The sequence below is a fragment of the Hibiscus syriacus genome, unplaced genomic scaffold (assembly GCF_006381635.1).
Source record: "Hibiscus syriacus cultivar Baekdansim isolate YM2019G1 unplaced genomic scaffold, ASM638163v2 tig00111095_pilon, whole genome shotgun sequence".
NCBI lineage: Eukaryota > Viridiplantae > Streptophyta > Magnoliopsida > Malvales > Malvaceae > Hibiscus > Hibiscus syriacus.
The window spans coordinates 3,474,273-3,546,361 of NW_024062980.1; the positions used below are offsets into that span (position 1 = coordinate 3,474,273).

At 34.7% G+C, this 72,089-nt stretch overlaps 2 protein-coding genes and 2 long non-coding RNA genes across 4 annotated transcripts; 2 read left to right on the forward strand and 2 right to left on the reverse strand.

The window, feature by feature from the left end:
- The first annotated feature begins 19,971 nt into the window (after positions 1-19,971).
- LOC120152625 lies at positions 19,972-39,578 on the forward strand. Its single transcript, XR_005518692.1, has 3 exons — positions 19,972-19,982; positions 27,149-27,867; positions 39,568-39,578. It is a non-coding gene; the product is annotated as an uncharacterized LOC120152625 (long non-coding RNA).
- On the forward strand, positions 21,921-27,284 carry LOC120152624 (RNA-binding protein with multiple splicing 2-like). Its single transcript, XM_039164816.1, has 9 exons — positions 21,921-22,083; positions 22,554-22,733; positions 22,834-22,909; positions 24,095-24,221; positions 24,339-24,459; positions 25,763-25,854; positions 25,969-26,038; positions 26,140-26,222; positions 26,910-27,284. The coding sequence occupies exons 1-9, from the start codon at positions 21,943-21,945 to the stop codon at positions 27,004-27,006; spliced, it is 987 nt and encodes a 328-aa protein (XP_039020747.1). The 5' UTR covers positions 21,921-21,942; the 3' UTR covers positions 27,007-27,284.
- Positions 39,579-49,549: 9,971 nt separating the features above from the next.
- On the reverse strand, positions 49,550-51,148 carry LOC120152788 (berberine bridge enzyme-like 17). Its single transcript, XM_039164921.1, has one exon. The coding sequence runs from the start codon at positions 51,146-51,148 to the stop codon at positions 49,550-49,552; it is 1,599 nt and encodes a 532-aa protein (XP_039020852.1).
- Positions 51,149-67,779: 16,631 nt separating this feature from the next.
- LOC120152806 lies at positions 67,780-68,749 on the reverse strand. Its single transcript, XR_005518723.1, has 2 exons — positions 68,402-68,749; positions 67,780-68,314 (listed from the first exon to the last, which is right to left on the reverse strand). It is a non-coding gene; the product is annotated as an uncharacterized LOC120152806 (long non-coding RNA).
- Between the last annotated feature and the right edge of the window lie 3,340 nt (positions 68,750-72,089).

Sequence of the window (72,089 nt, forward strand, 5' to 3'; positions counted from 1 at the left end):
ATTGGGAACCATTCAAGGAAAGGGAGAAATACAGAGAGAAGAACGAAAGGGAAAAAACCGAAAGAAACCCCAAATGGATTCCACCAAAACAGAAACAAAATAGACATATATCGAAAGAAAAAAAAGAAAAAGAGAAGAGAGAAGAGAGAAGAAGATACATACCTCAGTCCTCGCTCGTCGGAGGCAAAAAAGGTCATTGTTTCTCATTTTTTTTCAAAATGTAAAACTCTAGATCTAGAGCTTTCGGGGTGGCTTTAGGTTAAAAGAGTTTAGAGGTAGGGTTAAGGGTAAAGAGGGGAGTGTTCGGAGAATCTTTTACTCCCTCCGGCCGTCGTGGATCGCCGTGGGTCGGAGCCGGTGAGCGATGACCTCCTTTCCTCGGCGAGGAGAATTTGAGAAAGTCTGTGACTCTCTCTCTCTTTATTTTCTAAAGAAGAGAGGAAAATGAAAGGGAATGGGGAAGAGGCCCAATTTTGGGACTTATATCCTCTGGTCAAACTACGCCGTTGAGGGGGTGTGCCTCAGCGTATTTTTGTACTTGGGGGATAATTACAATCAAAGTCCTCTTAGCTTTGTATTATTCACTCGTGTTTTCCATTTTTCTAGGAAAAATCATAGTTTAGGTCCTTATAGTTTTGTAATGGTTGTAATCTGATCATCTTAATGAAATTTTATCTTTTCATTTCGGGCTTTGTATCTGTTTCATATTTCGTTTTAGTCTTATTTATATTAGTATTTTATATGTTTAAATATTTAGATTTTGACTATTAATTTTGTGTATTATTCGTTTTGATCATCATACTATGTTTCTGTTTGCTTCATTTTTTATACAATATTCGTTCATATTTCATTTTAGTCACTATTTGTTCATTATTATGTTTAGGGTAAATACTTTGTTTTGAGCCTTGATTTGTAAATATTTCATTTTAGTCACTACTGGACATTTGGTTTAATTACTGTTTAGTCATTCATGTTTCTGGTTATTTTATTTTAGTCCAAAATATTATTTATGGGTTATTTACATTTCTGGTGCCTATACTATTTAGTATTTATGATTTGGGCTCTGGTTTATTTTGTAATTACTATTTAGCCCTTTTAGTTTATGTTAATACCAATTTAGTCCTTTAATTTTCTATTTTTTCTATTTCAGTCCTTTATGTTTCTATTTTTGCCATTTTAGTCCTTCGAGTTTCTGTTTTTGCTATTTTGATCCTTTAACTTTCTATTTTTGATATTTTAATCTTTTAAGTTTCTGTTTTTTGTCCTTCAAGTTTTTGTTAATTATATTTTGGTCCTTCAATTTTTTATTGCTTTGTTTTAATCCTTATGAATGTATATATTTAACATGTTGTATAGTTTTAGGTATAACATTAAATAAATGTTATTTTATGTTGTAAATATTTTATTTGTTATTTGAAATCATATTTGTTTCTATTTTATTTCCTTATTTATTAATATTATTCGAATGTTTTTCAAGAACACCGGTTTACAAAATGAGCGTGGAAAGCTTCACTTGGTTGAAGTGATGTGATCCGATACGGTATTTTAACAAAATGTGAACTTGAAATAAATCAATTTTATTTTTTTAATTAATTCATCTCGTATTTTAAATCGAATAACGCGATGCATGTTTATCTAGATAACAATTTATTTTATTTCACGCAAATGTACATTGTCCATTTATTTTCGATTCACATTTTTTACATAGTCGAAGGTAGAATATTCTTTTACGAATGAGAAATTGTTGAAATAGCTTTCCTGACGGAGGATTGCAAATTTCAAAATTTCTTATTGAGTTAAAGGATTTCCTTTGAATAGTTAATTCGAAGCAAATTAATTATATTTCAATAATTGGATTATATTTTAACTATATATTATATTCATGATTTCCACCATTTACAACAATGTGTAAGCGACACAATTCTAATTTTGGGCGTTGTGGGGGTGCTAACCCTTCCCCACACGTAACCGACTCTCGAATCAGTTTAAATTGAATATTTGGTAAACGCACACTGATTTTTGTCTAAAAACAATTTTTCTTAAAATTGTTTTAAAAAGACGTTTTTAGGTATTCGACCTACCTAACCCAAAGATCGATGGCGACTCCTTTCAATTTAATTCCAATTAATCTAAAATCCCCAATTCTTCTAAATAAAAGTCATAATTGTTTTTTAAACATAATAATTATTTTTTTAAAAATGGTTTTGACAGCTTGGCGACTCTGCTGGGGACTTTTTTTTAGAGAGTTAGGTTGTAGGTCACTTACACATTGTCGTCTTGGTGGAAATTATTAATTCGAGTCTTTAGTTAACTTATGATCTATTTATTAAAGTTTTTAATTGCTTCATTTTTAATTATCGTACTAACGTTTCAATTGTTTTCTTTCAACTTTGCCAAGTTTTTGTCGAGTTTTTTTTTCTCTTTTCTGTTATTGAGTCAAAGGTAGGTACATTCCTCCTCACACACATCACGTGAATTTGCATGACATAAGCTCTAGACCTGAGCTTCGATCCAAGTAAGTCAGGGTGAATGCTTTACTCTCGTAAGAGTTTATTCTTCGTATGAGTTTTAGCAAATAACCCATGGGATACATACCTTATATCGTCATTGAAATCTATTCCTCGTATGGGTATAAGGCAGTGAATCCCCTCGAATTGATCTCGTTCCATTCGAAACCTATATTGGGTGAGGATCGAGGGTTCGGCAGCCCAAGGGAGCACCGACATCAAGGATAATTCGAGTACCCTTTTCCTGTTAGAGCCTAAACCATGCATATAGTGAACCGTAGAATGACCACCTAAGGTATAGTCATAACGAACCTTTGTCCGTCAGTAGGTACCTAAAATAAGTGTACACAAAGGATGAGTGTTTCTAAACCCTTATCTTTTTGCTTTAATATTCGTAGAATATATTTATTCTGTTGAATAACAACATACGAACTAGATACCATGCAGTTAGGATTAATCATTATGGGTAGAAAGCATGTCTGGATAGGATTACTATATAATAAAAGCATGTTTGAGTAGATATCATGATCGGGTAGGTGTTATGTTTATCTGTAGATAGCATTTTTAACTCTATTGATTATCTTGCTTGTACTAACCCGGTCTTCTTTTTTTTGTGTTACTAACTCGTTTTCCTCTTTTGTTTGTGTTATTTTTCATCATTCTTTGCATTGCATTGCATCATCATGACATAATACGAAAAGTGTTGATCCGCAAGGGGATATTCGAGAGAAATCTTTTACAAGAAGAGATAAAAAATTTCAATCAAGCAGTCGCGTACACATACATGCACTAAGGGCTTAAAGAAGTTCAAAGAGTCCAAGAATGAGACTTGCTCGAAGATCGTGCAACATTCGAGACTGAAATGATGATCCACTGATCCGAGGAGTAATCTAGAAGTATAGTCTTATCTACGATCATTTCATCGCTAATTACCAAGGAGTGACACGTGACTTCATCATCGTATGGGGCATTAATAGAGTTAGGTTACAGAGTGATTGAGGGGCATCATTTTCAAGGGCGAAGATCCGAGACAAAGCATTGACCCATTTCTGACCTAGCGTCCAAGCGAAAGCATGTCTGTAAAGTGGACTATCATGTAATGTGAAGGCTTTTATCTCTGGTGAAAATTGTTCTACGATATTCATCGTTGGGATCAACATTTTTGCATCTGCATTTGCATCTTTGCATTTTGCTCATGCATTCCATTTATTTACATATTTTCACATGCATCATTCATAAAACATGGAATTAATCCGCAGAGGATTCGATGAAGTGGTCCTAATCACTTTAAGAATAGAAGCATGATTCAAATGATTGAAGCAATAAGCTAAAATCAGTACGATGGGAACTTGTTCGGCTGGTTGCAGGATTGAAAACTGTATAGGAAGCTCCAGACATTCCACTGAAAACTGTAAGGCACTGAAGCACAAGATCCAGAACCTGATGAATTCAGGGGCATGGACAATCGAAGAAAGATGAGGGGCATTGCATCTACCATGTGCATTGAGAGCATTGTTTTATTTGAACTCGTTTTTTCTGTCTTTAATATTTATTTAAATATTTTTAATCTTTGATGACTGAACTTATACTACCTTCTAAGGTTGAATAATTGAACAAATTTTAATCTTTTAGTTCTTCCAATATCAAATGAATTACATATTCTTTTAATTCTTCAAGAATAATGGATTTGTAATATATATCAAGAGTAAAACTTTCTTATACCATCTAAAACCCCAAATAAAATCTCTCGATTCTTTACCCGAAATAATTCATGGTCTCTACCAAAAGACCAAATTTTGACATTACCTTTCTTTGAGACTTAAACATTGCTTTTATCTTTTTTCGAGACACAAAAGTTATACCCTTACTTTTCATTGAGCCAATAAAGTCATACCATCATCTTCTTAGACGTAAAACTGACATTTTTTTATTAATAAAACCGGAAGCCATTGAGTACAAGATGTTCACTTGAACATGAATCTTCCTACAAGAAGATAAAACAAAGGGCATCTTGCATCAATTTTCTAAAGTTGAGCTTGTACGATTGAGACATGCTGGGAGTAAGAAGTAAGAAAATAGAATTAATTCAAAATAATTATATCATGCATTAATTATATTGTTTTCATGTGAATAAAATTAATTAATCCTGAAAATCTATCCCTCTGGGGATACCTCTTCTGTAAGGACTTTTGTGTATGAAATGATGAACGACTTTCTTTCATTATCCCTTCACGAAAGGAGAAAACATATCCCTTGTGTCCCCATTTGAGCCTGAATAATATTTTTCTTCTGATTCAACCCTAACCAAGGATCACCCTCCACACTAGGGGCAATATGGAGGAAATTTGCTCGTATTAGTGAAGACATCGATTCAGAGGAGATACTAAAAGGTGAACCAAATGCAAAGTGCGAAGATCCAATCAAAACAAAGAGAAAAAGAGAAAAGAAAAAACAAAGAAACAAAGAAAAAAAATCAAAAAACAAAAGAATGAAAGAAAAAAAGACAAGAAGCACATATAAAGAGTCCATCAACTCAAATGACGCATCGAGCTTCAAACCATGAGATTGATCAAGAACAATCATTCCGAAATCACTTCACTCAAAGATCATAAAACATCAAGAGAAAGACACATACAAGCATATACAAATTGAGCAAGACAAGATTGAAGGCATCAGAGTTAATTGATCTTTGGTTCAATTACCCTTAAGCATTTGTTTGGGAATTTTATCCTTTTCTTTCATAACCGTGAACCATGGCCTATATTACGTGCCTTAAAAGTCCCTTCTAATCATACATGGATTTCTAAACAGAAGAGACTATCTTCAGATTTCATCCCGCCCATCAGGATTAATCTTTTATTTACAAAAAGGCTTTTTAAAATCTTTAATGCATGACAGAGTAAAAATAAAATGGAGTTTAAGACATAAATTCTGAATAACGTCTTGAAACCAAAGGAGGATTCGAGTTGAAAACTTGAAACGGTGGCTCGAATATGAAGATGGTGCATTTATTGCATAGAAGGCAATCGCATAAATCTCTTGATAAGGCATCGTACAACCTGAATGAGAACATGAGAGCTAGGAGTCGGAGAACGCTTCCAATAAATGAGTACATAAGCCACTTCATCAAATCAGTGAACATCAAAGAAATAAGAAGGCCAAACCATTGACCAAAAATAACAACTTGAGATTTTTTTTATCATTTCCTTACTTAATCTTACTTCAAAAATAACAATAATCTTGACACTTGTAAACTGGAGTGAATCTTGGTAGTCGACATATGGCTCTCAGACACAAAGCTCATACTTAGAATCAATGTTGAAGCAAGAAACGATGAATTATGGGGCATCTTTGGAGGTTTAACATCGAATGTTGGGGCATATTTGGGGATTCAACATCTTGATGTGAATGATCAGATATTCTGAAGATATTTCCTCCATCAGTAGGAACAATCAGACTATCAGTATCCTTTGACGTTGTTTCTCTCGAAACAAAGTGTCGTCTCGCTGGAGGCAGTTTTCTAAAAAACAAATTTTGTCTCTCAAGACAGTTTCTTTTTTAAAAAAAAAAATCTTTGAGTTCCTTTCTCTGGAAACAAAGTTTTGTCTCTCTTGAGACAATTTCTTTTGAGAAAAAAATCTTTGAGTCTGTTTCCTTTGAAATAAAATAAACATCTTTGAGATCGTTTCCCGAATTTTGTCTCTCTTGAGACAGTCTCCCTTGAGACATTATCCCTAAAGATGGCTTGCCGTTCTCATCATGTAGGAGTTGTGTCATCCCCTGACCAGACCTCCTCATCACGTAGGAGTCATGTCACCCTAGATAACCAGCCGTCCTCATCACATAGGAACTGTGTTATCATTCCTAAAGATGGTATACCATCCTCATCAAGTAGGAATTGTGTCATCCCTCGACCAGACCTCCTCATCACGTAGGAGCCCTATCACCCCTAAATAACCAGCCGTCCTCATCACGTAGGAACCGTGTTATCATCATTCCTAAAGATTACCAAAACTCTTCATCACGTATGAGTCGTGTCATCCACCAACCAGATCTCCTCATCACATAGGAGTCGTGTCACCCTTAGACTACCAGGCCTCTTCATCACGTATCAGCAATGTCTTTCCCAACAACAAACACTGTCAAATTGCAAACAAAAAAAGAAAACCAGACAAAAATTGGTTGTCTTTTTCGTATTTGCCCTATTCTTGTTAACTTAAGAATGTGCAAAGATGGACAATTGTAGACACCCGTTTTTGTTCGGATCTACAAAAAATATTATTTTTATATTATCTTATTATTATTATTATTATTATTATTACTTTTATTATTAATTTTATTATTAATAACTAATATACATATTTTGCAAGCCCAATACTCAAGCCCCAAAGCCCAGTTACAATATCAACACAAGGCCAGTCGTTCAACCCAACAACAAAGTAAAACCTAAGCCAGCTGGAGCCCAGACCCGTGTCCTGATCTGAACCGGTCCAGCACTCAGACCCCTTAGGGTTTTCGTATTAGTAGTCGCTGCCTCTCTTCATGACTGTTAGATCATATTTGATACAATGATCTAAAAGGACCCAGATTAGGGTTTATTACCCTAACTTCAGTCACCACCGCTGCTCGAGCTAAGTTTCCCCTCACCACCATCGACAAGTATACACAATCGAATCAAATAATATAGGGTGTCATAAAGGAAAAGGAAGACAGAAGAGATAGGGAACTGATCGCTTGTAAATGTATATGCTAAGGCAAGCAATTCTTTGCAAGTATACACAATCGAATCAAATAATATAGGGTAAGTGAGTTATCGTCTCCTCAGGGATTGGTCGAAAGTTTTTAAGCTTCACCACAACCAGAACTAGTGTCACAAGCTAATTCCTACTATCTTGTCAAACTAGAAAACTATTATTAATGAAACAAGAAAATACTATAAAGAACGATTGTAGAAAAGTTTGGTCGAGACAAAATAAATATACAGACTATTGAAACAAAACAAAACAAAACAAAGATAAGCGTTGATTTAAATATAATTCAAACAACCTCGCATATTCAGACTTATCACAGAGCACTTATGCTAATCTTTTGTATTAATAAGCAATTATTCTAAGTTTAGAATGAATCGATATAACATTCTTAAACTTTCTGACAGGATTACTAAGTATTCTTAGACATTTGGTTTATCAGAAGAAACTTAATCAGTAGGTCATTTTGTTATGTAAATGAATGTTGGCATGTAATCAAACTGTTAAGTTGTGTATGCTCTGAGCATTTTGATGAACTTTGTATAAACCTATGTATATTATCGTATTTTAATTATATAAGTCCAAAAGTTTTATTATTTTGATAAGAATATTGTTTTAAAAAGTCAATGTGACATCTCAAACTCGCATCTGGGTCGGGTACAGGTTGGGGTGTTACATTTAATGGTATCATAGCTATGGTTTAACCGATTATAGGCATAAACCAGAGTCTATAGAGTCTTTAAATTGAATATATGTCAACATATAGTGAGAACTTCTGATTTGGTATAGTATGAGTATGTTATTTTGCTAATAGAACGATGTGTGCATTCTTAATAGATATCCAGACATAGTAGCTCCCGAGGTGAAACGGGAGAGGATAGGCCTGCTGAAAGCAGTAATTCACCTGCCCTGGCCAGGCAAGGTTAAGGACATGCATCCCAGGGAATGCCTGTACAAGACCAGGATATGTTCTTCAGAAAGTTGGGCGCTATTCTAATGCGTCTTCAACCTCCTGCCCCACCAGCTCAAAGAATGAGTGTAGCAAAAGAGTTGAGAGGTTTAGGAGCTTCCGAATTTAAGGGAGAAGCCGAGGAAGGTCCGGTTACGATAGATCTCTTGTTAAATAATTTGAAAATCATGTTAGATGATCTCTACTGCTCTGAAGTGGAGAAGTTAAATGGAGTTGTCTCTTTATTAAGGGGTCAAGCGAGGATACGGTGGACAAACGTCACCATGAGAATGTCAAGTGACCAGTTGACTTGGTCTTTATTCTTAGAAGAATTTAAAAATAAGTACATTGGAGATCAGTTTGTTCGGCAAATGAAGCAGGAGTTTATGAACTTGAAACAGATGAACCACTTTGTATATGAGCATGAATGCGAGTTCAACAAGCTGAGTCGGTTTGCATCTGAGCTTGTGCCTACTAAAAAAGATGCTTGTGAATGGTTCGTGGAGGGCTTGCATCCTAGGCTTAAGGAAATGATGATAGTATTAAACTTGTCCTCATTCCAGGAGGTGATCAATCGTGAAAAAGCTCTTGAAAGAGCTCAGAATGAGAGATTTGGAGACTCAAGAGTTCAGACATCAAAGAGGACGGGTGATCCTTCCAGCTTAGCACCACCAAAAAGAGGAAGAGATTCAGGATTTCAATCACAAGTTAGATCAGAATCAGTTGCATCCTCTGCTAGAGGAGTAAGTCGGGTGAGACCTAGACAGACACAGTCAGTGGGATCTGGTGCTAGGAGATCCAATCAGGGCCAAGCGAGATAGTGTCAACATTGTGGGAAGAACCATTTTGGGGCATGTCGTATGGCTTCTGGGACTTGTTTCCGATGTGGAGATGCCAAACATTTTATCCAGGATTATCCATTAATGGTTGGTGAGCCTGCACCATCTGAGAGAGTTGGTTCTGCCTCACAGAGAGGACGAGGAAGAGACAGAGGGAGGAACCAGTCTGAAACCTCTGCACAACCTGAAGTTCGGTCAACCACTCAAGTATATAATTTAAAGACAAGTGAAGATCATGATGATCCCGATATTATAGTAGATACTTTCCAGCTGTATAATAGATTAATATTGATACTGATTGATCTGGTTTCTAATTATTCTTATATTACCAGTAAATTAGTAAAGGAATTAAGGATTCCATTAGAAACTACGAGTAATGAGGTGATAGTAAATAATCCTTTAGGGCATAGTGCTAGGGTGAACAAGGTCTGTAAGGGGTGTCCCATAAAGATTCAGGGAATTGAATTCCCTGCTAATCTGATGGAGCTACCCTTTGACGAGTTTGAAGTGATTCTAGGAATGGATTGGCTGTTTCATTATTATGGGAATGACGATTATAGATTGAAAAAGGTAACCATGAAGAGTTCAAAAGCAATAGAAGTGAATGTGAACAGTGCAATGTTTAACCCTTTAGCAAATGTAATATTAGTGATATCTGCTAAGAAGCTATTGCTACAAAGATGTCTAGGTTTTTTTCCAAATATGATAAATACAAGAGCTAAAGAGAAAGGATTAGATGAGATTCCAATAGTTCGAGAGTTCCATGATGTTTTCCCTACTGAGTTGCCAGGATTACCTCCATATAGAGAGGTAGAATTTCAAATTGAAGTAATACCGGAAACAGCTTCGATTGCAATGACACCTTATCGGATGCTCCAAAAGAACTGTAAGAGTTAAAGAATCAATTACAAGAGTTGTTAGAGAAGGGATTTATTCAACCAAGTGTGGCGCCTTGGGGAGCTCCGGTGTTATTGTTAAGAAGAACGATGGGTCAATGCGTCTCTGCATTGATTATCGGCAGCTTAATAATGTAACCATCAAGAATAAGTATCCCATCCCGAGCATTGACGATTTGTTTGATCAGTTAAAAGAAGCTTCAGTATTCTCAAAGATTGACTTACGTTCTGGTTATCATCAATTGAAAATTTAGGAAAAATATATTCCAAAAACAATCTTTAGAACTAGATATGGCCATTATGAATTCATCGTAATGTCATTTGGAGTAACGAATGCACCTGCTGCTTTCATGGATCTCATGAATAGGATTTTTAACCCTATTTGGACTAATTTATGGTTGTCTTTATTTATGGCATACTGGTGTACTTGAAATCCATTGAAGAGCATAGCAGACATTTGAAAACAGTCTTGCAAATTCTCAGAGATAAGAAGCTTTATGCCAAATTGTCCAAATGTGAGTTTTGTCTTAACGAAGTGATTTTTCTCAGGCATGTGATTTCTGTAGAAAGGATTCGGGTGGACCCTCAAAAGATAAAACCTATTCTGGATTGGGAGGTTCCAAAGATTGTATCGGAAGTCCAGAGTTTTCTTGGACTTGTCAGTTATTATCGAAGATTCGTTAAGAATTTTTCAATTATAGTGCTGCCTTTAATGAAGCTGATGAGAAAGAATGTAACGTTTGTTTGGACTTATGAATGTCAAGAAAGTTTTGAAGCTTTAAAGGGAATTTTGACAAAAGCTCCTATATTGGTTCAACCGGAATCTGATAAGAATTTTATCGTATTCAGTGACGCGTCCCACAATGGGTTGGGATGTGTATAAATGCAAGAAGGGAAGGTGGTAGCGTATGCATCGAGACAGTTGAAACCACATGAAAAGAATTACCCCACCCATGATTTAGAAATGGCTGCAGTGGTGTTCGCTCTCAAGATTTGGCATTACTATCTGTACCGAGAATGATGTTACTTGTATACGGACCATAAGAGCTTGAAGTATCTGATGACTCAAAAAGAGCTTAATTTGAGGCAAAAGAAATGGGTTGAGTTTTTGAGAGATTATGATGCAATAATTGACTACCATCCGTGAAAGGCTAACGTAGTAGCATATGCTTTGAGTAGAAAGATGTTTACAGCTTTACGAGCTATGGATGCAAGGTTATCTTTGACTGGAGACAGTGGTCTATGTGCAGAGTTAAAACTTAAACCAGCAGGTTAGATCGAATAGGAGAATTACAAAGAAAAGATAAAACATGCTTGAAAAGAATAGAGCAAGTAAAGAATAAAGAGATTAAAGATTATGAGGTTAAGTCGGATGGGAATTTGTATTATAAAGGAAGAATTGTGATACCCGACAATGAAGACATGAAGAAAGATTTATTAACAGAGGCTCATTGCAGTCCATTGATGATGCACCCGGGTGGAACCAAGATGTACATAGATTTGAAGGATCGATATTGGTGGCCAGGGATGAAACGAAGCATTACTGAATTTGTGTCCAAGTTCTTAACATGTCAACAGGTTAAAGCTGAACATCAAGTTCCGTCAAGATTATTGTAACCGCTTTCTATTCCTCAATGGAAATGGGAAAATGTGACGATGGATTTTGTTTCGAGGTTACCCTTGACTCCAAACAAAATAGATTCAATTTGGGTAATTGTTGATCGATTGACCAAGTCATCACATTTCATTCCCGTCAGAACTGATTTCTCTATGGAAAAGTATGAGGAACTGCATTTTAGAGAAATTATTAGATTGCATGGAGTGTCTATTTCTATAGTTTCTTTTCAAGACCCTCAATTCACCTCGAGATTCTAGAAATCATTGCATGGAGCGTTTGGAACTCGTTTAAATTTTAGCACAACCTTTCACCCCAGACGGACGGATAATCAGAGAGGACTATTCTAATATTGGAAGATATATTAAGAGCATGTGCCATTGAGTTCAAAGGGTCGTGGGAGAAATATTTACCACTGGAAGAGTTCACTTACAACAATAGTTATCAGTCCAGTATTAAGATGGCACCCTATGAGGCATTAGATGGGAGGAAATGTCGTACGCCATTAAACTGGTATGAGCTCAAAGATCGAAGCATGTTTGGTCCGGATTTGATTCAAGATGTGGGAGAGAAAGTTCGGGAAATTCAACATAATCTTAAAGTGGCATTTGATCGGCAAAAGTCCTATTTTGACCTTAAAAGAAAAGAGATTGAATTTCAAGTTTTAGATAAAGTGTTTTTGAAGGTATCTCCATGGAAGAAAGTATTACTATTTAGTCGAAAAGGAAAGTTAAGTCCTAGATTCATCGGGCCATATGAAGTGGTTAAGAGAATAGGACCAGTGGCATATCAATTATCTTTGCCACCGGAAATGGAGAAAATCCATAACATTTTTCATGTGTCCATGTTGCGAAGATATAGGTTCGACCTCTCTCACAACTTTGTAGTAGAACAAGTAGAAGTTCAACCTGATTTGACCTATGAAGAGGAACCAATACAAATATTGGCTTACGAAGTCAAACAATTGAGAGATAAAACGGTTTCATTGGACAAAGTTATTTGGAGAAATCACAAAGCAGAGGAGGCAACGTGGGAACATTAAGAGGATATTTGACTTCAAAACCCCCATCTATTTATGCAATGAAAATTCGAGGATGAATTTTCTTAAGGGAGGAGATTTGTAACATCTTTCATATTGGGTTAGTGATTAAATTGTGAGATTTAAATTTCAATGACCAAATTGGATAAATTGAAAAGTTCAAGAACTTGATTGAAATATTTTGTGTAGGATCAATTAGCAAAGAAGGAGGAACTAAAAGGGAAAATGAGTCTTTTAACAAGGGAAACAATTAAATATTAGTTGAGGATATTTTTATGCCCACGTGGAAAGCTATTGGGGAGAACCAAAGTTTCCAGATTTGTCTTCTTCCTCATTCTTCTTCTCCACCGTGAAGACAAGCTAAAGGTGAGTTTTCTTGTTGATTAAATTCTTGATGAATTTAAGGTTGCTTATTGATCATTAGATGATAACTAAGCTTAAGGAAAGCTTAGGTTGTATTAAAATCAAAGGATGATGAAGTTAGGGGAGATTAAAGATTAGGAGTTATTGAATGAAATCTTGGAATAGAGTTCATAATAAGAATTGGAAGTTGGATTTGACTTGTCATCAAGCAATTAAGAAGTATGAGGTGTTAGAATTAAAATTAGAACATGTTGCAAAGTAAGTGTAATTCTTGAATTATATATAAAGGATACGATTTGGAGGTTAAAGAAGTTATTATTGAGTAGAAATGAGTTTTAATAATAAGTAGATGAACTAAGAATAAGTAAAGGAAGGAAATAGGAAGTGTTGAGTTGGAAATGAAGAAATCTCGTGCATAAAAATGTGATTTCTGGGCTAGGGGTATTGGTATCCATTCAACAAGTACCGATACCCTCTCAAACGAAAAGAATCACAGAATGTTATGAGGGTATCGATACCCAAGTTAGGTATTGATACCCTCTTGAACGAAAAACTAACAGAATACAGCAAGGGTACAGATACCTCAAGGGGTGTATCGATACCCCTTAAAGGAAAAATAGAATATTGATTCATTAAATTTGTTTAAGTTATTAGAAGCCAATTGCAAGGTTTAGGCATATGATAATCATTTTGAAAATTATATTTATGTAGATACATAGCCTAAACAAGTTCCGGAACAATTTCCCAGTAAGATCGATCGAGGGAAAGGCAAAGAAATATATGTGAGTGCATATGCATAACATGATTATCGTAGTATATCCAGTTCTAGACTTGTGATAAGTCTAGATTCAATACATTGATGCGTGATTCATTTCATATTATGAAACGTAATAGGAATTCATAATATGTGCATTGTGTAGTATGTTTTAAATGAATATGTATGTAAAGTTATATGATCTATGTGATGAAGGTAAGGAATTGACATGTCTATTTGATATACTATGTAAGTTGAGAAAAACCCATGTTATGTACATGACAACTATAGGTATAATTGACATGCCAAGAGTAGCGCGATCCTTCGAGATATATATGTATTCTTTGGAACATGTATAAGGTCTTTTGAGACACATATTTGGTCCTTAGCATATGTATATAATTCTTAAGGAATTTTCTACATGGTCCTTTGGGACATCTTATATGGCACTACGGTGCAATTCTACGCGGCACTTAGGTGCAATTCTACGTGGCACATCGGTGCATTTATTTGAGATGTGGTAACATAGTGCACAACCTCACACTACTCACATACCTTAGGCTCTCAGTATGGTATCATGGTCCAATAAACTTATTAATAGGAATTCATGAATATTAATTTAATATGCTTATGAGTAAGGAATATGGTGATATAAACTGCATTGACTTAGTACATGATTTCATTACATTCCATCTCATTATAACATTTTCATTACATTTCCTTGTTGTTATTATATATTGTCTCACTAAGCCGATGACTTAGCGTGTGAGTGTTTCACACGTAGGATTCGAGAAAGTAGATGAGATAGATTAAGCAGCTGAACAAAATTACTCCTGCAACTATTAGATCAGAAGCAACTTAATCAGTAGGTCATTTTGTTATATAAATGAATGTTGACATGTAATCAAACTGTTAAGTTGTGTATGCTCTGAGCATTTTGATGAACTTTGTATAAACCTATGTATATTATCGTATTTTAATTATATAAGTCCACAAATTTTATTATTTTGATAAGAATATTGTTTTAAAAAGTCAATGTGACATCTCGGACTCGTATCCAAGTCGGGCTCGGGTTGGGGGTGTTACAAGAATTGTTTTTTCTTCCTCTTCTATTGAATCCACTTCTCTAATGCATTGGAATTCTTCTGAGTCATCCACATATTTCATAGAGTTGAATACATTGATTGTGACGCTTTGCTCTCCTACCCGCATTGTGAATTCTCCCCTTTCGCAATCTATTAGGATTCTTCTAGTGGCTAAAAAGGGTCGTCCCAAGATGATGGTGCATTTTCATCGGCTTCACAGTCCAAGATGAGGAAATCGACTGGAAATACAAATTTGTCCACCTTTACTATGACGTCTTCTATTCTGCCCTCAGGCCGTACATAAGACCGATTGGCCAGCTGTAAGATAAATGTGGTTGGAATAGCGTGATACCGCTATAATTTTAAAAATATGGACTTTGGTATCAAGTTTACACTTGATCCTAAATCAACGAGAGCTCGTCCTACAAAGTTATTACCAATTGAACATGGTATTATAAAACTGCCAGGGTCTTTTTTTTGTGGGAGTTTGCTTACTGCAGAACAAATTTCTATTGCCGTGGCAACGTTTTCTACCTTTCTCTTTTTTGTGATGATGAATTTTAGAAACTTGGCATAGGAGGGCATTTGCTCGATGGCGTCAAGTAAGGGCACGTTGATATACAATTGATCCAGAACATCAACAAAATTCTTGAACTGGATGTCATCATTATGTTTCTTTAATCGATGAGGGAATGGTGGTGGAGGTTTCACATTATCTGCCGTTGGTGCCATAAATTTCCCGTTATTTGGATGATGTTTTTCTGAGCCTTCATCATCTTTCTTTTCTTCGAGTGATTCATCATGTTCCTCATCTTCAGCTTGATCCTCTAGTTGTGTAGTGCCTAGACACGACTTGTTCAGCTTTTCTCCCTCAAACTTGTCGTTTTGGTTAACTTGTGCTCCACTCCTTAGTGTAAGTACACTGCATTGCTCTTTTCCGTGATGCTTAGTGATTCAAGTATCTCTAGGGAGATTTCCTTGCGGGTGAGAATGTAATGCCGTAGCAATTTGGCCCACTTGATTCTCCAGTGCTCTTAGATATGAACTATGGCTTTGCAAAAGTGTAGTTGGCTTTGCAATAAATTTCCTTGATTTTTTATTGTTGAAGAATGCTCGTGCATCAAGGTTTTTGTTGAATCTATGAAATCTTTTGTCGAGGCCATAAATTCATGCAATGAAACTTCCAAAGAGTTAGTATTGGAATTAGTATTAGAGGAAGAAGCTATACCTTTAGTGTTTTGCCAGGGCAACTGATGATGCTGATTCTGGAAATGTTGATTGTCTGAGTTACTTTGTTGTGGCCTATTGTAACTTGCTGATTGATTGTTATTGTTCCCTTGATTACTCCATGAAAAATTTGGATGTTATCTCCAACCAGGATTGTACGTGTTTGAATATGAGTTATTATTGCTCCGGTTATAATTACCCACAAAATTGGTGGACTCATTGTTTTCCAGACATTCACTCTCATGATGGTTGCCGTGACAAAATATGCATGAGTTATTGGTCACCTTGACTTCTCTTACCTCATTAGGACGCTGCAAATTTTTCAACATATTTGTTATGGCAGAAAGTTGAGCGGCTACCGAATCCTTACCCTCGAATTCATATGTCCAAATACTTTTCTACCCGTTCCCAATCTTGTATTTGGGAATTGATAATCATTATTTGATATCCTGTCGAGGATATCAAAGGCTTCCTCGGGTGATTTGTCAAGTAAAGTGACATTTGTTGAGGCATCAAACATCATTCGAGTAGGTGCATTAACTCCGTTGTAAAACATCACTACTTGAGTCCAGTCACGAAATCCATGGTTGACACATTTGCAAAGTAGACTTTTATACCTATCCCAACATTCGTACATTGATTCATCATCTCCTTGGTGAAAACTTGCAATATCATTACGAAGTTGTGTATTCATATTGGGAGGATTGTATCGATGTTGGAAACTCTTGCATAAATCTGCCCATGATTCCATTGAGCCTGAAGGAACTCCACTGAGCCAAGCTCTCACTCTATCGTGCAGGGAATAAGGGAAAATTTTTAGTTTAAGCACATCTTCATGCACTCTTTGTTGTCGGAATGAATCGCATACTTCAAGGAAGGCACAAATATGCTGTCTAGCATCCTCATTAGGTGAACCACCAAATTAACCGATAGAATTTAACATATTAAACATCATCGATTTAAGTTCAAAATGAGTTTGTTGTATTTCAGGTGCCACGATGCCTAGATTGAGGTAATCAAGAATTGGATTCAAATGATCTCGTATTGCTCGTGGTCTTGCAACTTGAAGATTAATTGTTGTATCAGGATCTTCTTGATCTCCCATGTTGTTGCCTTGTAATTGTAGTTGGGTTATATACTCTGGTTCGTTGGTTACGTCGCCTCTATCTGAACGATTGTTCAATTTTAGGGTCGAATAGTTCCAATGGTTTACCATCATATCTCAGGGTCATGCAATAATGAAAACCTACAAAAGAAAATAATAAAATACGTTAGACTAATTAAATATAAGGTGACAAGAAAAACTTGTTATGGCTAAAAATAAAAATTTCGTCAGTTGTCAATCCCCGACAACGGCGCCAAAAACTTGATCGCTTGTAAATGTATATGCTAAGGAAAGAAATTTTGTGCAAGTATACACAATCAAATCAAGTAATATAGGGTAAGTGAGTTATCGTCTCCTCAGGGATTGGTCGAAAGTTTTTAAGCTTCACCACAACCAGAACTAGTGTCACAAGCTAATTCCTACTATCTTGTTAAACTAGAAAACTATTATTAATAAAACAAGAAAATAATATAAAGTATGATTGTAGAAAAGTTTGGTCGAGACAAAATAAATATGCAGACTATTGAAACAAAACAAAGACAAATGTTGATTTAAATATAATTCAAACAACCTCGCATATTCAGACTTATCACAGAGCGTTTATGCTAATCTTTTGTATTAACAAGCAATCATTCTAAGCTTAGAATGAATCGTTATGACATGCTTAAACTGCCCGACATGATTACTAAGTATTCTTAGACGGTTGCTATGACATTACTCCTCAGCGTTAACTACAACCCTTGGGTTGTCAGACTGTTGTTGTAGCAATACCTCTCAGCGTAAACTATAGTCGTTGTCTATCCTACTTAAGCGTTTACCCCTTTTAGTCGATTGAAACATGCTCCTTATCTCTAAGATAGACAAGTTAGAACATCACCATCCCGGATCCATTCCATTGTTCACGTAAATCTATCTTAATTCTCTTGAATCTAAGAATCAATATCTAGACAAAAGGCAATCTCTCGAGGCTCTTACATTGCCAAAACATGTTTCACCAAGACCTTAGGCAATCTCTCGAAGCTCTTACAGTGTCAAGGTAAAATATTCACACAATGAACAAAACAGTTATGAGCATAATCATACTTCATCATTCATAGAGCAGAAAATAATTGTTTAGGCAAAACAAAGATTAACACCAAGTAAGACAGTCATGGTGCTATAAAAAAGTCATCCAAGTATCATCGTTTTAATACAACCCCAAATACGTAAAGAAATTAAGAACAAATGAAGAACGACTCCAAAACCGGGGGCTCTGTCGTGACAATTCTGATCAGCACCGTGCATGTCTTGGTGATCAGCCTCTCTCGAGACCTGACCACCGCTCTGCTACAGTCTGGCTATGGAGGACACCAAGGAAGGTCAGTTGGCAAACGGTAGGGAAGCACTGTAGTTGCTCGCTCACACTTTCAGTAAAGCCCTAACTTCCTTGTCCCCTTCTTTGGGGCTATGACTGGATATTTATAGAGGGGAATCTCCTAGGGTTTCACATAAGTGGAGATTCCTCAAATACCCGTTATTATCTTGTCCAGACTAAAAGGGAAAGGCGACTGGCGGCTGTCAGAATTTTGAGGGCTTGCTTGCACGTGAAGGAAGTCGTACAACTGGCTTGTGACATAGGCAATTTCATCATATCCGCTTCAGACTTTCCAGATAAACCTTGTCTTGGTGAGATAAATATGCTTATAACGTTCTTTAACTTATCTATTCAATTGGCCCTTACAAATTATGTTGTCGCGACTGAAATGTTCTTCCTCCGTAAATTTCCTGCACATACACAATCCACACAAAATCTTTATCCTCAGTAGCATCAGTTAAACCAAATAAATATTGCCGAAGCAAAACTTATCCACCACAAGCAAATATAACCTAAATGCAACTAAAATGTTGTGCATAATTTGTTTAGACGAGCAATAACTTAAGTGAAAAGACTAGAAATTGAGTCTTTTTACGGAGTTATCAAGAACCATTCGGGAAGAGGAGAAAATACATAGAGAAGAACGAGAGGGAAAAAACCCAAATGGATTCCACCCAAACAGAAACAAAATATAGAGATATCGAAATAAAAAAAAGAAAGAGAGAAGAAGATATATACCTCAGTCCTCGCTCGTCGGAGGCAAAAAAAGGTCGTTGTTTCTCATTTTTTGAAAGGTAAAACTCTAGATCTAGGGCTCTCGGGGTGGCTTTAGGTTCAAAGAGTTTAGTGGTCGGGTTGAGGGTGAAGAGGGGAGTGTTCGGGGAGTCTTTTACTCCCTCCGGCCACTGTGGACCGCCGTGGGTCAAAGCCGATGAGCGGTGGCCTCCTTTCCCCAACGAGGGGAATTTGAGAGAGTTTGTGACTCTCTTTCTCTCTCTCTATTTTCTGAGGAAGAGAGGAAAATTAAAGGGAATGGGGAAGAAGCCTCGTTTTAGGACTTATATCCCCTGGTCAAACGATATCGTTGAGAGGGTGTGCCTCAACGTGTTTTTGTGCTTGGGGGATAATTACAATTAGAGTCCTCGTAGCTTTGTACAATTTACCCATGTTTTCCATTTTTATGGGGAAAATCACAGTTTAGGTCTTTATAGTTTTGTAATAGTTGTAATCTAATCATCTTAATGAAATTTTATATTTTCATTTCGAGCTCTGTATCTGTTTCATATTTCATTTTAGTCCTATTTATATTAGTATTTTATATGTTTAAATATTTAGATTTTAGCTATTAATTATTTGTATTATTCGTTTTGGTCATCATACTATGTTTCTGTTTGCTTCATTTTTTATACAATATTAGTTCATATTTCGTTTTAGTAACTATTTGTTCATTAAAATGTTGTATATTTTTAGGTATAACATTAAATAAATGTTGTTATTTTATGTTGTAAATATTTTCTTTGTCATTTGAAATCATATTTGTTTCTGTTTTATTTCCTTATTTATTAATATTATTCAAATGTTTTTCAAAAACACCGATTTGTAGAATGAGCGTGGAAAGCTTCACTTGGTCGAAGTGATGCGATCCGATACGTCATTTTAACAAAATGGGAACTTGAAATAAATCAACTTTATTTTGTTAATTAATTCATCTCGTATTTTAAATCGAATATTGATATGCATGTTTCTCTAGATAACAATTTATTTTATTTCACACAAATGTTTATTGTCAATTTATATTCGATTCACATTTTTTACATAGTCGAAGGTAGAATATTCTTTTACTAATGAGAAATGGTTGAAATAGCTTTCTCGACGAAGGATTGCAAATTTCAAGATTTCTTATTGAGTTAAAGGATTTTCTTTAAATAGTTAATTCGAAGCAAGTTAATTATATTTCAATAATTGGATTATATTTTAACTATATATTCGATTAATGATTTCCACCATTTACAACAATGTGTAAGCGACACAGTGCCAATTTTGGGCGTTGTGGGGGTGCTAACCCTTCCCCACACGTAACCGATTCCCGAATACTTTTAAATCGAATCTTTGGTAAACGCAGACCAATTTTTTTTCTAAAAAAAAAATTTCTTAAAATTATTTTAAAAAGACTTTCTAGGTATTCGACCTACCTAACCCAAAGGTGGATGACAAATCCTTTCAATTTAATTCCAATTAATCCAAGATCCTCAATTCTTCCAAATAAAATTCATAATTATTTTTTTAAACTTAATAATTATTTTCAAAAAAAAATGGTTATGACAATGGTAACTTGGATCGACATGAATCTCCGGCAACCTGACTATATTTCGAGGGTGGCTACCGATTGGGATATCTTTTTTCGGCTCGATGGTTTGGTGCCTTTGGACTCGACGAAACAAATTACTTGGTCACCCCCCGGGACGGATGGCTGAAACTGAATACGGATGGTGCTCGTCGGACGTGTTCTGACTTGGCCGCTTGTGGTGGAGTGATCCGCAATCAACGAGCTGAATGGGTTTGTGGGTTTCTCGCGAAGCAATGAAGTATGTTCGGTTATTGATGTGGAGTTATGGGGGCTTTATATGGGGCTGCATATTGCATGGGAAAGAAATCTACGTAGAATTATTGTCGAGTAGGATAATAAAAATGCCCTTGCTGTTCTTCATCGGCAACTGGAGGTTGATGGCATATCACCTATGGTTCCGCATATCCATGAGTTGGTGCAACGAGATTGGTGCTTGCAGTTCAATTATACTCGGCGTGAAGGTAACAGACTTGCTGATGGATTAGCGCTCCTGGCCTGGAGCATGCATGGTCCTGGTCACATGTTTATGGAGTCGCCAGCAGAAGCATTGGAGGCCTATAACGGGGAGAAACCGATAGCTCTTTGTATGTTTAGGAGTTTTACTTCCTTTATATTAAAAAAATATATATATATATATATAAATGGAGTGGTACAGAGCTTTAGTTGGTTTTAACATATATAAAAGTATAAAAATCAATATAATAATATTAATTATTTTTAAATAATGATTTTTAATAATTTTTCGATTAAATTGTTACTTATTATCGTATAACACTAGTTTAACATAAATTTAATTAATAATATAAAAATTTATATATTTTTTAATATTATATATAAATTTTCATTTAATAAAATATTTTCTATTAAATAATAATCTCAATAATAATACAATTAATTATAATCTCAATAAAGTCAGAAAAATATTAAATCCATTTAGTTTTCCATAAATATTTTCATTCAATAGTCTATTTTTTTCCCTTGAAAAAAATAGCTATAAATGGTTTTTTTTAAGGAAAGAATTTTTATTAGTTATATGAATCATCAGTTCTTCCTCTATCCGTCCTCTAGTCTTGGTTTAGGGTTTCAGGAGTCTACTTTCTATTCAGCCCTTCACATGGCGGGTGCCGGAATCCATCCTTATCACCAGCAATGGCCTCCGGTCCAAGCTCCTCCTCCACCACCGGCCACTGTTTCGGCCGCGCCTCCGCCGGCTCCTCCTGTTCACCATCCTCCACCTGCTCCCTCTCATGACGAGGTCAACTCTCTCTCTCACTAGATTTACTCCAGTTCCATTGAATTTTCCTTTTCAAGCCTTAGATTTCAGCATGAATTGCAAGTTTGATGGTAACCGAACCCTAATGTTCTATGTTTGAAATTTTAGCATAAATAACTAATATAGTAGGTCTTTTCTCCAGCTTAGCTTTGTTTAGTCCATTGATTAGCTCCATGAAGTATTTGTTTATAGGTAAATATAGATATTCGAATTTCATTTTGCACTTGTTTTTTCTTTCCCAAAAATAAGAATCAGTTAAATTAATTTAATAACTGACAGCATATATTTCATGATTTGAATGTATATTACGACAGTTTAGTTACTTGTTCCTGTTTTGGTGAATCCATTGCTTTTTTAGCAAATAAGCTAAAATAAGCTGAAGTATTGAAGTAAGGTATTTGAATTTTCCGTGGATATTATAAAATTAATGGAAATATTTGTGCTGGATTTAGGTTCGGACCATCTTTATTACCGGTCTTCCTGAAAATGTCAAAGAGAGAGAGCTGCAGAATTTACTGAGATGGCTTCCAGGTTTTGAAGCTTCGCAAGTGAACTACAAGGGAGAAAAGCCTATGGGTTTTGCTCTCTTCTCAAATGCACGATTTGCAGTTGCTGCTAAGGATGCCCTTCAGGTATTATAGATTTATTTAATTGGCATTTTTTATTTTACTCATCTGAGGTATCTCACCTTTTTTCAAAGTACTGACTGGGTTTGATTCGGATGTGTGCTAGGAAATGGTTTTTGATGCCGAGTCAAAGTCCCTTTTACACATAGAGATGGCAAAGAAAAATCTATTTGTTAAAAGAGGTATGTTTTCATTTTAACACTTTGTTCAATGCCAGAGTGAAAAAGACTTTACATTGTTATAAAGAAATTCACAGACAGATGGTGTGTTAAACTGGAAATAAATTAATGCATAACGCATAATTTGGTTAGAAGTGATCATGATGTTTGAAAGACAATTATATGATGGTTCTAAGTAGACGAGCACTGTGAAAAGAGATATTTAGCAGCTAAATTTTGGTTGAATGTGGCTAAAATATTGTCTAAAGTTTTTCTTTAAACCATCAATTTTAGATGTCCACTCTTGGTATTATACCAATATATGTAATCTGGAGTGTTAAATTTCATACAATAATGAGAAACAGGAATGTTAAAAGGAAGTGAACTAACAATGATATTTGTTGGCATTATGATGTAATGATCATATGTGATTTCTTTGTAGCTTATTCATCGAGTAGAGGCTTCAACAAAGTGGAATATTTGTTTTGAGGCAGCCATCCCCTTTTGGAAACATTAATTCAGAAGTTGAAAAACTTCCATTTACTAATGTGGCAATTGATAAAATGTCTCTGTTTTCCATTCCTGTCCTCTTTTCGTTGTTTCACATATGGCAATACAAACAAAGTGATATCGTGAGTTTGACAAAAAAGAACTCAAATTTTGTAACTTTTGGACCAAATAGTAGTTCTTCAGTTGTCACTCTAAATTTTCAATGGGCTCTTTTTTTTAATTTTTTTTATTAAGGTGGTTACAGTTTGAAGTTTCCATTGAAGAGTTATAGTATCTTCTTCTAAGTTGATTTATACCCTCGGGAATATGATTCTCAGTTGACTATTCCAGGATTCCAGCTTATTATCTTGATGAGCATGAATGGTTCCTTTTCCTTTTTTTTTTCTGAAGTGCCATAAGTTCCCAATGCTTGTTGACTACTAAATAATTATTTGATTCCAATTTCTTGTAAATTGTTCATATTTTCAAAGTCTTAAGTATAAATCGTGGAACATCCTTCTACCTCGGGAAACCTTTAAGACACAATCAAGTCTTTTGGTCATGCACCACTTTATGTGGTTGTAATGTATTTGAGTGGGTCTGTGGAAGTTGTAAGTGGGTGAGGAGGGAAACATAGTGATATGATATTGTGATAAAAATAAAATGTAAGTTCTTCCATGATCAAGAGCCTATATTTGTTTTGTGATATTTATTCCACAGGAATAGTAACGGATTCTGATGCATATGATCAAAGCAAACGGTTGAGAACTGGTGGCAATTATTCCCACAGTCCTTATTCAACTCCTCCTCCATTTCATACTCCTTCACCTGTTTGGGGACCACATGGGTAAGAAGCTATGCCAGGATGTGGGTTGTATACTGCTACTATCAAGTCTGCCTGGTAGTATAAAATTTCATTTATATTTACAATGTTTCTTGTTAAAGTTGAGCTTTATTTGCATAGGTATATGGCTCCAACTCCTCCACCTCCTCCATATGATCCGTATGGATGTTATCCTGTTGCTCCAGTTCCGATGCCAACTCCGGCAACTGTACCAGCTCCAAGCAGTTATGTGCCAATTCAGGTAATTTCTATATCTAACATGCCATTTTCTCTTCTCGATTAGATTTTGTATCAATTTTTATTAGCAATTTTCCCCTCTAAATTATTGAAATAGTGGGTTATTAAGATTAATTAATAACGATTAACTTTAATATAATATACATTGATTGCAATGAACTTGTGCTAAAAACTTGCCTTTCTGTACACTGGAGATACGACCCAAGTCCAATGTTTTTATGGATAGTTGTCAATAAACAGGTGTTATTTTGTTAGCATCTTATGAGGCGCTGTTCATTGTTCCTGAGAAACTTAAATGCAGCATCCATCATGTGTTGTATACTTGTATTTCCTGGAAGTAAATGAAAACTACTTATATATATAATTTTAACCATTGCAGATTATCAAATGAACACTTAAAATCATCGAAAATACTTTTATCTAACCTGTTCTCTTTATGACTTTATAGCAGTTGTAAAGTTAGACTTTCCTTGTTTAGGGAGATTTTACTTTTGTTCTTGTCCTGCAGTCATCTGTGGTTAAGATTTTCATATGTTTGTTTGGTATGTTATACATGTAACATGTCCAAGCACAAATGAGTACAATACTTTCTCTGTGTTCTATTTATCTTTCCATTATGCACATGCATGTGTGTGTTTTAAATCTTATTCTTTTGAATATAACTCTTTTCTATCATCATTACTTAATATGTTTTGATGATAGACTAAGGAATATTTTTCATCTAAGATATTTTATTGGGTTGTAAGCTTAGCATTTTGCAAGGTTTAGATTTTTTATTCTTTGGTTTTTGACAAACAAGGATGAATGAGTTTCTTCAAATGCTGTGTGCTAGCTCCTTTTGGAACTCTTCTAACCTGAAAGCCTTTCCTCTTTGTAGCCATGAATTTGATGCCCTTACCTTTCAACCTTCCATTTCTGATGTTTTAGCTGGGAAAGATGGGGAGTAAATCCCACTCTGGCTGTAAAAATCACATTAGTAAATCTGTGTACTGTGTAAATCAAGTCCATGTTCTGCAATTTTCTAGAGAATTTCTAACGGAGTAACATGCCTGAGGTCTTAAGCAATTACCTTGGCTACTGTGTGATAGCTTTTGATTCTATATTAGAGTTGTTTTTACTAGAAGAGGACATTTCTTCTGGCTGTTTGATTCTTTCAAGTTTCTGTTCCTTGTTATAACCAGTTTACTTTTTTTCTAGAGTTTGACATGTGATAATGATTTGTTTTTCTTTCTCTATTATTGTACATCCAGTAGCCTAGTAAATTTCAGAGGTTCTCCATTTGTTTTTAATGATATTTTTGTTGGCAGAATACCAAAGATAACCCTCCTTGCAATACCTTATTTATTGGCAATCTTGGAGAGAATATTAATGAGGAAGAATTAAGGGGCCTATTCAGCGTGTAAGAATGAGTTAGCCACCGGCTGGTTTTCGAGTTGTTTTATTTCTTATTTGAGTTTTGGGCCGTTTGTTGATGACAGCTTTTATTTATTTCGTACTTCTGCTTTACATGCAGTCAACCTGGTTTTAAGCAAATGAAGATCTTGAAACAAGAGAGGCATACTGTTTGCTTTATAGAGTTTGAAGTAAGTTCTTTATCTGCTTGGATGCAAACAGTTATCTGCTGGATGAAACTTTCTTGGTGTTTTTTTTCATACGCCTAAGAGTTTTTTTCGCCAACTTGCAGGATGTGAGTACTGCAACCAATGTGCACCACAATTTACAGGGTGCTGTGATCCCCAGTTCTGGTTCTGTTGGCATGCGAATACAGTATCCTTTTTGTATCTTGTTGTCGCTTTACTGTGTTAAGTGTTCTTGCTTTCTTCTTTCTATTGTTATGTCAACTGGTGCATATGGTTGGTGCTTTATTCGTGTGCTATTTCATGTGTTTGAGTCTTGATTCTTCTTGTATGTTACGGTTCTGACATGTTTTCTACCTAACGGTCACCCCTTCTTGCTTCTTGATCTTAACATAGGGGTGGGGGTAAAATTCTTTAATTTCTCTCTAGCCTGGGATTGAGCTAGGGTTTGGAGGGGGAAAACGAAGTTTCTTTCTTTTTTGGGTGGGTGGGTTGCAATTCTTAAGTTTGGAAACTGATAACCATGATAGTTTTTATGTTTCTTTCTAGTCTTGATAGTTTTTATCTTTCTAATTTTATCTAAGCAAGTTCTCGAGAATGCAGAACATTTTAAAAATGTTGAACGCAAAAGGATGAAATTGGGAAAATAGAGGGCCATATCAAAATAAGTGACAAAAGTAAAAGTTTCCATGCGTCTAAAACAAGAATATAGGACAAGCCAAGGGGACTTAATTGCACTCGCTAGTCCCACCTGTCTCCATAACTTTGTAATCAATGTTTTTTTTTTTGGGTTATGTTATTAGCTTTACATGTTCAATCCATAACTTTATTATAAATGCTTCTGTGAGCAATGTTTTCTTTCTTGACTTTGTAATAGATATTCAAAGAATCCTTTTGGTAAAAGGAAGGACTCTGGTCATCTTGTTGCTTCCCCCAGTGCAAATGGGCCTCCACCAGCTATTACTTACCAGTAGATCATGTGGATTTTCTCTGTTTTCTGTTGTCCGACAATATATGCTAGGATGCATCCATTTCATCATCAACATCAGCATTAGCATCTCTTCTCGTGTGTTTGAATTTGCATGGTGGTATCATGAAGTGCACCATTTGTTAAAGTTGTCATTTTGCCTAAGACATGCATTTATATGCAGCATATTTTATGCCAGCTTAACTTTATAGGTTAAGATAAATATGATATTTGTAGAAGTAGCGCATTCCCTACAGTTTTGGTTAATTTGTGTGTTATTCCACCTCATGTTGAACATTAACCAAACCATGGTGTTGGACTACTGTTGTTTTATATTAGGTTAAACTGCATCACACAGCATGCAGTCATGCACATTACAGTACTAACATGACATTCAAAGATGATCCTCAGTTTCATTTAATAGCACTAGTTCGATTCAAAGATGCAGCACACCATTCCATTTTTCATTCTCTACATGAAATTTGTAGAACTGTTTCCATATCCATAGGCACTATCTGTTCTTGTCAACTGCAAACAAGATTGCCATGCTTTTAACATATTAGGGAGTATTTAAAGCAATCTAACTACATCACATTACGATCCTGGGAATTTAAAGAAATGTAGGGAAGTATAACATTTCTCATTTATCACGAGGAAGTATCATAAATATTGCCATTAGCATTAGACACCATTTATTCAGTGAAGTAGAAGGAGGTTGATCATTTTTTTAAGGGGTAGGGTATTAGGATCATAATTTAAGTAATAGGAAGATGTATGTGGATGTGATTTATATGCAGGATAAGCTACTTTGCTCGAGGTGAATGGTGCTTAAGCTGATAATTTGGCACAGGTAAACTTTTTAGTTGTAGTCACAGGTAAAGGTTCAAATTCTGCTTGTTTGTGATTGCTCTTAGTGCATAATTTTATTGATTGACGCTGTTTTGGAAGTCCTTTTTTTTTACTTGGTATGATATTTGATTCACACTCCCTGGAAATGAAGTAAAATGTAATATTTGATAAGTGACGAAGGCAGTAGGTTTAAGTGAAATATTTTTTTAGAAAAATAAATAAGATAATAATTAGATGGGTCAAACCCAAATAAGCATTAATCTTCATTTGCAGTTGTCCAAATTGTCGTACCAAATTGCCCTAAAAAACATTGAAATTGGGATCTGCTGAGGTGATGCAATTAGATTTGCGTATATAGGTCCAAATTGTCGTACCAAAATCCCCTTGATATATTAAACTCATTTAGATGGAAAAATTAAAAGCTAGGAAACAATTATATAACAAATTAATAGTTGTAGACAAGCATATGTATGATCAAATTATTCGTTTTAAGTTTGGAATTTTTTTTGAAGAGAATTTGGATAAATATAAAGAAATATAAATATGGTTTATGATTTATTTTTCAAATTGAAATGAAATGAAATTATATTAATAAAAATATAAAAAATATACTTTGCTTAGGAAAGAAATAAAATTATTTTTGTTAGTTTTAAATTTGAGAAACAAATTATTTTGATGTGTCAAGCTAGCTGTAGGAAATTTTTTTGATGCAAATAGAACCATTAGTTTTATTGAAAGGAGAAAATATTTAAAAGTATAATGAAATTTGTAAACTAAACATATAATTAAAAACCTTTTCCGGTCATTGACATAATATAATAGTTTCTCAAGAAAAGATTAAATTATAATACGAGAATAAATTAATGTGAGACTACTAACAATGGCAAATCAAAATTGAGCGTTGCCAAAATGCTATTTACTCGTGCAATCCGTGTATTTAAGTTTAATTTGAGGGTCAAAAATAGTGAAGACCAAATAGGGTGTCAAATAAGAAGCATCTTGATCAATTGTGGTAATGTGATTTTTTTTAAATCAATAGCATCAACCAAATAAGCAAAAATGTTATAGGATAATGTGTCATAAAAATGGAATTATTAAAAACTAAAAATACAAAGAAAAGATAAATATGTAATATAAGAAAATAGATGAGAAATAAAGATTACATAGTCTGGTACTGTCACCGGTTAAACAAAATAAAAATAAAAAAAGTGATGACATTTTGGGTTTAGAGAGAAAAATAAAGTAATTTTTTATTTGAAATTGAGTCTATTTTTTTAATTATATCTACCCTTAACCTTAAATACTTTTAATTTCATTAAATTGTCTGTAATTACAATTAAGCAAACAAATATACATATAAGTCTTTGCGAGTATTACTAGTAATAACTGTATTTCGTTGCGATTATTGGGTAATACTGTTCAGAGTACACAATTGTAGGAGCTGTTGGAGTTGAGTAAAACTTGGGAAGACTTTAATTTGAAGCTTAAAACACTCATCCAATTTGTTCATCTATGAATTGTATGCTTCATAAGTAGTAATTTTATTTATTTTTTTGGTACATTAAACGAGTTGTACAACAACAACAACAACAAAACTCTATTCCCATATGCAATGGAGTAAGAGGGAGGTAGGGTAGTAGGCTGCCCCCAACGCATGGTTGAGAGCAGCTTCCGTGGAAGACCTCCGACAGTCAAAAATTAAAATAAAGATAAAATACAATGCATGTATAAAGAAATACATAGTTGAATAGTTTTCATATGCAGTCTTCATATGCGCGTTTGTAATGGGAAGTACACCCTGCAAATAAATCCCTGCGTAAAAAATCTTTGTATATAGACAGAACCGTAAGACCCGACTAAACTTAAAAAGAGAAAACATGAAGAGAAGGATACACAGTAGTCAACGTTAGCAAGCTACGAGAGGGAATGAAGTCCAATGGGATAAAACCTAAACTAAGGTAACACTACTCTGCTATCTTAGTTATAAGCCTTCATAAATTCAAATGACAGAAACGTATAAAAAGTAGAAGTCATGGAAAATTACTATAAATGCATTAAAAGAAGACAGAGATGACACACCCTATAGACGTGACCCGCACTACTCTACTACTCTGGTCTTAGGCGATTTGACCAAACTGACATCGTTTAATCAAATATCTCCCTTTTTAACACCGTTTGACATATATTTCCCGAAGTAGCACCCTTTCGGTTGAGGTGGCGAAAGACGCATCCTCAGGGACGCGCTTTACCTGATTTTACGCTGAGTTGGATGCCACGTGTGAAAGGCGCATCCCCAGGGACGCGCCTTTCATTAAATGTCTTAAATGCCCATTCGATTTTCCCCCAACTACCTCTCCTCCTCCCCCTATATAAATCCCCTCAACCTCCCCTCATTCTTTATACCAAAATATTCTCCTCTCTTATATAACTCAAATTCTCCAAATCTTTGAGTTTTAATTTTCTTATTAGTGGTAAGAAATTTATTTTTTCAGTTAGTATTTTTTTTAAAATAGTTATTATATTTTATATTAATATAATTATATAAATATTATTTTTTATTAAAATAATATTTATATAATTATTATTTATTTAAATTTATTAATTAATTATTTTTTGTGCTAATTATTTTTTTGTCTACAGTTATAATGGAAAGTGAAATGTTGTTATGATTGGATGCTGACCATATCTCCAGACATTTTAGTGATATGGTAATATTTTTTTATAATTAATGTTAATATTTATTGTTATGTTTAATTTAAATTTATTATGAATTTATATTAATTTTAATTTTTTATAATGCATATTATTTAGGATACTGATCGTATTTTAGAGACATTTATTAAAAATTCACGTATACCGACACCGGAATGTATTTTGCCATATTTGGCTTCTGTCGGGTTCGAATATATTGTAACAATTATTGGCGGTTGCAAACTCGAACATGTCCTAATTTCTGCATTGATTGAGAGGTGGAGAGGCTACAATTACATTGGAGGATGTCTCTATGCATCTAGGGCTTCCTGTCGACGGAAATATGATGTGTGGTATGGCGGATGATGATTGGCAGTCAATGTGCATGGATTATCTTGGAGCTGCTCCGCTAGAGTTTAATGGAGTTAAAATAGCTTTATCTTGGTTGAAAGCTAATTTTGAGGTTTTAAATGAAAATGCTTCAGAGGATCAAGCAAAGGCATGTGCTCGGGAATATATTCTACGAATAATTGGAGGAATATTGATGCCCGATAAATCTCGCAACCAGGTGCATTGTATGTGGTTGCGGCATCTGATCGATTTTGATAAAACTGGAAGAGATAGTTGGGGCGATGCAGTTTTGGCATTTCTATTTAGAGAAATGTATCGGGCGACGAATTATAAGAAAACTGCTATCGGTGGATGTCTCCTGCTTCTGCAATCATGGGCGTGGTTCCACATGCCTTTCTTATGCCCGATCGTGAATGAACCATACGTATTCCCCTTATTGCTGAGGTAATTTTCGAACTAAATTTTGATTTAAATATTTTTAATTAAATAGGGTGATATTTAGTTTATATTATATTTCATAGGTGGTCGATGAAAAGAAAGAACCATAGAAGTATACCTACTGGTTAGAGGAAATTCGTCTACTTATTGATACAAAAGCTGGGTCTGAGGTATGTTTTTACACCTGTTTAAATATTAATATTTTAATTTAAAATGCTGGATATAATTAGAATATTTTATTTATTTGAATTGTATATTTATATTTCAGTTTCAATGGATACCTTATGTGAGCGATGAAGTGAAGGCTTACATCCCACCCCACCTTGGTGGGTCATTAGAGGTTTGGATATCGGTTATACCTCTTATATGTTATGTTATTATTGAGTGACATCCAGTTGATCTCATGCTCCGTCAGTATAGTTGTACGCAATATATTCCTGGAGCACCTAGGAATTTAGACGACGTGCATAACATAGATAGACGAGGAAAGAAAGAGGTTAACTGGGTGGTGAGACACAGAGATTGGATTGCGCTTTGGGAGAACCAGTATGCACAGTTGGCCCCTCGACAATATTACGCTGAAACTGGTCATATGGTTACGGATAACTATATGGACTGATTTAATGAAAATGGGAAGTTTCTACTTTCGGCGGAAGCACGAGGGGTTAGCATTCCTAGGCGCCGAGAAAGACGTCAACCGTCTCAATATCATCGTCCCCCGACACGTGGACGGAGAGAAGACGCTACCGGTTCTGCATCAGTCCTACCACAACATCCTTATCCACCGATGCCACAGTGTTACATGCTCAACCCTCCACTTCAGATTCCATCTCCTCAGGGGTATATGCCAAGCCCACCAGTTTATATGTCATCTCCGCAGGGTTACATGCCTAGCCCGCAGGGTTTTATATCATATGGAGGTGCATATACGGCTATGTTTAATGATCCAGCATATGGTTCATATGCATCTTATTTGGCTGGTGGTGCTTCTCCACAGACACTTCAATCTCCATCTGGATCGTAGACATCGATGCCAATGTTTCCACAGTTTTCACAGTTCCCGGGGAGCGGTGGGATTGTTACTAACACTTCTCCAGGGTTGTTATTTTGTACAGGCCCTTCAGCCCCTTCAGCAACATCTACGCCAAATAAAGAAAATGTCGATGATGATGATAGTGAAGATGAAGAGACTGAAGAACAAGTTCCACGAAGAAATCCTTCGCGAAATAGACAACCACTGCCATGTGGAACTCATTTGAGAAGACGACATCGGTGATCCAGTTGTATTTTAATGTTATTTAAATAGTTATATTTCAGAAATTTATGTAATTTGGTTATGTTATTTAAATGTTTCATGGTTGTTACTGTCAATATTTTTAATGTTATTTTTTATTCAAATTTAACATTAAATGTTTAATTAATGTTTTTAAAATACAAATTATAGTATTCGAAATTTAAAATTAAAATACAAATAATATTATTCGAAATTTAAATTTAAAATATAAATTATAGTATTTGAAATTTAACATTAAATTCAACTTAATATTCCAATTGTATTCGAAATTAAAAGTTATATTCCAATTATAGTTCACAGTACTTAAATTGAAATTAAATTTATCCATACATATGATTTTATCATTAACATATATATTAAAACGTATACATTAAAATCAACTTATCACTTCACATTTATTCTTAAAAACATGTCGATGCTCATTCCATACAATTTCAATGTCACAATCAACTTATCACTTCACATTTATTCAATTTATCCATAACATTTTATCTAATTTATTCAAACTTCACATAACGTTTTAATTTAAGTTATGAACTTAAATTATCTATATGTATAATTTTATCCTTAACTTGCTGAACTTCCAAAAGAAGTTAAATTTTGGTTATAATTTACCTAATTTCACCATCCATCTATAGTTCCCCGGGAACGCGCTTTAAAGTCCCCTAAGAAATAGTAGGTATTGATATGAATAGTTCCCGGGGGACATAAGTGACATAATAGGGCAATGATAACATATTCTCTGACAAAATAATGGAAGGCACACCCCCGGGAACGCGCCTTCACGTGAATAGTACCCCGGTTATAGACACTATTATATGCAACATATTATAAACTTTCAAAACAAACTTCAGTTCAAAAGATTTGAAATTCTCAAACTCTAAATTTCTCAAAAATCTCAATCCTCTATTCTCTGAAAATGAGTCGTTTTTCTGTTGTTGTTTTGTATGATGGAGAAATTAAAGAAGCTGAAGAGGGGGTTGTTTTTTAGTCAGATCATTATATCCCCTTAACCTTGAAGAGAAACATCACTCTTGAGGAGTTAATCACAAAAATTTCGTTAAAGATTCGTGTAGCAGGCCAGAGAATACTATCTTCACTTCAGTACAGATTTCCTACTGAACTTTTTCCGCTCACGTATACATCATTTCAGCTTTCAAACGATTATAATGTTTCTATGATGGTTGATGCTCATATGGGAAGTTCACAATCTCTTATTGAAATGTATGCCACTTTTATTGAGGTTCATGCTTCTCATGGTCTCTCATATTCCTCTTACTCAGTTCAGTCCCGAGTTGATCGATCTAACACAGAGAAATATGTCTACTACTGCGTCCAACGTGACAACGGATGTCAATGGATGGTTCGTATATCAAAGAGGAAGAGGAAGAACAACTTATGGGAACTAACCAGATACAACGGTCCTCATACGTGTTGTGAAAGAGGTATAAACCAGGATCATCCCAACTTGGAATCCAACATTATTTGCCAAGCAATCATGCCCATTGTGAAGCAAAGCTCTCATATAGCTGTTGCAGTGTTGATTTCTGCTATACAGTCACAATATGGGTACACCGTCTCATATAAAAAAGCTTGGTTGGTAAAACAGAATGCTATTTGCAAACTTCATGGCGAATGGGATTCATCTTACAACGAGCTGCTCAGTTGGTTTCATGTTGGGCAAAGACTCAATCCCGGGACAATTGCTGAGTTCAAAACTCAACATCATTTCATGAATGATCGAGTGGTTCGCGATCGCTGTCAATTCTACCGTATCTTTTGGACTTACCCTCAGTGTATTAATGCAGTCAAGTACTGTAAACCAGTTGTCCAAATTGATGATACTTTCTTGTATGGGAAATACAAGCAAGTTTTATTATTGGTTGTGGTCCAAGATGGAGACTGCAATATTCTTCATGCTGCGTTTTCCCTCGTTCAAGGAGAAGACACTGAGTCTTGGGTTTTTTTCCTTAAAAATTTACGTTTACATGTTGTCACCAGGGAACGAGTATGCATTATTTCAAACCGAGGAGCCGGGATAAAAGCAGCAATAGACTCTTTGGGTACAATGTTTAGACCTCCACATGTTCAACATCGTTATTGTGTCTGTCATATTGCTGCAAACTATTACGGAAAACACAAGAAGAACGATGAACGTCAATTAGTCGTGTTGATGGGTATGTTACTTTTCCCCAATTTTTCTATCATTTTCGTATTACTTATTTATACTTCATATTAACTATTACATATTCCTAATGGCTTAGGTTACGAACTCTTAACTCAAAGGTTTGAGTTGATGCTACAAGAGTTGTTTGGAAAAAATAAGAAAAGGTGAGAGTACATTATAGACATCAGCAAAGAAATGTGGACAAATGCGTATGACGGGGGGTATCGCTATGGTCATATGACAACAAACTTGGCTGAAGCAATAAATTCAACCTTAAAGGGGACGCACCATTTACCAGTCACGGCATTGGTCAAAATGACTTATTTTCGTTTGGGTCAACTCTTTGCAAAGCTCGGTAGACAAGCTCTTACTTGGATGCAAAACGGTCATATTTACCACCCAAGACTAGTAGCTGATTTACAGAAAAAAGTGGCTGCATCAAATGGGATGTTGGTTACAAATTTTTCTCGCACCCATGAATTATTTCGTGTAACTGAAATGCCACGTCCGTTGCAATGGATTGAAGTTAACTCTTTCAGAGTTAATCTGCATGAGAGGTGGTGCGATTGTAGTTTCTTTCAAGCACTCAAATATCCACGCTCTCATGTCATTGCAGCTTGCTCACATTCGCATTTGGACTACAAAAATTATGTTGATGCCGTATACTAACTTTCACAAGTATTCAAGGTATATGAATTTGAGATTCAAACTTGGCTTACAATTGTACCAGATCCATTGCTATTGAGGGACTCAGGTCGTCCAAAATCTACTAGAATACATTGTGATATGGATATTCGGGAGAAGTCAACAAAACAAAAACGATGTGGGCATTGTAGAAACATCGGACACAATAGAAAAAATGTCCAGCTCTATTATCATCACATAACCGTTAACCCTTATGTAACCTAATATTCTATTTAAATGAATGTTTTTGTTTCTAATATTTAAATGTAATTGCATTTTCTATAATTTCTCAATGTATAATAATAACATATTAAATGTGTAATTATACTAATTTTATTAACTTATGCATCAATATTTTGGTTAAATAATAATAACAGATGACTAGATTGATAATATTTAAATAATTAAGTGATAAAATTAATAGATCGATAATCAAAATAAAAAATAATAATATAACCATACGTGTAATATAATAATTTTATACATTTTTCATATAACTACAATAAAATAAAAACTAGTTTTCATCTATTGTTCTATCCGATTAATGTGGATAATACACTCCACCTTTAACACACATTAAAAAAATACATTCGATAATTATTAAATTATAACCGAAACAATTTACATAATATATTACTAATTTATAATAACAATAAAAATAAAATTTTTATTATTAAAAAAAATACCACCGTGGCAACTGAATCAGCAAAACCCCGTGAAGGTGCGTCCCTGGGGATGCGCCTCACGTGGCATCCAACTCAGCGTAAAATCAGGTAAAGCGCGTCCCCGGGGATGCGCCTTTCGCCACCTCAGCCGAAAGGGTGCCACTTCGGGAAATATAGATCAAATGGTGCTAAAAAGGGAGATATTCAGTTAAACGGTGTCAGTTTAGTTAAATCGCCCTGGTCTTAAGTCTCCATAATTTCCAATTAGAGGTCATGTCCTCGGTAACGGCTAAATCCTTCAAATCAGATCTCAAGCAGTCTTCCCACTTCCGCCTTGGTCGTCCTCTCTTTCTGGCACCGTCGACTGTAATCGACTCTACCCTCTTGATCGCATCCGATGGTTGTCGCCTAAGGACATGCCAAAACCACCGTAGTCTTCCCTCCCTCAATTTTTCGGATACAGACACCACCCCCAATGACATCCTAATAGCAGAGTTTGGTGTCCTGTCCCACAGAGTCTTACCACATGCCCATCGAAGCATTCTCATTTCTGCGGCCTACATCCTCCTTACGTGATCCTTCTTGATTGCTCAACATTCTGATATATACAACAGCGCTGGTCTAAGCATGTACTATCAACACTAAGAAAATAAATTGTTGTAAAACGAAAACATTAGTATTCACTAATAAGCAATAATCAAATTGTATAAAAAAATGGATATTGTACTATGGTAGAAGTAATTCTTTCCTAAATAATTCCGTTTGAATTATTGTAATCTCGAGAGTAGATGTTGTCGTCAAAATTAATACAATTTTCTAGATTTTGTACACCGAAGTGAGGAAGTGGAACTTCATATATTGCTCCCTTTGACAGTAATTTTTATTTGAGAAAATAATAATATAAAAAATTAAATAAATCATTACCCCTTAATGTATGTCATTTGTATCGAGTTGTCCCTTAAAATTTTTTTTTTGATATTTTGCTCCTAAAGTTTAAATCATTACATTATTTGTCCCAATTCGTTAAATCCCATTAAAAAATTAGAGTAAATTACATCTTTGGTCACTCAATTATTCTCACGATTTAATTTTGATAATCTGATTATTTCTTTTTTCAAAATATCACTAAATTCAACTTATGGTTAGCATTAAACAAATTCATTAAAAAAATCATTTAACCATCGCTTCTGCTAATCATGGCTCGCTCTCGACGTTAGCTTCTTTTTGTCCCTCTCTTTTAAACAACGCTGAAGCTTCTATCCTCCACATCCTCTCGCGTCTACTGCCTCACAGCTACAGCTCCCAGCCTCCAAATCAAGCAGGAAGCCTAGGAATTCGCTCTTCAGGGTTCGCTTTTGTTCTGATTCAAACGATGTTTGTAGGTCTAAATCCACGATTGAATTTTTGGAGAAGGGAGCCGAATCAGAGTCTGGGTCTGCCTTGAAAGCACCGATGGCAATTGTGTGGACTTACCCCAGGCCAGAGGATTTGGTTTCGGAAATTATAAGTTATTTTGCGGTCCGAGTTTGTTTAGTTGATGTGGAATTGCAGGAAAAGAGGGGGCGTTAAAGTGATTTTTTTTCTATTTAAAATTGTTAAATTTTTTCTGAGTTTTTATTCGTTTGTCCCCTTCCATGCTATTGATTTTGAAAACATGGCTATGTTGCGTGTGTGAGTGTACTATAATATGACACGTAAAAATGTACAAGTATATACAATCAAACAATTAATATAGTAGTGAGTGAGTATCATCTCCACATAGATTGGAGGAACTTCAAGTTAACTTTTACACTTAATTATAATTAACTATGAATAAATATATGGTGATATTAAAATTTGATGGAATGTTGTGGCAAAATTAAATGTGTGAAAATGGAATGCTATGGTAATGTGACAAGTATAGAGTGTGAAATCTTGTGGCAATAATAGAGTAACAAGTCAAGAATGCTAAGGCAAATTAAATTGTGAATCTAGAAATGAATAAGATAATCTAACAACCTCACACAATCAAGCAACAATGAGGATAATTAGTAGGGTCACTAAGGAATCCTAAGACTTGTCTTCTGGAATGGTTCAAGCTTTTCATGCATATACTGCTCGACAGAGTTTGCTAAAAGTGTTCATAGGCTATTTCTAGTAAGAAAATTGATAGTGAAAATACTACGACAATACCTTTCAACGTAAATTATAGAAAAATACTATCGACTAAGTACTACTCCTTTTAATCGTTGAAATCCTCTCCTTATCTCTAAAGTGGATTAGGGCTTTGTAATTAGCTAGGCCTCATTGCTCACGTTGATCTCACCTAACTCTCTCGAATATTAGGTATCACACTTAGGAAAAGGCTACTCTCTTAAGCTCTTATAATCCTAAGTAAACAAATACAATTAGCAAAACAAATATATAACATAAAAATATAAACCATTCATTTCCACAAACACTTAATCATCTAAATTAAACCCACACCAAATAAGGTTACTTCATGATGGGGTATAAATCATCCAAAATAACAATTTGTTCCATTACAAACCCACAAATAAAATGAAATGAAAACAAAAAGGTAAGAGGGACCTCCCAAACATGTGAGTTGCTGTGAGCTTCCTTAGACCACCATGAACCACCTTAGCAAGCTAGCTTCCCTCAAAGGCCTAGCTTGCTATCCCGTTGAAGCCTGGCTATGGAGGACACCACAAAAGAATATGAAAAGGGAAGAAAAATGAAAGCTTTTTGTAGCCGTCTTTCTCTCTTGCTTATCTCACCCTTTTCTCAAAATGACTCTCCTTTAATTGTAGGACATCCTTATCTAATTATACTAAGGAATGTCCTAAGGTTTTGTGCCAAAATTCCCTTTGTACCCTAGGTATCGTTCCCTTCACGTGAAGGGGTATGCAAGGTTGGCAGTGGTCCTCGTATGGGCAACTGGCAGAAGGGATCACGTGCAGGCTAGACAACTGGCTCATTCATAAAAATATCTTCAGCTCTTTTGTCCTTTTTTATGCCTAGAAATGTTGTCCACAATGCTACAACATTCTTTCAATGCTTCCTCGCTCAATATGCTACAACGAATCTCCTTACTCTCATTTTGCTTTAATCACCTGCACATCATCAACAAAACACAACCTTTCCCATTAACCAACTCCAATTCACAAAATAAAACATTGCAATAATACAACTCTACCACATGCAACTATATGATCCTAAATGCATCTATATGTACCTAAATGTGCCTTAAGACAATAAATAACCTAAACAAAAAGGCACAGAATATAACCTTTTTTACGGGGTTATCACACTCTCAAACTTAAGTTATTGTTTGTCCTCAAGAAATGAATAATAATCAACAAAAGAATGCTATAGAAAATTTTAGATCAAGACAGTTGCATGGTTTAAATTTCAGCCCTCATAAATGTATTGGCTTCAACATGCTAGACAAGTGAAGATTTTAAGAATATTACCATAGGACAAGGTCTTTTGCATGTGTGTGCGTAATTGTATCCAATCTATGCTTGGTAAAGTTAGAAAAGTTCTAAGGAAGTTCACTATTCTACCATAGCATATATTCAACCTTTAAGCATTAATAAATTACTCCCATTTCCTTAAGATTTAATTTTAATTTATTTTTTTCACTGTTACTAGGGGAGTCAACCTATCAGAACTACTTTCCTAGTCTTGATAATGAAGTGGAAAAAACACCCCATTGCCTAGCCTATTGAGCAAAGTCATCACGTGACTACTTTCATTCACTCATATGCTATAGCTACCATTTATTCAAGGGGGTTTCTAGGCACTGCTATAGCAAATAGGAGTGTTCCTCTACGGTTATGTCGAAGCATTTATTCGCAATTAACACATTTAGCTGCACATAGGAGTTTAAATTAGGCATTTACGTTCATTCACCATCAAGTTATGCTAAGGCATTCAATCGTTTTTTTTTCATAAAAAATCTAACATTCCTAAGCATAGAGAGCATACAATCGTGAATCAGTTAAAGCACAAACAACCAAGTCATAGAATAAATCCTATCCATCTCAACAGTCTTGTACATTCAGTTCAAAATAGCCATAAAAAATATTTTTTCATCATCAGATATCATCAAATTATTCCACTAATTAACTGTCTCAAAGTCATAAAAAAATACTATAGCAAAAGCTATTAACTATTATGAATACATATGACAACTATTAACGTTACCTCCCCCAAACTTGAAGGATGCAATATCCTCAATGCATGGAAACAAAATAAAAATTAAACTATATGCAATTAAATGTCCTCTAATGTAATATGTCTTATGCCTCATTATTATTAATAAAATAGTTTTAATATTAAGAAAAGTATACTTTGGGAGTAATTTATCAATCAAACTAGGAGCATATGCACTTGAATCTTTAGGGGACAAAGTGCATACATATTATTTTTGATAAGTTATTAAATATAGTTTAATATATTAAGAGAAAAAGAAGAAAATTAGCAAATATGCATACCAATTTTATTAAAAAAAATAAGTATTAAGTTTTTTGGACTCCCATTTTTAAACGCTTGAATTCGCCACTCAATTAAACTTTTTTTTTTAATTTTTAGTATTAGGGTTTGATGGTTGAATGAGATTTGTAAGATAAAAAATAAATTGAATTTGAGGAAATAAATATTTGTTTATGTTTATTTTTAAATTTATTATTGTTTGATTTGTGTTTGTTTAAAATTTTAAAGTTAGATACATGTCTATTTTTTTATATAGATACATTTTATTTATTTTTAAAATTATGTGTATTCATTTTTGTTTGTTTAAGTCACAACATTAAACAAATATGTTCATGTTCATAAATATATAACTAAATAGGTTTGTGATTTTTCTTCTTCTTTTTTAACCTATATTTTCTCTCAATATTTTTGTTTTGTCTTCCTCATCCTCTTCCTCTTTGATTTTTGTTTAACCGGCGTCGAAACCAATCATAATGTTGGTTTTCAACCGCTTGTAATTATTTGTTCTCTTGTTTTTTTTTCATATTATGTCCTATGTTTTTCTTTTCTCTTGAGTTTTTTTAATTTTGAATAAGAATCTTTATCTTTTTGACATGTTTTCTCTTCTCATGTGGCACGAGCCTTATGGATTTTGGTATGCTTTTTCACATACATTTGTAGTAATTTTGGTGTTCGCACATAAACTCTTGCGACATTTGTTTTTAATTAGTTTGTCAATGGTCAAGTATTGTCAGATCTTCTCTTTGATAAAATATTGTTTGTTGATATAATCACAATTGTGTAGCGAAACAACTTGCTAGATAGTTTGAGTCACTTACTACTAATTAACACTTCGTAAAACGTCTCGTCCGACAGAAAAAAAAGTTATATGAAGGTTACCAGATATATTTGATTTAATATAATTGTCATTCTCAATAGTTTATCCTTCATCAAACACTATGACCGCTGGAGGAACTCTAACAGTGCCATTAAGAAACTTGTCAAACCGATGACTGTGAAGGGTGAGCAAAATGTGTTATTTCCATATCAAAAAAATTATTCCATGTTACAACAAATTCACTTTTTTGTTAGTGAAAGACCTTGTGTGTTTTGATGAGAGAGGAACACCAGATGACTCGATATCTCTGCTTCCATGAACAAAACTTCCTTGACCAGAGAAAAAGAAGGAAGCCCCAAAGAAAAATGATGAATGGACCTTAACCGACAAGGTGACGTAGCTTTGATACCATATCCGATGAATGACGACAGGAACAAAGAAGAGGAAGAGTTTGAGTACAACAATTGGTCATAAACGATTTGCAATTCTCACTACTTAAAACATTTAATGTTAAATGGTCATAAACGATTTTTAAAGATTTACACCTTCATTAAAATAGTTCCAATGCTTAAATATTTTTCAATGGTCTGGTGAGACCAAAATAAGGCGAATCAGGATTAAATTCTAGTCCATAATTGAGATCCGAAACAAAATCGTTAAGCTTAAAGAACTTTTGGATTGAAATTTGGCACGTTTGCCAAGTGGCAATTGAACCACCTCCACTTTAATTGTTTTTCTCAAAATTAATTATTTTCTTTGTATTTGTTAATTTTCAAAATAAATTAGGGTAAATTATATCAATGGTCACTAATGTTTGAGGAAGTTTTCATTTTTCCCACTGAAGTTTCAAAAGTATCAAATTAGTCACTAACATTTTTTATTTGTAACAAAATGTCACAAACGTTATCGATTTGTAACAAATGGCCACTCCACCGTTATCTTTGTTAAATTGATGATGCGGTACCATTCATGAAAAGGTTAATATTTTGTTTTACCCCTAAAGTATTGCTAAAACATCAAATAGGTCCTTAAACAATGATTTTATATTTAATTTATCACAAAAGCTTTCCAATTTCCAGTTTTCCTAAACACCCCATCATCTCAATTATATTCTAACCACTTTTCTTACAAAATGAAAACCACACTTAAACAAACTCTCGTTTGTCGTTAAATATTCTAACCACTTTCCTTACAAAATAAGAACCATCCTAAAAGCATTATCTTTTACATAAAAATTAATTGAATATATGGCTTTAAATACTCATGTATTTGTCTTTAATGGATAAACTCCTTTTTTCTATATAGTGTGGTTTTCATTTTATAAGGAAGATGGTACGAATATAGTTCTGGTGGTGTGGTGGTTGAAAAAAAACTATATATTAGAAAACTTTTGAGAAAAATTAGCTACAAAATCATTGTTTATGTAACGCCCTGATTTTCGAGGTAGAGTTCGGGCTAACCCGAGTGAGAGAGTAAATAAACCCATTAGGCTTGCAGGAAGCTCTTGTTCAAATATGGAGTGATTTGGGCTTGGATTGCCCATTGTAGATTAAAATGGTAATTTTGAAATTAGGATAAATGAGGAATGACCAAAAGAGCAATTAACCCTAAACTATTTTGAACGTTGATTTCCCATTAAAGAGGATGATGTAGGCATGCAACTTTCCTCTTTTTCTTCATCATTCTTTGTCTTTTTCCTATTCTTCTTTTTCTCCATTTTCTCTCAAGTTGAAGCTATCAAAGGGAACATTTTTATGGTTCAATCTTCCTAGTACGAATTTATGAAGGTAGGATTTAAAATCCTCCTCCTTAGAGCTTCAAATTAAGCTGAAAACCTTAGAGTTTAGCCATGGTTAGGTTTAAGTAGGGTTTTGTGTTTTAGAGCTTGTGGGTGGCTCTAAAATGTTCTCAAACCTTAAGAATCATCTTCTTAAATTTCCTTAATCCTTAGATGAGTTGATAAATCGTTCCATTGATTTGTTCTAGTGAGAGAAGTGAGACAACAATAACAACAACAACAATAACAAAACCCTATTCCCATATGCAATGAGGTAAGGGAAGGTAGAGTAGTAGGTTGCCCCCAACGCCAGGTTGAGAGCAGCTTTCGCTGAACACCTCTGGCAGTCAGAAAAATAAAAATAAAGATAAATTACATGCATGTATAAATAAATAAATAAATATATAGTTGAACAGTCTTCATATGCAGTCTTTATATGCGCGTCTTTATTGAAATTAATCCCTGTACATAAATCACTGCTTAAAAATCTCTGCATATAGACAGAAACGTAAGTCCCGGCTAAATTTAGAAGGAGGAAACATGCAGAGAAGGATACACAAAATTCATCGATAGCAAGCTACGAGAAGGAATAAAGTCTAATGGGTTAAAACCTATAACTAAGGCAACATTACTTCGCTACCCTAGTTCTAAGCCTTCATAAATTCCAATGACAGAAACCTATAAAAAGTAGAAGTCATGGAAATTAATACAAAGGCATTAAAAAATAGACAGAGATGCTACACCCTATAGTTGTGACCCACACTACTCGGCTACCATGGTCTTAAGTCTCCATACTTTCCTATCAGAGGTCATGTCTTCGGTAAGGGCTAAATCCTTTAAATCAAATCTCAAGCAGTCTACCCACTTCCTCCTTGGTCGTCCTCTCCTTCTGGCACCATTGATTGTAATAGACTCTACCCTCCTGACCGCATCCGACGTGTTTTGCCTAAGGACATGCCCAAACCACCGTAGTCTTCCCTCCCTCAATTTTTTGGATACAGGGACCACCCCCAAGGACATCCTAATTGCAGAGTTTGGTGTCATGTCCCACAGAGTCCTACCACATGCCCATCGTAGCATTCTCATTTATGCGACCTCTATCATCCTTACGTGATCCTTCTTGATTGCCCAACATTCTGATCCATACAGCAACGCCCTTAAGTTTTAGAGGCACCTTCTTGTCACACAAAATTCTTGTAGCAGCCCTCCACTTTAGCCATCCCGCCTTTATACGGTGTGTAACGTCATCATCTACACCCCATCTTTATGTATCATAGACCATAGGTACTTGAAACAATCCTTTGAGGGGAGAACGTGTCCTTCGATGCATACTTATACATCTTTATCATTTTGGTTCCCACTGAAGTTTGAACATAAATACTCTACATTTTCAATATTAATCCTTAGATGTTTTTCTTCTAAAGCAATCTTCTAGGTAGCCAGTCTACTATTCAACTCAGTTTTTGTTTCAATAACTAGGACAATGTCGTCAGTGAAAAGCATACACCATGGAACACCGTCTGGTGTCGCACAATAGATGTTGTCCATAATCAAGGTGAAGATGTAAGGGCTAAGAGCTGACCCCTGGTGGAGTCCGATTTCCACCGGGAATGCCTCGGTGTCGCCAACTGTAGTCCTGACGTATGTAGTAGATCTACAGTACATATCACGAATCGCCCGGATATAAGCAGTTGGGATTCGTCTCGTTTCCAAGGTCTTCCAGATCGTATAGCGGGGAACGCTATCATACGCATTCTCAAGGTTAATGAACGCCATGTGAAGATCTCTATTTTTCCCTATATTTCTCCATAAGCCGTCGAAGTAGATGAATCGCCTCCGTAGTAAACCTGCCTGGCATAAAGCCAAATTGGTTTTCCGAAACCCTAGTAACTTGTCTCAACCTAGCCTCTATCACCATTTCCATATCTTCATGGTATGACTGAGTAGTTTAATACCTCTGTAGTTACCACAATGTTGGGGATCTTCTTTATTCTTATAGATTGGTATCACCTTAGACTCTCTCCACTCCTCATGCATCTTGGCAGACTCTAAAATAATATTAAAGATGTTGGTCAACCACTTAACTCCCTCTTCTCCAAGGGCCAGCCACACAGTGATAGGAATTTGATCTGGACCGACAGCTTTGTCCCTCCCCATCTTTCTAAGAGCCATTTTGACTTCCTCACTCTCAATCCTACTTGTAGGCCAGTCATTGGTCGTAGTATGATGGTCGGCTGACCCATCAACTGTACTATCTCTATAGGAAGAGGCACCGTCATTAAATAAGCCAAAGAAGTAACTACCCAAACCCTTTTTATATCATGCTCTTTCACTAAAAGAACATCATTATTGTCTTTAATAAACCTAATGCTACCTAGATCCTTTTTCCTATTCTCCTTGGATTTTACAAGCCTGAAGATGTCGTTTTGTCCTTCCTTGGTGTCTAATCTCTTGTACATTTCCTCGTATGCCTTATCCTTTGCTTTAGCCACTGTTTTCTTGGCTTCTCGCTTTGCCTCCTTGTATCTTTGTTTAGCTCTCGATCTTTCTTCGTCGTCATTGTATTGTAGAATTTCCTTGAAGCAAGTTTGCTTTGTCTTCACCTTAGTTTGGACTTCGTCATTCCACCACCACAATTCTTTATGATCCTTGACCTTCCCTGTCAACAACCGAAGGGTTTTTTTCCCACCTCTCTGATGGAATTTGCCATATTTTTCCATAACAAATCTGCATTATTCGAGTTTGTAGTTTCAAAACCTATATGAGACAAAACCTTACTCCTAAAGTCATCAGATGTCGCTCCATGTAAGTTCTTCCAAAGGATCCTAGGTTTACCTAGTTTAGTCCTCCTATGAATGCTCCACCTGTGGCGTACGCAGAACACCAAAACCAACAATCTGTGTTGTGATGCACATGCCTCTTCAGGGAACACCTTACAGTCAATGCAAGTCCATCGATCCCGATTTCGAACCAGGATGTAGTCGATTTGGGTATAATGTCCCCCGCTATGGAACGTAATCAAGTTCACATCTCTCTTGTTAAACAAGGAGTTAGTGACCACTATATCGTAGGCAGTAGCAAATTCAAGCAACGTATGCCCCTCCTCGTTCCTACTACCGAAACCGAAACCCCCATGAACACCATCATACCAGTCGATTTCACTACCTATATGAACATTGAAGTCTCCCCTATGAAAACTCTTTGGTCCTCCGGAATGCTCCTAAGTACATCATCTAACGAATCTCAGAAGCAACGTTTCTCCCCCTCCCCTAGGCCAACGTGAGGGGTGTACACTGAAAGGACATTCACCACTTCCGCTTCTATAATAACCTTAATCATCATGATTGTATCACGATATCTACAAACTTCAACTACATTATCCTTGAGCCTAGAGGATACCAAGATACCCACCTCATTTCTAGTGTTATCTACGCCTGAATACCACAACTTGTACCCGTTACACTCTCTGGCGCGAGCCCCTTTCCACCTAGTCTCTTGAATACAAGCAAAATCTATTTTCGTATTACTTAGTACGTCTGTCAGCTCCAACAGCCTAGCATTTAATGTGCCTACATTCAACGTACAAACAATTCACTTTGTATGTCAATTGATTGATAGAGTTAGGATTATCCGAATAATATCTAAATTAGTGCTTAGCCACTTAAAATGCTAGTTGGGCGTGGTGTTGATGCTAAGTGACCCGACCACATCCCAAGTACTTTAGAAGAGTAGACTTGCCCTACAAATGACCTAGACCTAGCCTAAGGTAATAGGGAGATGTTGATGATGTGCAACCTAGATCTCGCCTAAGGTTCTTATAGTAAGCAAATAAGGGTGTGAGTTTCGTGATGATAAGTTACCCGAGCTACACCATGATGCTTACTTTTGTTTGTGTTGAATGTACTCAAATATTCATAACCATACTAGTCGCATGCTTATATGTTTGATGCATGTAGTATAATAGGGTTATTTATATGGAACTGAGCATGTGAGTTCAGCTATGGAATATGTTTTCGTGCACAAGCTATTAGGTTTCAGTTCGAAGAGATTGTCGTCTGGCTTCAGAATTTCCAGATTTGATTTTATTCAGAGTACATCTCGAGTATAGTAGTGGGCAAATATTGTCATAGACCCTTGTGTAATATTTGAGTCGTAAACTTTATTTGAATTGAACATACTTATGGGAGCTCCCCCTGGTTGTAAACCTAACTTATATTTTGTGAAATTATTACATTTGGACTTATACTATACTTATTTTTTAACTATGAATGTAACGTTTGGTTTTCCAAAAAAATGGTTAACCACTTAGGTGGTTTTGTGTAATATTCTAATCCTCTCGATTTCGGATAGGATAATATTTGGGTGTTACAATTTAAGGACTTATTTGATGTTTTAGCAATAGTTTAAGAGTAAACCTAAATATTAAACTTTTTATTAACATTGTCACACCATCAATTTAACAGAAATAACAATGGAGTGACCTTTTTTTTTTACAAATCGATAACATTAGTGACCATTTTGTTACAAATCTATAACGTTAGTGACCAATTTGTTACTTTTGATACTTTAGTGGGGGAAAATGAAAACTTACTCAAACATTAGTGACCATTGGTTTAGTTTACCCAATAAATTATTTTATATTTTTATTAATTTTGGGCTGATTATAAAATAATATTTATTCAGATTTCTTTTAATCTATCGATAACATACAACTTGCTGACACAAATCGTGTTTATTGATATGTTTTGAGGGGACGAGGGACTGACTTGGGAATCTATTAATTTTCAGTTTTTTCATGTATGATTAGGGGGGGTTTGAATAGTTATTGAGAATTTTGAATAAGTTTTTGAGAAATTGTTGGGAAAAGATGATTAAGGGTGCATTTGGTAAAGCTTTCTAAAATCACTTTTAGTTAAAATGTTCGTTTTGACTGTAAAATCAATGCTAAATGGGTAAAAACAATTGTGGTGAAAATGGTGGTTTCAAACCAACCGCAAAAGCTAGAATTTCTAGCTTTTTCATTTTTAACTGTGTTTGGAAGAAAATTATAATTTTATCCTTACTAATATATGAACTCCACTCAATTATGTATTTACGTTTTATTTTAATAATTTAATATTAACATCCTTAAAAATAATGTATTAATTTTTAATAATTGAATTTAATTATTTAAATATAAATAAATAAAATTTATGATTTATATATTAAAATATTAATAGTGACTTATATAAAACATATTGTTGTTATAATTTTATAATTTTATATTTTTATTTTTATATTTTTATTATAGTTTAAATTGATTGTAATTCATATATAATAATAATTGTTTTGAATTTATTATAGTTTAAATTTATATGATTCATATATAAGTGTAAATATAATTTAAATGTTATATTTTAAATTTAAAAAATAGTGTTTATAATGGATATTTTATGTTTTCAAACTCATTTTTTGACAGCAATTTCAAATAATTAAATTTTAAATTGTGTTTTAGATTGTACTTTTAAAAGTTATAACAAATTTTGTCTAAAACAACCAAGATAAGGATGGTAGGGAAAAACGAAAGAAATAGTAAAACTGAATGAAACGGTAAAAGTTTTTATAAAATTATTTTTCTTGTTCTAGTTTCTTATTACTACTATAAGTTTTAATTAAAGTTATCACATATCATATTTATACTGATTCATAGTTTTTAATAAATTTAATATTTTTAGATGATTGGGGTAAATAATATTTTTTGGCTTTTTTAACTGAAGTAGTTTAAAATATCAAGAAAAAATATAATTTAGGCTGTAATTTGTCAATTAAATTTTTTAGTACTATGGTTTGACGCTTGAATTATTCTTAACAGAGTTATTTGGATTCAAGTCAATTGGAGTGAGAGATGCGTAAAATCGTAAATGAATTAAGTTTGAATGAAGAAAAGTTTTTTATAGTTAAATTTATTATTGTTTGGTTTTTTTTGTCGGTTAAAAACAAAATTATATGTCGGTTTTTGTTTTCACACATATATTAAGGGATGAAATAATGAGAATAAGTGACCGTCCTCTCCTCTAAAACTTTTAAATTATTATATATTTTAGATATTTTTTACTTTTTATTTTCTATTGAAATTATTGTTTTATCTGTTAAAATTTTATAAACTTGTTTTATCTTTAAAATTTTATAAGTTCAACTCTTATCATAAAATTTTATGTCCGTCCATGTATATATAGCGTTAGAGAGAATCAACGGAAATATATCCTCCTAACATAAAGTCTTGCTTGAGTACAATGACTCCCTACATATTAATTTATTATAAGAATAGAAATACAATGAAGCAATGGCCAAGGATGAGGTCAGTTGATGTTTGGAGGAATACTTTGTTCATTCTTGAAGAAATTGGAGGGATCCACCATAGCTTTGACCGTCGTCAACCTCGGGAAATTATCCTTGAAGTACTTGCTCCCATAGACCAGAGCATCACTGAAATTGGTCTCATCACTTGCAGTGCTACCGATGTCATTGTCTCTATAATTCAGAAACGCTTCCCTCGGCTCTTTTGACACGAACGTAGACATCCGATCGTGCATGTATCGAACTCGATCGACATTCCGGTCAGTGACGTTTTGCCCTTCTTCATCCCAGAAAACAATGTACTGAACCAAGAACAAGTTCCCTGATCTATGGGGAAACGGAGTGCTTGATGCCGGGATTTCACTCATTTTTCCTCCGTATGGATTCCATTGCATTATCACGTTCGCGGTCGTAGTATTCGCCAACTCGATTAACAACTTCCATATGGTTTCCAAACCCGATTTCGGAATCAAAGTCTTGATGTAATCCGATTTGTTCTTCGAATAGCCTCGCGCCCCTTGTGTCCTATTGAGTAGAGCTTCGACCGGTGTTCCAGGAGGGAAATTGTCCCAGTAAAGAATCGATTCGAGCCAACTCATTTCTTTACAATCTGATTTCATAAGATTCAACTCGGGGAAGCTTCGATTCACCAGTGGAACAAGTCGATTGGATTCTCCTAGGAACATACCGATGAACTTAACAACTATAGTCCCGTTTACAACAGTTGGTTGTAGTCTTATGAAGAGATCATCAGGCAGTTTCGGTGCAACTTGTTGCCACTTGAAGGCGACATCGGTGGCGCCTTGTTCTAATGTGAATGGCACGTTGAATACCGTCACTTTTGCTGGAACACGAACCAGCTTGATCTTCCATGCGACAATGACGCCAAAGCTTGCTCCACCACCTCCTCTAATGGCCCAGAAAAGATCCTCACCCATCAATGCCCGGTTGAGGATCTTTCCCTTGACATCAACAACTAGAGCATCAACAATGTTATCGACCGAGAGCCCGTATTTCCTAATCAAGTTACCGTATCCACCGCCGCTGAAATGACCACCAGTGCCAAGACCAGTGCAGACTCCAGCAGGGAAGGCATGGACATTGCTTTGATTAGCAATTTTATAGTAAAGTTCACCGAGTGTCGCACCGGCTTGAACATAGGCAAACTCCTTATCAACAACAACTTTAATCGATCGAAGATTGAACATGTCAAGAATGACGAACGTGACATTTGATCTATACGATAGGCCCTCGTAATCATGGCCGCCGCTTCGGATCCTGATCTGCACGCCGGTATCCCTCGCACAAACAACGGTAGCTTGGACATGGGAGACACGAGTAGGAGCCACAATCGCAACCGGTTTCGGCGTCTGAGGCGTCAAGAACCGACGGTTTCGGATTAATGCTCGGAGAACGAGATCAAAAGAGGGATTAGAAGGGGTGTAAACTGATTCGAGCAACAATGCGGATTTGCTGGCAATGCATTGGAGAAAATTGTTGACGGAAGAAGAAGAGTGTGATGTTGCACGACATGGAGGTGATGATAGTAGTAATAACGCTAATGTAAGTAATGGGAATATTGGAGAGTATTGATAATTCATTTTCTCTGATTGTCTTTCTACAGTGATTTTCAATGTAATTTATAGAGGGGCCTATATGTTTTATCATTAATTTTGCTGAATAGAAATTATGTAATCTGATTCTAGGCAATAAATTCCCGAGTAACGACCAGAATTTTTATATTGATAATCTTGGATTTCATGCCATATTTTCGTAATTAATTTTCTATATTTAAGGAATTAGGATTTCTTTTTGAATTAGTGCATGAATTAGGATAAATTTTAAATGGTCTGTAATCAATGTGTTAATATTTTCTGTCTGTTACCCTTATTATAAGCGAATCAATGTGATAGATAAATTTGCTAGCAACAAAAATTATGGTATGTGTTAGCAACAACATAATGGAGACAAATAATGTGATTCAAATATTACCCTTTCAAAAATCTGATTCAAATATAACAACACTAGTGGACATAGATGGATCGAATTAGAGGGTGGGGGAGTCACCCCTTAAAATTTTCAAATTCTTTTATTTTTAAATTTTTTTCTATGTATTTTCTATTATATTTTTTCGTCCTCCTCTAAAATTTTACAAGTTCCTCCTCTAACATAAAATCGTGTATCCATCCCGGTTTGTGGATGCATAAATATTTTTATTTTAAATGAACTAATTTGTATTGAATAACGAGTTTATACTTACTAAAGATACTTATTGATTAATTTTAATGGAATTTTAAATAGTTAACGATATAGAACCCATTGAGTGGCCTCAATAGTTAAAAGAGATTGTTGTTCTTCCTTGAAGTCTTAGGTTTAAACTAGGGTTTCAAAAAACGTTTCGAAAACGTGATTTCATCTGCGATATAGCAGTTTCGTCGCCGTCCGAGTTACCCGCTACACCCGCAATAGCGCCCGCGACGGCCGCAATCACGGTTATCCCGAAATAACCGAAAACACGACCACGACCGCGATTTGAAACCTGATTCAAATAGTTATGTCTAGAGTGTGTGTTATTATTGATTAAGAAAGATTATGAACAAATATTACTTATAATCACCTCAGACTATTTTAAAAAAATAATAATGATGCGTACTTATATAATTTTTTTCACTTTAGACTATTTAAAAAATCAATAATGACCCGTACTTATATAATTTTTTTGACCTCAAACTATTTAAAAAATTAATAATGACGCGCACTTATATAATTTTTTTGACCTCAAAGTATTTAAAAAATTAATAATGATGCGTACTTATATAATTTTTTTAGACCGTTCACCAATGCTTAATGAATATCGTAAACACGCACACTTTTTTTTTTTTTGTTGTTGTTGAAAGAAGATATATTAGTGAAGCTAAATTGTTTTCTATGGTCAAATTGTCATAAATGGAATAGGAGAAATGTAAAATTGGTAATCAACCAAACATTAAATTTGTGTACTTCACACATCAATCCGTCAGCACTAGCGTATTCAGCTTGGACATTTTCCACTATTTTTGGAAGCTTTGTCTTTCTCAAAGTTAATCTTTTTAGTTCCACTTCATCACTTTGTTTTCAGGCCCCCATTTTTCATCTTTGTAATTGGGGCTCCCATTTTTCCATTTTTATAATTAGGTATTGATTTTTAAAATCTTATTTGTTACCTTTATAATTGAGGTCCTACTATTATTCAATCTCACTTTTTATCTTTGTAATTGAAGTCTCTAATTTTCTTTTCAATCCCTTATTTTACCTTTATAATTGAGGCCCCTAATTTTGTAATCTCACTTTCTACCTTTTCAATTGAGGCCCCTAAGTTTTTTCAATCTCAATTTCTACTTTTATAATTAAGGCCCCTAATTTTTTAATCTCACTTTTTAACTTTATAATTGAGGCCCTTAAGTTTTTTTAATCTCACTTTCTAACTTTCTAATTGAGGTCCCTAAGTTTTTCCGATCTCAATTATACCTTTATAATTGAGGGCCCTATTTTTTTAATCTCGATTTCTATCTTTATAATTAAGGCCTCTAATTTTTTACAATTTCATAAAATTCTTAATTTCTAATCCCTTTCTCCATTTCTCTCGTTAATTCATTTAATTTCCAATTAAATCTAATCATATTTGTCTCTTTTTTTACAAATCTTATTTTTCAATTTACCAAATATTCTTTAATTCTTAGTCTTCTCCAATCTCAATCTAACGATAACATAATATGTTATTCTTTATTTTTTTTAATTTATTATTCAAAATAAAGCTCCATATCATAATTTATACCCACATTTGATTTTTTTTATTCTCTTAGTCGTATTTAAGGTGTTTTCTTAACAAAACAATGAAATTGATGTTCGAAAAAGTTTAATAATTTTTCTACGATATTAAATTAGTTGTTTAAAGTAATGGAATGTATTTTCCTTCAATCAGGGCCTATTTTTTATTTTCGCTCAGGGTCCCGAAAATGTTCAAGATGGCTCTGTTCCTCCCCCATGCTGCATAAGTTAAAGGCAAATCCTTGAGCATGGTTTAATCTTCAAATCCATCCTTAAACCTTCCAACAATATTTTTTGTGATTCAAAAAATTGTTTTCGTGTTTTGGTTAGAAAAAGTGGTGGGTTTATCATCCAAGTCTTGGAGGAGAGTGGTGGCTAGCCAAAGGAGCTTCATTTCGGGATCCTAACATCAAGGTAGTGTATTTCTAATCTTTTATGGTGTTATGGCTTTCATAAGCATGATAAATTGTTTAGATTTGAGTATTTGAGTATTTTGGGGTTTATGCTTAATTTTATGATTGAATGACATTTTTTTTGCATAAAACATATATTTTTATGCCACTGTATGACCCTAAGTAACTTCCTAAATCTTTAGCACATGATTAGGAACCAAACTAGGACCTTTAGAGTGATTTTTGGGTGTTTCTCGGCTTAAATAAGATATTTTTGGGTTCGAATATCGATACTGGATGAACAATATCAATACTAGATGAACTTGGTCAAATTTTGGGCAAATTTAACTGGGAGTATCGATACTGCTATGGGGAGTATCGATATTGCCCTTACAGTATCGATGCTAAGGGTACTTGGTTATGATACTAGGCCAATTTTCAACAAACAAAAGCCACTTTTAGTATCGATACTCATCGGGTATCAATACTTGACCATATGGTATCGTAGAGTATCAATATTACCTATTTTAGATGGTTAGATTTGACCTCGTTAAGACCCATATGAGTTAAGGATAACCCATAATAGTGAGACTTATTCCGTGAGTGACATAAATAACCAAAGATATTAGAAACACTCATAGGAGTGGGTTACAACCGAAGTAGCCACACTAAGTGTAATACGTTAAAGTATCTTCAGTCAAGCTCGCATCAAATAATTAAGAAAAATGATCATTGTAGAGAATATACCGACAAGCGGTCTGATAAGTAATTCAGATTGTGTAATAGTGAAATCATGTACTTCGAGAACATCAGTGAATCGAGAACGTATAAGTTGTTCCCCAATTCAATGGGTATTGAGGAGAAGTACGATAAAAACGACTAGAGTGTCGCTATCTAGAAATGAACTCTAGTCAAGTATTGAGCTAGCTAACATTACAACCAGTAAACACAATAATCATCGTAATATCATGAACTGCATATAGACCTCTTTAGAGATAGAAGTGACTAAAATGCCCTTAAGTAAAGAATGACCAAAATAGAGTAGCTTAATAAATTAACAACAGTAACAGACTAATAAACCATTACATAACGTTCTAAATGAGATAACGAGCGAGATAGCAGCTAGTGAGGGGATGACCTCACCTTTGTTTGTCGAGCTACACTAGTGTGTGGTTAGATTACCCCAATTGGCTTCTTGGGGCATTGTTGGTGCTTGGCGGCCTTGAGCCCCAGTCATGCACGTATAGTTACATTAGTACAATACAACAGATATCCTTAAAGCTTGGCTTGACTGCTATATAAGATCGAAATAATGCTTCAATTGAGCGGGTATTGTACTGATTGTTATTTGATGATCGGGTTCCCCCTCTATGATCTACCTGATGGCTATGTGAGACTATGAGATCATTTAACAGCTTATTGGAAATTTTACCAATGTTATGTGACACCATGTTCCCTCATTTGTATATTTTGATCATCACCAATAAGTTGGGTATCAACTAATGATAACATTTCTTTAACCTGTTAAAATTACATAAAAATAAATTAATATAGAGCATAGTTTATTGATGTGACACATAAAACATGATATTTATATACATAAAAACTTAATTATGAAAAACAATACAATAAAAGTTAAGGTTCCCAAGTTCTTTGTCTATATAGGTAAATTATATTCAAAAACTTAGAAATAACTTGGAAGAATTCAGAGTCAAAATTACTTAGAAAAACAACAAATAAAATTTAAGGTTCTCAAGCTCTCTCTCTCTCTCTATATAATTCAAGGTTCTCAAGTTCTCTTCGTTTATCGAATCTCATACCATTTATACACTTTCGAGAAAAAATGGGGAAACTAAAAGAGGAATACAAATGAAACAATACAAAATTGAAGAATAAAGATTAAAATTTATGAACAATTACAGACATTTTAATTTATGAAGATAATGGTAACTAAGAAAAGAAGAACGATTAGGTTCAATAAGGATGATATCTTCTGTCTGAAACGAAAAGAGATGGATGAAGAAGACGAAGTTTATAGTGAAAAGAAAAAAGAGGTTTTTAAAATTTTTAAACAATTACATGCCTGCCAATTATCGATTGATTTTTATGTCCGAAAAAAGGGGAACGAGGAAGGAGATGAAGCTTATGGCAAAAAGAAAAAAAAATTGTCGACTGATTTTTCTGTTTGAAAAAAAAGGAGGGAAAAAGGAGGAAAGAGATGAAGCTTATGGTAAAAACAAAAAAGGGTTATTATTTCACCGCAAGTTTTGGGAATTTTTTATGAGTTATAAAAGATTTATTTAAGTCATCCATTTATTTATATCCAATGACTATAAAAGAGTGTAAAACTTAATAGTTTGACATATATATATATATATATATAGTGGTAGCTTATTATCACGAAATTCGGAGGTCTCCCACAGAAGTTGTTTTTAACTTAGCGTTGGGGGTAGCCTACTATTATATCTCCCGGGTAGCCTACTATTATATCTCCCCCTTACTCTATTACATATGGGAATAAGGGTCAGCTAATTTAATATATATAGTTGTACGATTCAATTACACTATGTAAAACTAAAAAGGTTTTACACATTTTTAGCACTATTGGATGAGAGAAATAAAAGATTGAGATTAAGAGTAAAAAATGAGAAGATATTCAGTGCAAAAAAAAGAGTTAATCTCAACCTTTAATTTATCTCAATCCATTGATTTTAACAAGATGTAAAAATAAAAGAATTTTACACAGTGTAAGTGTTCTCTCTATACATATAATTTTAAAATTAAAGAAGATTAATTTACTTTTTTTTTAAATTGACAATGACTAATTTACACTAAAGTAAAATAGGAAAATATTCTTAAATCAATTTGAACTGCTTATTTGAGTTGAATCAATAGTAATGATAATGTTGACTAACGTGTAAATTATATTTATAGATTCAAATCTAACTTTATACTGATTTAAATTTTATTATAAATAAATAAATTATATTTAAATTTATTTTGATCTAAGAGCCAATTTGATATTACTTTCGAAAAGTGAGTTTAAAAATATAAAATATCAGTATAAACATTCTATTATAAATTAAAAATATAAAAATTTAATTATATTTACAATTATTAATATTATGATATATAAAATATATCAACTTAAACTATAATAAAAATATATTTTATAATAATTTGTAATTAATATTTTAATACATGAATCATGAATTTTATTTATCTTTAATTAAATAAAAATAAATTATTTTTTAAAGATGTTAGTATTAAATTATGAAAATAAAATGTAAAAACATAATTGAGTGGAACTCATGCATTAGTAAGGGTAAAATTATAATTTGATTTCACAGATAAAATTATAAATCATAGCTTTTGCGGTAGATTATTTTACAGTTTAGCCTTGTAGATTATGTTCATAAGCACACAATTCGTTACGTCTTGTCACGTGGGTAAATTTCTAAAATAAATTACATTAAGTATTACCAATTATATAAATTATTTCAATTACAAAAAACTTATGAATTAGGTAATATTTTATATAATTATATGAATATCTAAATATTTCACAAATTTATTAACAATTTTTACAATTTGGAAACTAAATTCTTAATTACACAAAAAAAGTTATAAAATTTGTAATAATGCAGACCTTACCATTTACCTAATATATCGATTGCCGTAATAACTTTTTTCCTCATTTCTTTATAATATATGTCTATGACATGAAAAAATAAAAGAAATATAGATGTATAGTACATGATTATATAAAACCTTATATTGGAATCAAATATTATAATAATATTATAAATATTTACAATTAAGTTTAAACAAAAACTCGAATCGACTTAGTCTCAACTCAAATTTTATAAACTTCATTCGACTCGAAAAAAAATTCAAATGAAATTTCAGTTCTAAAATAAAACTCGTCAACTCGAATAACTTGAAATATTTTTACTCGACGATATCAAATGCTCACTCCTAGTTGGACCATTTCAATAGGCCATAGGCGCAAAGCAAACAAGGAAGAAGTGTTCCGCAAACATGACAAATTTTGTATGGTATAATTTACCCTTTTAAATTTTATTTACACACAAAGATCAATAACAGAAATCTAGTCTCAAAAGATGAAAACTGAGAAATCATCACCATGTACCTAAATCCCATCCAATATACATTCCTATCTCGTTAAATCAATGAGTCCAACAAGCTTACCTCTTCATCCGAAATCTTCTCCATCTCTAGGCTACCCTGGTAAGATTCCTCCATGTCGGACTCTCGGTAACCAAGATTGTTTAAAGCTCTCTTTGCATAAACTGTAAAAGCAGCTGTGGTGATAATTGCTCTGATGAAGGAAACAACATTGAATATGATTTCCACAGTGGTGAAGTGATGGTTGCCGCATCGAACATCGTCTAATGTTCTTATTAATCGACCACTGCACAAGAGGTAAAGTGAACAGTTAGTTTACAAGCATAGTACCCAGTACCCACCAGCAGTATATAACATCAAAATAAAAGTGAAATAATTTATACTTCAAGACACTGGCATCCTGAGCTTTATATGAACTGAATAATAGACAAGTAGTTTTAACTGCATCAGCAAAATATTGTAAAGAACACCATCAGCTTAACTTAGCACCCTGCAAGGAACAAGTTTTGCATTCACTTGATTGACATTGCAAGCACAATTTCTATATTAGACCTCATTTGGAGGTACGAGGACAGCAGGGTCATTTAAATAAATTTCAGGGACTCCTACGAGTACTATAAATTTAAAACAATTTGTTCGACTCCTACGAGTACCATAAATTTGACATGATCTGTTGACATTGCATACCTGTAAATGTAAATAAAAGCTTCTGGAATCATTCCAGTGATTGATCCACATAAGTAGGGCCAAAACTTCATGCTGGTTACCACAACTGCATAGTTGAAAACTGATGGAACCAGCCTACTTCTCCTGCAAGTCGAACCACAGCAGCTGTCTGGGGCCATTTCTTTAATCAGTGCTGCCATCCAAGAGAGGAAAAAATATCAGACACAGCAGGACTGAAGATCAAGTTTCCTAAATAACCATTTGAAAGTTATCTGAAACCAAGTAGAAGTCTTACATGGATACGCTCACGGAAAAGCAGTCCAACCAAATACGGTAGAACCATTCCGATGGTTGTTCCAACCATAATAATGAGGAACCCAAGATCATAGCCAAAAATCATCCCAGCTAACCACATGGAGGGACCAGAAGGTATGAGGAACACGGAAAACAGGGCAAGAGAAGTAACAAGCACAACAGCAAGAACTGGTCGACCAAAGGTAGTAGCTTCCCATTGCATGATTGGAATTAGAACCTCCAGTTAAATTGGAGCATGAAAGAGATACAACAAGACACACGACTTCAGAATAATAAGGGATGAAGGAACGAAATCGAAGAACAAGAGCCAAGTAAATATTATAAAAGTCATAATCAGCTCCAACTCCAATTTATAACGTTTTTTGAAAATGAAATCCAATTTAATTGTGGATAAGGAGCGGAAAACCTAACTCTATAGTCCATGAAAACGATCTAGATAGCTCAATAAGGATCGAAATTCAGACTACCAGCCCTACTATCTCTTGATTTTTTTTCTTTTAATGATTCAAATAGGTTGTTTTGCATGAGTTGAGTAGAATTGATTAAGTTGTAGAAATTACTATTGAATATTTATTTACCGTATTTTATTAGATTGTATACGAATATGTGCTTAATAAGTTAGTTATATACTAACATATGTTCGAAATTGTTTATGTTGGGTAATTATTTTCCGAGTAGATCGTGATCAATATCGAGATCAAGACGAGTTTAAAGGAAAGGACAAGGTTCGAAAGTGAACTCAATAAATATAGTAAGGGGTACTAGTGAGGCATCAGGTGAGTGCATCTAACTATTTTTTACATATATATTTATACAATGAGGAAGACTTGCGATGAGTCGACATCATTTTATTAAAAAGGAAACGTTTTTAAATCTTAAGTTGAAGTTATATTTTCATATGATTTTAGTACATGGTATTTTTGTTACTTTTGGGCATGAATTGCTTGAAACATAATTTTCTAATGTTTTTATTTTATTTTATTTTATTTTATTCGTATATATGACTAAATTGATTTGTGATATGTTAATAATAATAATAATAATAATAATAATAATAATAATAATAATAATTCGGATAAAATCCCAATGTATATGTATTGAGAGGCTAAGTGTCACCCCCAAATTCTAGGAATGATTCTAGTAATTTTAAATTGTCTTTTCGATAGATTAAATTGTAAGAATTTGGAACTTGTTATCTTTTTTGTGAGCTTCTTGTTAGTTTGAGGACTAGAAGTGGGGATTACTCTTTTTTCTTGGTTTTTGAAATAAAAATAAGAATTTTGTGGATTTTAAGTTTGAACCTAAGCCTTATTGAAGCTTCCTATATACCTTTACTGTTTAGCCTAGGTTATTGTAGCTGATGGGATTTGGTAAAATATCCCTTAATTTTTTTGGTAGGGCTTTTAAATCCTCAATTTGGGAACTAAATGCCTAAACTCCCAAATCCTCCAGAAAACCCAAAAACCCTAACCTTTACTGTCTTCGCACCACCGTTCACTCTATCTCCGAGTAGTGGTGGCTTGTACCTACCACCACCATGATGTTCCCCACTATCCCCCGATCAAAACTCCTCTATCTATTCATCGTAAACCATCGTCGATCAACGTGGAGAGCATCGAGAAACTTCGTCAAAATCCCATTTTAGTATATTTTCGATTCCAGCTACCGCAGTTGTTTGTGGGTCACATCGTCATCACCAAACAGAGTGTCATCTCACACCTAGCAAAACTTGACCACGATTACTCCGTTTAGGGTCATCGTTCATTGCGATTTAGCCGTTGAAGCTTCATCAAAAAAATATAAACCCATCGCTGCTTCTACGTTTTTCGATCGAATCGATCGTTGGTTTGCCTCACTGCCACCGCCATCAGTTTCCCCACTTAGTTCTGACAAAAACTCAGTCGGTATCATTCCCCTTCGTCGGTCTTTCGTCCCCTATCGTTGTGTAAGCTCTTGTTTCTTTATATTTAGTTTCATCAACATTTGGCTGATTTTTGGCTTTGTTTTGGTTTGCATTGGACGTTTGGTTGTCTTCCGAGTGTTCGTCCTTGTCCCCATCCTCTTCACCCGTTGCACGCGCCTCCATCGCGCGTGGGGCTTGTTCTCTAGTTGAGTTTTCTAGAACCGAGTTAACTCAACTCAGATCGAGTCAATCGTGTCAACTCAGATCGAACTGAGTCAACCCATTGACCTTGACTGAAATTTTGACTTTGACCTAACTATTGACCAGACTCATTGACTTCGACTTTGACCGCGTTGATGGTTGACTTTGACCAAAAAAATCATATTTTATATTTTTCGGTGTCCTGAGTCTGAATCTGAAGTTTGTTTCGCCAAATTCTAACCCAAAATTCTCCAAATTGACCCTTAAACTTGAGCTTGTATAGTTATTTTAATTAAATTAGATAAGGAAATATAAAGAAATGACGATGATTGATTTACGACTTTGGTTATGATATGTATTTGTGTTTCTTTTTACCTTACGACTGCTCGACCTAGCTCATCTCGATCTATTCGGTCGTGTGAGTCATGATTACTCTTATTATCTTGTAACTCTGTTCAGTACTTTACTCCTATAGTAAATATGTTTTGATCTGGTTTAGGATCATGTACTACTTTTGATCGTAGCGAGATCGATGCTCAGTAGATCTTTCAGACTGACCCATTTCTCGAGGTATGTTCCTTGTGTGCTATATTTATCTGTTTTAAATATATATCTGGACTATCATGTGCATATGACTAAGTTATGTTTTTATTGATATAAAATTTCTACTTGTCTGATACATGATTTCTGGATTATTGTTACTGTAAAATGTCTGATTTATTATATCCTTATTTTATCGGTGCTATCTGAAACTATTTTATTGGGGAATTTCTGGGATGTACTCTAGAAGCTTTGTAGGTTCAGCTCTAATCAAGCTGGTAATTCCTTATGGACCTAAGGTGACCCTTGGGTGGGCTCCTGAGCCTAATGGGCCTAGTGGTAAGACCTTTTGGACCCTACGGCACTCTCATAGGATGTCTCATTTGCTTTGTGATTAGGGTATGTCCTTATGGACCTGAGGGCACTCCCCTCAGGTGGAACCTACGCTTCGGTTAGGGTAAGTCCTTATGGACCCAAGGTGCTCCTTTAGGTTAGCTCCTAGGTCCAATGGGCTTAGGGCAAATCCTTTTGGATTTAGTTCTAGGGAACTATATATGGTGTAAGGTTGGAGGGTTAACTTTGTACTTAAAATAAAAACCTTACTCTCACTCTGGTACTATGATCTGAAAATCATTTTTAAAAAGTTACTCATGTGTTTTATTTATTCTACACTTATTGGAACATACTATGATCTAAAGGTCATGTCACCAAATTTTATGAGTTTAGTGTGTATGAGACTCTAAGTTCCGACTCTAATCCTAAGTTTCATCTTATGTAGTGAACCTTGAGACTCTCCAAGATGAGCTCTAGACGAGGCCGTGGGTGAGGTCGGGTGAATAGGTTTTTTGAGTCGTTAGATGATACGCATGTAAATCCCCTGCCTCCGATAGATCCTTTTGCTCCTCAGGCTCTTATGACCCCGATAAATCCTCTTCTTACTCTTGGTATAAGTTTGAATACCCAGTTAGATGAGTATCGAGTTTTGGACTGAGCTTGTTAGTGTTGTTCTGGATGAGAATCTTGCTAGGCAGTTTCTCTAGTTGATTTATGGTGCAGTTAGAGCCACATGCCATTATACCCGAGGTGCTTATTTCTCAACTTTTATTACGAATGGATTTAGGACCTTTGCAGGCCCTACTGGTGGAACTTCGAATGAGGTCGAGGATTGGCTTTGCAATACCGAGAGGTGTATGGATCAGTTAGGTTTAGATCCATAGAGGATATATTTAGGAGTTGTATCCATATTAGATGAGAATGCCCACACCTGGTAGGAGTATGTAGTGAATAGTGTTCTGGCTGAACTCCTGATTTGGGACTTCTTTAGGGAGCATGTTAAGAATTATTTCATGGGAGAACGATATCTGGTGTAGAGATGACAACAAATTCAGGACCTTGTTCAGGGATATATGATTGTTTCTAAGTATGAGATGAATTCTTGAAGTTGTAAAAATATGGTGCTAGTTTGGTACCTACTAAGAGAGATAGGTGCAGTGGTTTGCTCAGGGACTTAGGTATGAGTTATGTAAACAGGTTTTTACTCATCAGAATGAGGTGTTCGATAGATTGCTAGGCAGAGCAAAGGATGCTGAGGAAATTAAAGCTAAGGCTCATGATAGCGAGAAAGTAGATAAAGAGTGGTTTAGAAGATCTTCTGGTTTATATGAGTATTCTGCTCGTCCTGAGAAGAAATCTCGTTATGTCGCCCCTCAAAGGAGTTATACTAGTTCGAGGCTTGCTTTACCTCTACCTTCAGTAGTTAGTCGAGGTGACACTTTAGGTTTCTCTCATATATCGAATTGTGAGTATTGTGGTAATCGATATGGAGGAAAGTGTAGGAAAAAGATGGATGCCTATTATTATTGTGGGTTTAGTGAGCATTTCCTTAGGAATTTTCCCCACGCTGCCTCTTCTAAGCGCAAATGTACTCGGACCCCTGACCGTTCTCAAAACTATATTCAGACCTCATCTAGGAGTCATAATCAGGGTAGGACTTCTGGATCTGTTTCTAGGACTGATGGTAGAGCATGATCCAAGCAGAGTAGAGGACCAATTTTATCTAAGGCGAGACAGCCTGCTCTAGTCTACGCTACTAGACGTTTTGACGACCAGGATGAGCTCGAGATGTTTGCATGTATATTTTTTTTATTTATGTTTCCTTATCATATATTACAAGAAAATGAACATACTACCCTCCATATATTTCAAGTTCTGTGTTCATAAACCTTCAGAGTCTGATTGTGTATATCAATGTCCTTGTTACCGCTCTAAGTGCAATGGGATCATCAGTTATGGTAAATAGGGCACTTAGGTTGTCTTTTGAAGGAAAGTTTGTAGGATTAGTTCTGTATCTGTTCGACTTAAGTGAATTTTGAGGACAAAATTCTTTTAAGGAGGGGAGAGTTGTCACCCCCCAAATTCTCGGAATAATTCTAGTAATTTTAAATTATCTTTTAGAGGGATTAAATTGCAAGAATTTGGAATTTGTTATCTTTTTCATAAGCTTCTTGTTAGTTCGAGGAGAAGAAATGGGATTTACCCTTTTCCTTGTTTTTCGAAATAAAAATAAAAATTTTATGGTTATTAGGTTTTGAACCTAAGCCCTCTTGAAGCTTCCCCTATTCATTTATTGTTTAGCTTAGGTCACTGTAACTGATGGGATTTGGAAAAATGTCTCTTAATTTTCTAGTAGGGATTTTAAATCCTCAATTTGGGAATTAAATCCCTAAACTCCCAAAGCCTCTAGAAAACCCCAAAACCCTAACTTATACAATCTTCTTACCGTCGTTCACTCTATCTCCGGCTAACAGTGGTATACACCACCACCACCACCATGACAATGTCATATCAAAACTCTTTCTATTCACCATAAACCATCATCGATTGACGTAGAGAGCCATGAAAAGCTTCATTAAAACCCCATTTCAGTCTATTTTTTATTCCCTCCACCGCAGTTGTTTGTGGGTGGCATCATCATCACCAAACATAGTGTCATCCCATGCTATAAACTCATTATTTTTTATGTATTTTTTGACCGAATCGACCATCAATTTGCCTCACTGCCACTGCCATCACGTTTCCAACTCAGTTCCGACTAAAACCCACCCGATATCATCTCCATCTACTGATCTTTCGTTATCTGACGTTGGGTAAGCTCTGGTTTCTTTATATTTAGTGTCATCAATGTTTTGCTGATTTTTAGCATTGGTTTGCATTCAATATTTGGTTATCTTCTAAGAATTTGACAGTCATCCCCATCCCCTTCATCTGTCGCACGCGCCGCCACATGCATCCGTCGTGCATGGGGCTTGTTCTCCAGTCGAGTTTTCTATAATCGAGTCAACTGAGCAACTCAGACTGAGTGAGCCGAGTCAATTCAAACTGAATTGAGTTAAGCCGTTAACCTTGACAAACCGTTGACTTTGACTTGACCGTTGACCAGACATGTTGAATTGGACTTTGACTTTTACTGCGTTAACCATTGACTTTGACAAAAAAGTCAACATTATAAAAAAGTCATATTTTATATTTTTCGACATCTTGAGTCTGAATATGAAGTTTGTTTCCCTAAATGTTAACCCAAAAGCCTCCAACTTGACCCTTGAACTCGAGCTTGCATAGTTATTTTAAATAAATTGGCTAAGAAATATAAAGAATTGACGAGGGCTGATTTATGACTTTGGTTATGATAGGTACCCGTGTTTCTCCCGACCGTATGACTTGTCGACCTAGCTCATCTCAAGCTGTTCGGTCGTGTGATCCATGATTACTCGTATAGTTTTGTAACTCGGTTAAATATTTTGCTCAATATTTTACTCTGATAGTAACCCTATTCTGATTTAGTTTAGGATCATTTACTACTTTTTATTGTAGCTAGACCAGTGCTTAGTAGATCTCTCAGGCCGACTCGTTTCGCAAGGTGTGTTCCTTGTGTTCTATATTTATCTGTTTTAAATATATATCTGAACTACCATGTGCACATGACTACTTTAACTGATTTTGAAAATGCGATTTTGTTTACTAATTTTCCTATTTTTCTTGAGTTATGTTTTTATTGATATGAAATTTCTGCTTGTCTGGTACATGAATTTTCGATTAATGTTACTATAAAATTTCTGATCTATGATCTCCTGATTATACCGGTGCTGTCTGAAACTGTTTTATTAGGGTATATTTGGGATGCATTCTGGAAGCTCTGCAGGTTCAGCTCTGATCAAGCTGATGATTCCATATGGACCTAAGGAGACCCTTGGGTGGGCTCTTAGGCCCAATGGACCTTATAGACCCTATGGAACTCTCATAAGGTGGCTCCTTTTTTGTGTGATTAGAGTAAGTCCTTATAGACCTTACGACACTCCTCTTAGGTGACACCTACGCTTCGGTTAGGGTATGTCCTTATGGACCCAAGGTGCTCCCTTAGATTGTCTCCTAGGTCCAATGGGCCTAGGTTAAGTTCTTATGGATTCAATTATGGGGAACTGCACATGGTGTAAGGTCGGAGGGTTAACTATGTTATTAAAATAAAAACCTTACTGTCCCTCTTGTACCGTGATCTGAAAATCAATTTTAAAATGTTATCCGTGTGTTTTATTTATTCTGCACTTATTAGAACATACATAGCTTCCTAGCTTACTCCCCTATCGTTTCACATTTCAGATCTTAGATAGGCACCCAGACCCGACACTTTGAAGATCGGCACATTCCATATAGTATATTTTGTTGTAATGTTTCTATCTTACGAACTACCTTTATTTTGGTGACATGTGCCTATGTTTTGATATATTCTTTTATGACGTATTTTCTACCACCTCTGATGTATGAACTATATTGACACTAGTAGTTAGTATTTTAATTTGCAAAATTTCATGTTTTCTATCACTCAATTTGGGTTTTATTATCATAACCATCTTTTTTAAAGAAATTATTATTTTAAAGTATGAAAATTATTTTTTGTAAATTTTTATTGTAATCTTCTAAATCCAGTCGTAACGCATATGATAGGGCTAGGGGTTACATTAAGGTACAAATGGCATGTCATGAGGTGGAACGATTATATGGTACAAGTTTATATGGCACCTATGGTGCAATTCTACGATGTACTTTCGAGTGCAATTCTATGAGGCACTTTCGAGTGCAAATACATGACTACGAGACACTTTTAGTGTATATAGCGCATATTCGACAAGACTCACGTACCTGATATTCTCGGTTAAAATACATTGAGCTATAATTTAAATGAATGAAAAGTAAGAGTTTACATGAGTTAAATAAATTACAATTATGAATATGATTGGAGTATATGAAAAGTGTGAATTTATATAGTTTAACTTATTGAAAAACGCAAGTTATATGGATCAAAAGTCAACAAGAGTTTTGCCAGCTGCTCGATTTATAAATGTTTTATATTTGAAATATTTATGAGCAACTTGTTGTCATTTATTTTTGTTTGGTTTTAATTAATTTCTATACCATGATTTTTTACATAATATTTGTAAATCATGTAGTTTTATTTAAAATTTATCTAATACCTCGCTAAGTGAAAACTTAACGTGTGATTGTTTTACATATAAGAAAAATAAGGAAAAGATTCCTGAGTAGGGAGCACATCAACATCACCTTGAGGAATCAAGCTACCATCTAAATTAGTAAAGACATCAACCATGTTGTTTTGTTACTTAGTGGCATGTATAATATGAGTGGTCCACTGCTCTAATATTAAGGTTTTTGAATATGGTTTGTAATAATAAAATTAATATAAAATATATATTGTAATATTAAATATAGTTAGTAGCAGAAAAGAATAGTATTTTATAAAATTATATTTTATATACTAATTAGTAAAATTTTAAATTAGGTAGATTAAATTATAGTATTTTGATAACTTATATTACAAATGTTGACTAGTTAAGTGTAAAAATTTGGCAGTGATAGGAAGTTATGATTATGAATTTAAATAGTATTAAATTTCCTAGCTATTGTCTAAAATTGAATTCGATTTTGAAATTAAAAAAATGAAATTTCGATTTTTTTCCCTATTATTATTTTAAAATTTAATATGCGATTTGGAAATTTTAAACAAACAAAATTTTATCGGGTTTTAAATAGTAAACGTTGTATACAATTGATGTGATATATTTAACTCACCTTCACCGTAATTCCCTAACCCCCAACAAACCTCTGTTTTCCGTTGTCCATTGATTTTTTATATTTTCTGGGCAAGAAAATGGTGCCTAAGAAAAGGATAGACAAACCACAAAATGTAAAAACAGCCGAAACTCAAATCTGGGTTTTGATTAAATCCAAAACCAAAACACAACCACAAACATTGAATCCTTTTAATCGAATCAAAATGGAACGAGCAATAGAAAAAAATAAGGGGGAGAAACCACCAAAACCAACAACAAACTATTCCCCCCTTTCCTTTTTGTCTTTCCATTCTTCATTCAGAATCTTTCTCCATTGAAAGAGACCTTGAGCCGAGTTCTCAGCTCAGCCCAACCACAACCTGTAATACTTGCTTCCTGAAATCATCCTCCTTAATGTTGGAAAGCAGTATGTTTTTGGGATTCTCATTCGTAGAATTAGTGCCTGCACCTTCGGATCTAATGATCTCCTGAACAACAAAGTGCAGTAGTGTTGTTTTCCCATCCGTGCCCTTTATATCAACAAGTTTTAAAAGGGTGTCAAGTTTAAAAGCTTTAGCATCGCCATGATTGGTTCCGCCATTCATTCGGTTTCCTGTCTTCAAAACAGCCTCCAGGAGTTTGAGGAATAACCAACTATTCTTCAATTGCTTCCTGAAAACCACATAGAGAGGAATGAATTTATAAGAGCCTTATGAATTTAAGTCACACGAAGCATTAAGCCTAATGAACTTTAAATACCTCAAAGGGTTTGAAAAGATTTCCTCAAGTACTTCACTTTTGCATCAAAGTTGCTCTGTAAAGCATGACTTCAATACTTTTAAAGGCAAAGTGGATATCAAGCACGGCCTTGAGAAAAATTTATGCAGAACCAAGTTCCGAGATGTCTCAATTGCACCTAAGCTTTCCGGGTTACCTGTTAAAGCAAACAAAATAGCATCTTTACCAAAGTCTCCAAAAGCTCAGCGCCTAAGCTTTCAGGAAGCTAGGATAATTTGAGCATCATTCAGCTGTGGGAGGTTCAAGGTCTCCTTCAATGGAGAAAGGGAAATAGAGGTGTGTTGGGGGTTAGGGAATTAGTGTGAAGGTGAGGTTAGGGGAAGAGAGAAGAGGGGCGAATTTGGTATTTTATTTTATTAATTAATTTTTATTTACGTTGTTAAAGAAAATAAAAATTAGGAGACAAAGTGATGTGTTCTGATTGGTAAGTGAATTTTATTTTTAATGGAATTAACGTTTTGGGGAAAACAGGGTAAGGATTTAAAGTTTAGGGCAAAACATCCCAAAAAATACATTAGGAGGCAACTCGGTACAAATGATATAGTTCAATGGGGAATGGTTCATTTAATGTAACGCCCCAAATTCTGGGCTAGTAGTTTCGGGTTTACCCGAGAGGTAAGTGAACCCCGCAGATTCCATGATTAAAGTCTTTGGGTTTAATTGGGTTGAATTTGGGCCTAATTAGCCAAAAAAAAGGGGTTTTAAATTGTAAAAAAATAAGAGATGACCAATGACGTAATTTTCTCATTTTTACAAAGATGAGCCTTTTTATTTCATCCATCTTTTTCTCATCCCCATTTCATAATTCGAACTTCTTATTCCTCTCATAAGATAATAGCTAAGGTGAGTATTTTGAGCCATTCCATACTTCTTTTAAACTCCATTTGCGTCCTAAATTTATCCAACAACCTTAGTTTAATGAATCAAAGTCTTGGTTTAATTCTAGCTAAAGAAAAGTGGGGTTTGTTTTTTTATCTAAATCACCAAGGAAATGAGTGTGGCTAAGAAAGGAACTCTATTTCGGGATTCAAACATCAAGGTAGTGTATTTATAATCCTTTTGGAGTATTAAGCGTTCATAAATTTCAAGAATTTGCTAAGATTTGTGTGGTTGAGCATATTAGGGTTTAAACTTGATTTTAAGAATAAAAGACGTTTTAGGTGTTAAAAAAAGTGTTTTTATGACACCCTAAGACCCTAGTTAACTCTCTAAAACTCCAGTACATGATTTAGAAATAAACCACGACCTTTAGAGTGATTTTTAGATGTTTACGAGCCTAAAATAACTATTCCAGGATTTGAGTATCGATACTAGGATGAACAATATCGATGCTGGATGAATTGGGGCAAAATTTAGGGTTTTAGGCTGAGAGAGTATCGATACTACCCCTACAGTATCGATACTCAAGTTAACAGTATTGATATTGGGTATATTTTTCAGAAACATAATGCATTTTGATATTGATACTCATAGGGGTATCGATACTACAAGTAGAGTATCGATACTACTCACTTGATATGGTGAAATTTCACCTGTTTAAGGCTCATAAGAGCTAAGGACAATCTGTAATAGTAGGACTTAGTCCGTGAGGGGCATAAATGACCAAACATACCAAGAAACACTCAGAGGAGTGGATTACAACAAATGTAACTATACTAAGAGAATACATCGAAATATCTTTAGTAGAGGACGTATGAAAATTGTTGAGGATGAGGATCATTACAAAGGATGTACAAACAAGCAGTACAATAAATAAGTCAGATTCAGTAATAGCGGATAGCGTAAACTTCAAAAACGTTACGTTAGTGAACCGAGGATGTGTAGGTCGACCCTTTAAGTTCAAGGGGTATTGAAAGGAATTACAATAAGAGCGACTAGAGCGTCTAATGTAAGGCTATCCAAGCTTCTTCAATGATGGAGAAGTTAGCAACCTTGTTGTTTCCCGATCTAGGAAAGACACCAAATGCTACACTTTGAATTGATAAGTAATATGCACAATTAAAAGAAAGAAATGATTAAAATGGAAATATGAAATAAGAAATGAAAGAAAGAAATGAAATGATAAGAAAGGAAATGGAAATGAAAGGAATTAAAAGTGATAGAAAATGTTATCAAAAATAGGTTGCGGAAGTGTTGTAGAAATCTCCTTCAAATGCAATGTCTCTGCCTCCAATGGTGATAATGGATGTTGACTTTGATGATAGATGAAGGAAAATTTAATGGTGAAGAGATGGTAATGGAAGGATGATGATATAGTCGTGAATGGTGATGGTTAAATAATATCTTATAGGACTAAGAATGAACCAATGCTATAGATGAGCAAAGACTCGATTCTTATAAGTCGTTATAAGGGATGGTATCAAGGACTTGAACCCACTAGTTATAGGAACTAGGAACTTGAAGTATCAATGGAAGGGGTTTGATGCCACAAACTTAGAAATAAGCTTGCTTAATTGATATAGTTATAAAAAGAACTTAAAGAGAGAATAATCTCACAAGAGTTTAATTTATCAAAAGTGTTGAGTTTACAAATGAATGTCAAAGCCTATTTATAGGCTTGCAAGGGGTTTGGCCGAATAGATACAAGATTTTTTGACAAAATACATGACTTAAAATGAAAATAAATGATGCTTGGATGAGGGGATATGTCCTTGGCCGAATGGTTCCCTTGTTGGTACATCTTGACGCCAACTTGAAGTAAGGTGATGCTTTGGCCGAATAAAGAGAAGCCTCTTCACTTTGGTGCCCATTTCTTCCACACGCATGGCATATGGGTGGCTGGTTATGAGGCACTCACATGGGTGGCATAGGATAATTATGGTGTGGCTCCTCCTTGGCGTGAAGATAAGCAGCAAGTTAGATATGACATGGCATCCAACATGTATCTAAATGACATGTCATCAATGGGTCAGCATCTTGTTATGAAAGGTCACATTTGTGGAAGGTAACATTTCATTATTTAAGCTACTTTCCGTGTGTTTGAGCTGAAGATGAGCTAGCCATAGATGAAGGACATGTAGGTGAGTCTTAGGACATCTTCTTGTGAAAAGGCACTTCTCAGAATGTCAACTCTTCGCGAAAAGGTACGAATCCACAAAAATTGACCTAGACCATATTTGAAGTGTTCTGTGTGGTGGTGGTGATGGTGTAACTCTCCAGTTAAAATGAGGTCTCTAGCTAGCTCAAAAGTCTAGCTCAAGTCACCTATGAGCTCGGGGGTCAACTGCCAACTTAGTCCCAAAATGTTCTTGAGCCGTCCCGGAGTTGTCCTAGTCAAGTTTCCATAGCTCTTGGACTCCAATGCTAGCTTTACGTCAGCTCCCATCATGTGGCCGAAAATGCACCTACAAAAAAACATATTATAAGCTAAATAATATAAGATATAAATGTATAAATATGTGGTTCATAGATTATATTATATGTTAACATGAAATATAGTATATAATCTCTTGTTTGGGGATGCATTTTAAATGATTCAAAGGTTTTAATGCATTTTAATGTAAGAGCTTCCCTGAACAGTTTGGCTCTTGATCGAGTGACTGGTCCTTGTGGCATTACTTCCATATCCTTTGAAGATGGCGTTGGTGTGCTCACATCAGCGTCGCTACTCAGAGTTGACCGTGAGTCAGGTATCGGGCTAACGAATAGT

Bases quoted from the DNA above. Each gene is read 5' to 3' on its own strand.
- LOC120152624 (XM_039164816.1), top strand. From the start codon at position 21,943: ATGGCGGGTGCCGGAATCCATCCTTATCACCAGCAATGGCCTCCGGTC. The intron at 25,855-25,968 runs GTAAGAATGAGT...CTTTACATGCAG, and splicing joins TTAAGGGGCCTATTCAGCGT to TCAACCTGGTTTTAAGCAAA. The intron at 26,223-26,909 runs GTATCCTTTTTG...ACTTTGTAATAG, and splicing joins TCTGTTGGCATGCGAATACA to ATATTCAAAGAATCCTTTTG.
- LOC120152788 (XM_039164921.1), bottom strand. From the start codon at position 51,148: ATGAATTATCAATACTCTCCAATATTCCCATTACTTACATTAGCGTTA.